This window comes from Vigna umbellata, chromosome 9 (genome assembly GCF_029865625.1).
Source record: "Vigna umbellata cultivar VRB3 chromosome 9, Vumbellata_1.0, whole genome shotgun sequence".
Lineage (NCBI taxonomy): Eukaryota > Viridiplantae > Streptophyta > Magnoliopsida > Fabales > Fabaceae > Vigna > Vigna umbellata.
The window spans coordinates 20,503,915-20,576,003 of record NC_142173.1 but is presented as its reverse complement, the minus strand read 5'-3'; the positions used below and the strand labels follow the sequence as shown (position 1 = coordinate 20,576,003).

At 38.7% G+C, this 72,089-nt stretch overlaps 2 protein-coding genes and 1 pseudogene across 2 annotated transcripts; all 3 read left to right on the top strand.

Annotated features, from left to right (window-relative positions):
• The first annotated feature begins 5,455 nt into the window (after positions 1 to 5,455).
• On the top strand, positions 5,456 to 6,866 carry LOC148192881 (uncharacterized). The gene is made up of 2 exons (XM_088098453.1): positions 5,456 to 6,189; positions 6,259 to 6,866. Exons 1-2 carry the CDS (start codon positions 5,550 to 5,552, stop codon positions 6,864 to 6,866), a joined length of 1,248 nt encoding a protein of 415 aa, XP_087954579.1. The 5' UTR covers positions 5,456 to 5,549.
• Positions 6,867 to 45,026: 38,160 nt separating this feature from the next.
• On the top strand, positions 45,027 to 51,538 carry LOC148192880 (uncharacterized). The gene is made up of 3 exons (XM_088099298.1): positions 45,027 to 45,054; positions 46,811 to 48,339; positions 51,290 to 51,538. The coding sequence occupies exons 1-3, from the start codon at positions 45,027 to 45,029 to the stop codon at positions 51,536 to 51,538; spliced, it is 1,806 nt and encodes a 601-aa protein (XP_087955424.1).
• A 13,222-nt stretch (positions 51,539 to 64,760) lies between these two features.
• LOC148192879 (transcription factor bHLH91-like) lies at positions 64,761 to 66,694 on the top strand (annotated as a pseudogene).
• The last annotated feature ends 5,395 nt before the right edge of the window (positions 66,695 to 72,089 follow it).

The window sequence follows — 72,089 nt, the reverse complement described above, 5'->3', positions numbered from 1 at the left end:
AAAGAAGAGAAAAAGAGAAAATTTAGGGAGAGAAAAAGGAAGAAAAAGAAGATGAGAGGAAAGAAGAAGAAATCACATGAAAAATCACATCCTCATCTAAAGAAGAATCATAGGAAGGAAAAGAAATTTAAGTGCTTTATGGAAATCTTCAAGAAATTGGAGATTAAAGTTCCTATGATTGAGACATGCAACAGGTTCCTGGTTTGATCAAATTTCTGAAGAAGTTCAGTAGAAAGAAGAAAAAGAAGAAGGAACTTGAGCTTTACTGGGTCAAGCTAATGACGTTAAAAGAGCGCTTGCTGGGAGGCAACCCAGTGATTTAAAACTTTTGATTTGGTTTTGTAATTTTAATTTGTGAACATTATTTGTAATTATTTTGTTGGATTAGCATCTACTGAAGGATGCTAGGTGGTTAAGTATCTACTGAAGGATACTAAGTTTGTAACACCTACTGATGGGTGTTGGTGAGAAGATTTTGCACCTACTGATGGGTGCTGGTAAGTTTGAAACACCTACTGATGGGTGTTGGTGGATTTTGGGTCAGGCTCGTGACGTTAAACAAGCGCTACCTGGGAGGCAACCCAGTTGATTGATTGTTTTCTGTTTGTTTATTTTAGTTAGATTTGCATAAGCATTTTTAACATTGAATTGCAGGGAACCTATGAGGGGTATGCTAGGAAGGCACGTAGGTCAAGAAAAGAAGGAGAAGGGCACATCACGAAAGTGCCGCTGAGCGGCATTACCGCTGAGCGGTACTATCGCAGATGGGCTTAAGTTCCCCTTAGCGGAACCCGAGCCCATTGGGGTATTTTTAAACCCTAAGCTGCGCGTTTTTACATCTTTCAAGTCTTCTCTGCATAAACACTTCCACACCTCTTCTCTAGGTTTCCACATCTTTTACTCTTCCCTCTTTAGAAAATTTCTCTTCCACTCACTTTTACACTAGTGTGCTATCAAAGTTTGGGGTTGGAAGAGAGCATTCTAGTTTGGAAGCATTCTCATATCATCTAGCATCTCCACCCAAGTAAGTAAAATGCATTTTGTTCATTCTAGGGTTCTTGAATTGAATGTGATTGTCAAAGCATGAATATTTAGGGGTTTTGTTTCTATGCATGATTTGATGATATATTTGATGTTTGAACCGATTAAACTGCTTGATTATGAACTGGAAAACTGAAAATTGCATTTGGGTGGAGTTAGGACAGTTTAAAAAGAGATTTGCAAAAATCTGCAGATCACCGCTGAGCGGCATTTACCGCTGAGCGGCACTCTGCCAGATTTGTTTTTTCTGGTTTGTTGCGTGTTTGAATGTGGCACTGGTGGCGCTGAGGGGAAATTCTGGCCCTCAGCGGTGGTTTAGCTTCAAAGGAGTTTGTTTGTGTTTACTAATGATTAACATCATGTTCTGTGGTTTTGGATTTATGTTTGAATGCAGGAATGGCATCCTCTTCAGGAAAGAGATTGAAAACCATGGCAACCAAGAGGAAGGAAAAGGAACCAGAGCAGCCCCATAATGGCAGGTTCCTCTCTAGGAAACATGAGAAGCACTTTAGGGTGGTTCAGGACAGGAGACTTCTAATGGAGAGAAAGGTTGGAATGATACCTAACTTTGCTCCTCAATTTGGAGAGCAAGTGTTAGGGAATGATTGGGGAAAGCTAGCCACCTATCCAGCACCTGCCAACATAGCTGTGGTCAAGGAATTCTACACCAATGCAAAGAAGATTGGTGATCATCCAGCTGAGAATTATTTGGGCTATGTTAGAGGCCATGCTATCAGGTATGATCCTGACTCCATCAATAACTTCCTGGATACTGTGTGGGCTGGTGAGCAATGCCAGTTTGCTCTTAGCATGGAGGAAGGTGCTGACTTTGAGGATGTTGAGAGAGTATTGTGCATACCTGGAGGACACTTTCAAAGGAATAGATCTGGAGCAGTGGTTAACATTAGGAGGACAGACTTGACTCCTCTTGCAAAGTATTGGATGGCATTTTCTCATGCCAACATTCAGCCATGCTCACATGTGTCAGATATCACTCTCAGCAGGGCACTATTCATCTATTGTGCTATCAGAAACTTGAATGTTAATATTGGGCAGGTGATAGCTGATGAGATTAGTGTGTGTGCTAACACCTCAAACAACAAAGCACCACTGGGACATCCTTCTTTGATCACTCACCTTTGCAAGCTAGCTGGGGTGGATACTTCTGTTCCACCATTTGAGAGGCCAAGAAAAGCTATAGATGAGGCCTATTACAGACAGTACTGTGGAGGTGAGGAGGCAGCCCAGCCAGTTCCACCACGCCAGGCTCGTAGAGAGAGAAGGCCAGCACAGGGCAGGACTTCTACTAATACTCATGAGGCAGAACCATTCCAGATGAGGGACATGTATATGTCTCTTATAGGTGCTCAGTTGCAGTCCATCCACAGAGGGCAGGTGGCCACGGCTGAGATGATAGTGGGGATGTATGATACCCCTCCAGCACACAGGTGGACTATGGATGAATTCCATAATGTGGTAGCTTGGCCAGAAGAACCAGTATATGGAGGAGCTGGAGCAGCTGAAGCTTCAGCCAGAGATATGGAGGAAGATGAAGCAGAGGAGGAGGATGCATTTGATGAAGATGATGATGAAGAGGAAGAGGAAGATACAGAGAGCTCGGACTGATGAGGAGCTGAGATAGCATTTACTGATGAATGCTATCATATGATTATGCTTTTATGGTTTAAGTTTTCTGAACTTATTTGTTTTTGTTTTTAGATTAGGGTTTGATGTACTCTATTGAACACCTGGTTTGTTATGATGGTTTGCTATTAACTGTGATTGTGTGATAAGTAATGCTTGATGATGCTTATTGATTGATTGATGTTGAGATGATGTGCACATTAAAATGCTTATACAGGTGATTCACAAGCTTTGTGAACAAATGCAGGGTATCATGATTGTGATTGTGAAATTAAGCAGGATGTGTATGTCAAATGTGAATGAGCTTATATGTGAGGTTTTGAGCTCCAGAGTTGTTATTGTTGAATGCTATTACTTTGAAAGCATGAATGACTTTGCCCAGGTTTTCTATGATTGAATCAATTGCTTGTTTTGCATCATATGATCAAAGGCCGTGTTATTGAAACCCTTTTTATTGGCCAAATTCATAAAGTTGGCCTTCTAAAAGAGAACACGTTGTGTTCTATCCTTTGAACCCTTAGCCTTAAATATACACTGAACACCCTTGATTGAAAATCTTTACCTTGAGTTAAGTAGAAGATCTTGTGTGGTATTGTTAAATGTTCAAGTTTGGGGTTATTGGGGAAACATGAAAAAGGAAAAAGCATTGAGCTAAGAGCTAAAAAGTAAGAATATGCAAAGAAAAGAAAAGAAAAAGAAGCAAAGCTCAATGCAAATGCAAAAGCAAAGGCAAAAGAAAGTTGGGAATGAATAAGAAGATTGTGTTGTTATTCTCTTAACTCAAGGATTTTGTGATCCAGAAAAACCAATTTTCTTGTTAGCCCAGCCACATTATAAGCCATTGAAAAGTCCTTGTGATGATGCATGCTTGTGAATGTATTTGATTGTGGTTAAATGAAAGGCAAAGTTGATTCATGTGACATTGTGATAGTGGAGTGAATGAGTGAAACACTTTACCTCTTATACACTTGTGTGTTGAGTGAAACACTTTACCTAGTGAGGAAAGATTCCATAAGCACATGAACATCCATGCTTAATTGATTGATCATTCATGAAAAATAGCATTTGTTGGAATTTAAATGACTTTGTGAACACTAAAGCATGTGCACATCTTGAATTAACTCTTGGTCATAAGTTTGAGTGAAGTTATTACTTATCTTGAAAAGAGGATTTTGAATGAGTGAACCATCATATGAATTGGTTGGAGATGGAGTTACATTTTGTTTGCTTGAGGACAAGCAAAGTTCTAAGTTTGGGGTTGTGATAACAGTTGAAAAACTGTTATTTTCATGCTTAAAAGTGATACTAAAAGCAACCTTTAGACTTAGAAACTAGCTTGAAATCATGCATTTTGTTTATATTTTCAGAAATAAGAGAGCTGGACAGGTTTATGCTTGATTTGAGTGTTTTTGTGCAGGTTTTGAGGTGAATTTGGTGAAAGAAGTGAAGAATGAGAGAGAGGACATTAGAAAAGATAAGAAAGAGTGCAAAAAGAGAAGTCGAAGGCACCGCTCAGCGGCAAACTACCGCTGAGCGGCACTCAAGAGGTGGCGTTGGAACCGCTGAGGGGCAAATGGCCGCTGAGGGGAAGAAAGAAGACGCGTAACCACCGCTGAGCGGTAAATGGCGCTGAGCGGCACTTTTTGGGCTTGGACTTTTATAATCTTTTGTAACTCTAGATTAGTATTTAAGGGCTTGCACGTCCTTTAGTTAGGATCTTTGGCAGAAACGAGGCAAACACTCTCTCTTTCACCCCTTTGAAGGAGGATCTTGGATGCTCAGGCTACCTCTTCACCTTTATTGGGTTTATTCTTTCATACTTTCATTGCTATTCATCTAGGTTCACCATGAATATGGTGAACTAAACCTTGTATGTTTGTTGGGGAATCAATGTAATCTCTTGAAGCTCTCATATATGGATTTGTTGAATACATCTTTGAATTAAGACATATGCTTTCTTTTCATCATTAGTTAGGGTTTTTCCTCTTTGCTCTATGCTTGCATTGTTTAACTCATTCTAATGCATGATTATTGGTTTTGTTGATACGGACACGTACGGGGAAATCTAGATCCGGGGAATTTCTCCCAATATTTTACTGACAATATTATATTGGTTGCCTTAAGCTCCTGCGGTAATGAACTAATCATTAGGAATGCTAGGAATTGTATGAACTATTTGATTAGGGAGAAGCCATCTAGAATGGTACATTAGTGAGTGGCATTAACAATGATGATTTGAATGTTGAATTCCTAAAATATATGAGAGTGGATGAGATGAAATTGACCCCCAACAACATATTCATTCATATATTCCATTGAAAGTGTTTATCTTTTATCTTTGCCATTGATCAATTCATGCATACATGTTTATTTTCTGTCTTGCATTTAAAACCCAAATATTTCGTTCATAAGTCTTAGTTAATCAAGAAACCACATAACTAAACTAGGCCGTGAGTCCTTTGGGAAGAACGATACTTGGTCTTACCAAGTTTTATTACTTGAACGATTCGGTCATACTTGCCGATTGTGAAACAAGTTTGTGACATCATATTTTGGTGCTTACAAATTTGTCCATCACACGTTTAGAGGTGATTTAGGCTAAAAGGGATTAAACTCTAAGCCTTTTCACATTAGAGTCCGAATAGTTGTCTTTTAGTGTTTAATTGTTGTGATTGTTTGTGAGTTGTGTCCTTTGATTTTAAAAGTGATTTTAGTTTAAAGGGTAACTAGTAGTAACCTAAGACATTTCTGGCAAGGCAAGACTTGGTACTTAAGCAGTCTTCATGACTCACCTCTCTTACCTGGGACTTGTCTAAGTGTGAATCTTGTATATCTTTTACACTAGAAAACTTTTAGAAACAAAGATGTCTTGTTATCCATATAGGTCTTCTAGGAATTTTAATTTTGATGAGCAACTTAGTTACAAAGGAATCAAAAGAGAACATGATAAAGCTAGAAGGAAGTCTTGTTCATCTTATGAATTTGATAGGATTGAAGATGATTTGTATAAAAAAGCTAGTGAAAATATTCCATTCTTTGGTGATGATATTGGTGCATTAACATACCTAGCTTGGGAAAAGGAAATTAATGACATGCATTCATTCATGGTGAGAAAAAGTAAATATGAATCCTTCTATTCTAGAGATGATGAATCTTATATTCTTAATCTTTACACTTCTAGTTTTAAAAAGCATGCAAGAGAGTGGTGGGATGATAGGCAATATCATGTTAAGATAGGTAGAAAATATCCCATTCATGATTGGAATGAATTGAAAGCTTGTATGAGAAGAAAGTTTGTGCCTCGAGAAATTGAAAGGAACTTAGAACTTATGAGAGAGCTTATTAGAAAAGGTGAGTCATTCATTCAAAATTTAAGTGGGTTCTCCCGTAGGGAAAGTGAGTTTCTAGAAAAACTTAGGAGGCTATGGGAAGAGACAAGCAAACATAGAATTGAGAGATTAAAAAGAGAAAAACAAAAGCAAGAAGTAAGAGAAAAAAGAGAGATAGAGAAAAGAGAAATAGAGAGAAGAGAAAAAGAGAGAAAGAGAAGAGAAGAAGAGAAAAGAAGAGAACAAGAGAGAAGAGAAGAGGAAGAAAACGAGAGAAGAAAAGAGGAAGAAAGAGAGAAAAGAGATGAGGAAGAAAGGGAAGAAGAGAAAAGAAGAGAGAAAGAGAGAAAAGAAACACTTAGAGAAAAAAAGGAAGAAGTTGAAAGGATAGAAATGGAAGAAAAGAAACCAAAGCAACTAAGGGCAACATCTCCTCCTACATTAGAAGTTAAACTCTTAAGGGGAGGTTTTCTATTCTCTCACTTTTCTCCATTTATATTTGAATTTTCCAAAGTTCACTTTTCTTTCAAAGAATTGGCCACTCCATCTTTAAAAATGTTATCACTTTCAACACATGCAAATTTCCAACTTGGGTTATGGTTATCTTTATGGTTACCAATAACTCAAGATACAAATAAAATTTCAAATGAAGAAAGGTTTCTTTGTTATATTAAAATTAAAAATTTCAAAATTTGGAAACCTTCTTCTACACATATTCTTTTATATATCTTATTGGGTCAAAGAAAACTAATTAGAGATATGTTTGATGCTTATTGCAGATGGATATTTGACCCAGGAGGAACCCTTATGACGCTAACAAAAATAAGTCTTCAAAAGCACCATCAGATTTGAGGACAAATCCTTTCCAAGGGGGAGGGGATGATACGCGGGGACCAAGGCTAATTAGTTTAGTATAGTATTTCTTTTACTTTTATTAAAAACATGTGTTAGGCATGTGCTAGATAGGAGGGACTTTTAGTCCTATATATAGACATGCCACCACCTATTGTAAGGTACTTTTGAGCATAATGAATTGTTATTCTGTTGAGAACACTCCAGATCAATTCTACCTTGAAAGTCAAAGCTAGAGAATCCCAAAGGATCTCCTCTAGCCACCTTCCATTCACACCATCCATTCTCTCATTTTCCATTATCAGATTCTCTCTCCTCCGTAGCATCCATCTCACGCCACTCTCATCAATTGAAAGCTTCCTCGGGGCTTGCATCATATCTAATGCCACGCGTGCCTTATTCCCTCACGAGATTTCATCAGCGAAGCCTCCGAATCCTTTTCCTCATGAGATTCGTCACCTCCGAATCTCAAACTTCTCACGTCTGATAGATCCCTCCGAACCACATCTTCATCTCTGCTTCACGACCATTCTCCACCGATTAGATCCTTTCTCATCGCCTAAAACACTTCTCCATCGCTCAAACCGCTTCCGCATCAAACCTTAGGTTTTCAACCGAACAAACCTCGAATCTCTGGTTTGTTCCTCGCTGTTCATCTTCGAATCCAAATGCTAGGGTTCTTGACTACGTCTGTTTCTTCCGCTGCTTCCCGGTCTTCATCTCGAGCAAATCCCGGTTTCTCGTCGTTTCCGGATTCAGCTCAAGCCGTCGCCTATCATTTTCTCTCTTCTGTAAGAACTCAGATCATTCACTGAAAACAGATATGAAAGTGTAAAATCATTATTCTTCTTACATAATGCTTGGTCAACATATTTAAAAATGTTAAAATAGAATGACTTAATTTTCAACACCAAGAGGGGGGTGAATTAGTGAAATACAAAACCAATGTTTTCTTTAAATCTTTTTCGCAAAGTAGATGACTTTAAAAACTTTCTTGAAACACAAAGAAAAAGATTTTTAAGTGCAGCGAAAATAAAGTTGATTAAACGCAGTACAAAGTCAATTAAGTAAAAGTGTAGGGATAGAAAAATCAAACTCTGCTTTTTATACTAGTTCGGCCAAGCCTACATCCAATGTCCTTCCTCACTAGGAAGCAAATGCATTATAGTGATCAAGGTTTTTACAACAAGGCTTTTATAGAGACCTCCACGTCAAAAATATAAAACACATCTCTAACCTTGTAATCAAAAACCAGAAGCTCTAAGGTCATATAATCATAATCATGAAAGTAATGAACATGTAACACATAAACACATGTGTTATTAATTATGTGTTGTCATCATAAAAAACCAGAAGTCTGAGATTGTAGGTTCAACTAAACCAGTGCTCCCCCTATCAACAATCTCAACAAAAAATATAGTCGTTGTGACAGTTATATCAAGCATTAAGAATTATTCAAAACATAACAAACTTAGTCGAATGCAACATGCATGTAATCAACTTTATAACAGAGTAAAACAATTTTGAAAACTTTTCTCTTTGAAAAACTCTCACAACACACTTGAAAAAGTTTGTGCAAAGACACGAGTTTTAATCGACTCACCCCATAATGAAATCAACTTAAAACTATTGTTTTGCCACACAATTTAAGTTCAACAAAAGTGCTTGTGGTTTTTCTTTTCCAAAAACATGTGTCATGCATTCATGTATAAAATCACATATAGTGAAATGCAATGAACAACACAAACAACACAATCATGTTCTCAAAAACGCATATAACATGTAAGCATAGAACATGTAACACCAAATACATGTGTGTTATTAATTATGTGTTGTCATCATCAAAAACTCAGATATCACTTAGATTGTGGGTTCAACTAAATCAGTGCTCCCCCTATCAACAATCTCAACAATAACAAACTTAATTGAATACATAGAGCATATAATCGATTAAGCTTCAACACTGGGATCATCTTGATCAAGGACAAGAGCATGAAAGTCGACATCAGTAAAGGTAATAGGTGGCCAAGATTGAGGTTTTCTCTCCACCATGTGAATTGTTTTCATATTCCTTAGGTGCTTTTTGCGGACCGAGGATGATGCCCATCCTCCAACAAAACCTCCAGAAATTGTATCGATACACCCACGGATCGAGCGGTCATGTTCATGACTGCAACTAGGACTATGACTACAGTAGTGCCTCCGACTTCGATAGTGCCCGACTTCGGTCGTCTCTATGATATGACCGTTCGGGACTTCTACGTAGAGATTTTCCTCTATGGGGACTTCTTATTTGGGCCCCTTCTTCCTTTACGTACTTATGGAGATGGCCCGCTCGAATGAGCGTTTCTATTTCATCTTTCAGTAGCATACATTCTTCCATAGTATGGCCGCGGTTTTGATGGAAATGACAACTTTTTCTCTTGTCTGCATTCTGGGGAGTTGCCTTCCTTTGGAGTGTGAGAAGTTCAGCATTAAGAGCCTCCTCGAGAACCTTAGCCCTTGGTGCACTGAGGGTTGTATAGTGATTGAACTTGGGTATCCGGGGGAGATCCCTCAAATGTTGACCTTACGATCGCTTCCCTTCTTTCTTGTTCCCCCTGCAGAAGCTTCTTGATGTTGTTTCCTCCTTGAGTTTCTCATGTCTTCAATACGAATGAACTTTGCATCCTTTCTTGAAGTTCCTCCATAGTTTTTGGTGGTCGCGCATATAATTTTTCAGCAAAATATCCTGGTCTCAAGCACGAAGGGAAATTGCTAATGATAAACGTGTGATTAACATCTTTAATCCGTTGTGCGGTTTCATTATACCTTTTCATAAAGGCCTTCAAAGTTTCATCTTTCTCTTGTTTGGTGTTCACCAATTCCGCCGGTGTCATCTTCTGTCTCCGATTGGAGGCGTATTGCCTTCTAAAGAGGGTTTCCATGGTAGCGAAACAATCTACTGTGTTTGAGGGAAGAGTATCGTACCATTCCAACGCCTCCTCCTTGAGTGATAATGAGAAGGCTCTGCATATGATCGAGTCGTTATTTGTGTAGAATGCCATATCGTTAAAAAACGTCCTGAGGTGATCATCTAGATCAGTTGATCCATCGTACTTATCTAATGCAGAAGGGTTTTCTTCTGGCATTGGAGTTTGCATGATGGTCGCCGTAAAAGGGAGTAAACTGGTAGGTCAAACTGTTTGCAGGGGCGTTGGTTCCCTTCTTCCTCGGGCGTTCGGGTTGGTGTGATTATGGCTTGCTTCATTGTCATTTTCTCAGTTTGAGGCCGACCGCTCGGGAGAGACTCATTTCGCCCTTAACTCCACAATCTCTTCTGTGTGCTTTCACTACATCTCTTGTTGTGCTTGTGCCTACGCCTGTATGGTCTCCGTCTGTGCCTGCATCTATGCTTGCATATCTTTAATCAGTTCTCTAGTGCTCTGCTCCTCCTCTTGGTTTCTTGTGGTCACCATTGAGTTTCTTCTGCTTGCTCTCGGCCCCACGGTGGACGCCAAAATGTTTCGGTAGATATTTGTGTAGGACTAAGAGACTAACATTTCTGACGTGACTTTCCTGCTTTCCAATGCTTGAGTCGTAGGACGCCAAATGTTTCGGTAGATATTTGTGTAGGACGCCAAAATGTTGGGTTATCTTTCTGAATTCATTGTTGGAGAACATTTAACTACAAACAAATGGAATTTTTTTATTAAAGATTACCGTAAGTTAATAAATATTTTTATACAATGATTTCATTAGTTGCAAACAAATTCTAATTAAGTTTTTCTTATTTTGTAATGAATTATTCCAACTATTTTAGATATATATTTGGACATCAAAGTTATCAACTTTGCGACAAAATTTGGTTGGTAAATATTCCTGATAAATCATTGTGTAAGCGTGTTTTTCCTTATGTTATATGACATTTTAACCATTATGAGTCAAGAATTTAATAGTATACAACTTAGATTAGTACATGGATAATGATTAACTTTAGTACCTTTAATAAATAAAAGTTATAAAAGAATTTACTTTTATTGTACCTTTTAGGTTAAAAATTACTTTCAATATATACGTTCTTTGGGTGCAATCTTAACTTCAATTTAATTGGACCCATCAAACTTAAAAAAAGTAAGGAACGAACGGTTGTCCAGCAGTAAGAGGTCGACGAGCGTTCGTTCTCTGGTGGACGAGCGTTCGTTCTCTGGTGGACGAGCGTTCGTTCGCTGGTGGACGAGCGTTCGTTCGTCATCTCAGCATCCACTCATGAATTTTTTTAACGCCGTCCAGCCAACTTAACGGAAAGGACTCAATTGATATGAATTTTCAAAATTAAGGACCATTTTGATACACTTTAAAAAACGAGGACCCAATTGAGACATTCATACATAAATAGGGATGTACTAAAGGATTAAACCTTTTTTTATCTATTAAATAAAGATAATGAGTTTGTGATTTTTTTTATATGGTGTTTAGTTTTATTATTTTTACTTGAAACTTAAACTTATAAATGGATTATTTTTTATGTCTTTTTTATTATATTCTCAAAAGTACACTGATAAACACTAATTTTAATATTTTAAAATATATTAAAAGAAATTACCACATAAACAACAATGTATTTATAAGTTTAGGCCAAAAAAACACAAAAAAGAAAAAGAAAAATAAATCTAACATAAAATATGCTACTTATGAAAATAGTACATACATTGGATTGCATGTGAATGATGGGAAACAAACAAGAAAAAAAATAAATAATTGAAGTCAAATGAACCTATAAAGTTGTTCCACTTGGTAGGGTTGAAAGAGCAAAATCAAACTTTAAAATTGGGTGTGGGATCCACCTCTCTATGTCACTTATGAAAAAGAATTAGCACCATTTAGGGTTCTTTCAAAACAAACTTCCTCGGTCATATTTGTTTTAAGGGTCAGAATATAAGTGAGTATATCACTATCAAATAAATAAGACATTTCAAAAAAATATATGAAAAAAAGAGCATAACTTTGTTTTTTGGTTTCAATTTGTTTTTGTTGAATTGGTCGAGGGTCGGTTGTCCTTCCTTGCTTTGCTCTCTTTCGATCGTTCAATCCTCTTCGAGAATGCAGTCCACTCCGATGGGTTGTTGACTTGCATAAAACACTCTAACGCTCAAGTCAAATATCTTTTTCAAAGAGGTCTTTATTTTATTAGGATAGATCAAGGTTAGAAAAGGATGTCTTTACTTGGACATCAATTGTATATTTATAGGACTTGTGGCAGCCAAGCCCCTTGATTAACCATTAATGCAATATATTTTTAGGCAATCAAACCCAATAATCAATTACTAATACCGTATATTTGTAAAGCGTAAGGTAATCTGACCATTAATACCTGCTAATATACCTGTTAACTGCCCATAAATGATCATTACCTCGGATTGGTATATTTCATATAGTACATAAGTCCCCCAAGCCCAAGCAAGCTTTGTTTTGAAAGAGGTGCGCAGGGATTATTATGAGCTTAAGAGAGGTCGCTCACGTTGTGTTAGGGAGTCTATTTTCGATGCGCTAGTCTTCATTCCTTTTTGTACCAAGCAACGGACTCTAGGAGTTCTCTATGGAACTGTTCCATAGACTGAGCAAAAAATGCTAGGAGTTATTTTTGGAACTTTTTCCTAGGTTGAGTAGTAAACACTAGGAGTTCTATTTGGAACTTTTTCCTGTGCAAGAAATTTTCACTCCAAAAAATATGCGTTAAACAAAATAAAGTAAACACTTCAATATTTTATAATCTATTTTTATAATGAAAAAGCATTGGAACATGAGACAGCTGAACGTAGGTGGTCCGAGCGGAAAGGGACTGAATCTGTTAAGTAGTTAACGCTAGGAGTTCTTTTTGGAACTTTTTCTCTAGGCCGAGCGACGAGTGATAGGAGTTCTTTTAAGAACTTTTTCCTATGTTGATCAGGGGCTCTAGAAGTTGTCTTTGGAACTTTTTCTCTAGGCCGAGCGACGAGCGATAGGAGTTCTTTGTATAACTTTTTCCTACGTTGATCAACGAGCGGTAGGGATTCTTTTTAGAGCTTAAGGGCTCCAGAACCTTTTCCTACGTTGAAAAATGAGCAATAGGGATTCTTTTTAGAGCTTAAGAGCTCCATAACCTTTTCCTACGTTGAACGACAAGCGATAGGGATTCTTTTTAGAGCTTAAGAGCTCTAGAACCTTTTCCTACATTGAACGACGAGCGGTCGAGATTCTTTTTAGAGCTTAAGAGCTTTAGAACCTTTTCCTACGTTGAACGACAGGCGGTAGGGATTCTTTTTAGAGCTTAAGAGCTTAAGAACCTTTTCCTACGTTGAACGACAAGCGGTAGGGATTCTTTTTAGAGCTTAAGAGCTTCAAAACCTTTTCCCACGTTGAACGACAAGCGATAGGGATTCTTTTTAGAGCTTAAGAGCTCCAGAACCTTTTCCTACATTGAACGACAAGCGGTAGAGATTCTTTTTAAAGCTTAAGAGCTCCACAATTGCTTTTCACACCTCGCTCAAACTTTTAAATAACTATTTTATCCTCCGAAAAAATGACTCTCGAATTTCGTACGAAGTTTTCTGGAACAAGTTTTCCATTGTTTTTGGAATAGCATTTCCGAAACAATTTCTAGAATATTGGATGTCAGAGGAAAGTATTGTTGTTTAGGATCACCCAAGAACTTCTAAGCATAGAGATGTGAAATACTGGATGTATCTTTGTAAAATCCAACAACTACAATTTATAAACAACATTCCAATCTTCTTAATTATCTCAGATGGCCCAAAATACCGAAGGCTCAATTTTTGTTCTTTCTTAAAACAATGAAATGTTGTCTATATGACTATAATTTCACCAATGCTAGGTCCCCTACCTCTAACTGTACATCCCTCCTCTTTTTATCCACTTGCAATTTCATGTAGTTCTATGAATGATGTAGTTTTTTTAAAGTTTTGCTAACATCGCATCACGAGCTTTTAGACAGTCTTGGAGATCTGTTGGATCATGCTCACTATGTTCATATCTGATGATAGAAGGTGGTGATTTTCCATACACGGCCGGATAAGGAGACATGCCAATGTTGTGATGGAATGAAGAGTTATACCCATACTGATAAGCCCATAACAACATATTCATCCAATCTTTAGTATGATCAAAGACAAAACACCTTAAGTACATTTCTAAGGTCTTGTTTAAATTCTCAGTTTGACCATCTGTATGGAGATCATGGTGCCTTGAGATTTAAACAATTATTTCCACAAATTGCTGATAAACACCTTATCCTGATCCGATCACTAGTGCAGAAAAGGCATTTAACGTCTGTTATTTTGGCCTTTTAACGTCAGCTTCAAAACTGACGTCTTTGTGGATGACGTTAATCAAACGTCGGACTCAAACAGGTCTGACGTCTTTATAGACATCGGTTACTGCATGACCTCGACGTCTAAAGGGCTCCATAAACGTTGGACATTGCATTAACCGACGTCTACCGCAGCTTGTGTCTTTGGGTACCGTAGTAGCACCTTCTTCCTTTGCTAGTTTCGTCATAGAAAAGGTTGCGCTGATGAGTCAATATTTTGTTCACTTCACTTAGTTTATTGTGCTAGAATTAATCGGAGAATTGTGCTTAATTGTTCAGTATTTTCCCAGTTTTACTAATTGTGCTTAATTTGACCAAAAATTCTAATTTTAATTAATTTGAATTATTTGAGCAAATTATTTGCATTATTAATTACAGGGAAAATGTTGGAAATACAATTTGGAACATTTGGAGGTCAAAATAAATGCCACATAAATTATACTTTAAACTAAGAAGAGAAAGGAGGTGTGGATTTATTTTTTTTGGGGGTGCACTCGGTAATGGATCTTGAAGCACGGCCTGCACAGTCCAGCAGAAGCTGTTGCACGCGGACTTAAATGAAAGTGGTGTGTGCTGGATGAATGAGGGGTGCACGTGAAGCAGCTCATTCGCTCTTCAAACCCAGCGTCCAACAAGGCACGGAGGGCTTCACGCGGACAGCTACTGGCACAGGGGGCCCGTGGAGAAGCACGGTGCGTCCAGCAAACTTGAGGTGTGACAAGCAGAAATCAACACGTGGTCTTGAGAGTTGGGCTTGGGGTGTGTGCTCTAGCTGCCACGGAAGAGAGAAAAGGCTGGCACGTTTTGTCTTGCATCCAGGAGGCACTCAAGACCTTGGACCAGAAAAGAAGAGAATGGAGGTGCAGCAAGTCCAGTAGAGGGCAGCGTCTAGAGCGTAGAGAAGCCCAGCAGCAACACGTGGTGATCCAGAGCACAACACACACACTCCACGCCCACGGTCCAGGGCAGCATTCACCTTGATATATTTGGAGGTGTCCAGCCGCTAAGGGGGGGGCTGGACGTGGGAGGAGCCAGCCGCCACTTGCCACTATCTCTCGGTCTCAGTCTTTGGTTTTTAGGCCTTTGTTTTTGAACTTTTCTTTGGCTGGAAACGCTGTTTTGAATGAATGAGAAGAGAGTTTTAATGCTTCATTCTTTTGGCTGATTTTCTCATTGCCATTTTCATTTTAGTTTTGTGCACCTTTTGATTGAGCTTGGGTTCAGCTGCTGTTGCCACATCTACACTCATTTTCGTTTTTTTTTACTTTGTACGCTGTGATGCTGGACTGAGAAGCACGGTGGTTTAGTTTATTTTTCTTTGCTTTGCTGGAGAGGCGATGATTCAATATTAGAAAAGGTGTGACGTCCTAGCTTGATTTTAGGTGATGACACATTTCAGAATAGGCAACCATTTGGCTGGAGTATGTGCACGTGATTTCATTGGGAAAAAGGATTGCATTTTCTTTATTTGAAGGCTACGGTCAAGCTGCTACAGGAGAGTGGATTTTTATCATTATTTTGTTGCTTTTACAATTGAAGTTTGTGCGATTTTCAATGAAGAAAAGGGGATACAGTATTTTCTTTCTTTTAATTTAGAAGCTGGGTGATTTATTTGCTGCAAGGTGCTTGATGTATTGTTTGAAATCTCGTTTTTTTTTTTTATTATGGTTTATGCATTTAATTAGTTTATGTATTTAATTAGTTTATGATCTAGTGCTCCCTAGGGTAACATAGAGCGTTCGATTTCATAGGCTAGCTCTTTCATGTGTTTTTAGTCACTAGTTTGTTTGGTTTTATTTCATTTCCAATTTTAATTTAGTCATTTGCATTCACAAAAATTTTCAAACCCCCCCACTTCGTGTTTGACCTGATTCTCGAACCACATATTGGTCCTTGAGAGACGACCTAGGAGTCACTACCTAGTCTATAATGCATTCTTTTATGCACAACTTTTGTGGGAGGTGCGACCCTCCTATCAAAATGGCGCCGTTGCCGGGAACCAATGGTTCGGTCTTAGGTCTTTCTGTTGTGTTAGTATGTGTTGTGTTTTGTCTTGTGTTGTGATGTGACGTGACGTGATGTTCTGTTGTGTATGTGTGTGTTGCATGTATAAATGTGTTGTGTTTTATTTGTTTCGTGATTTTTAGTATTATTCTTTTTCCATGTCTACCTATTTTGATTTCGTGAATACTGCTTGTTTTGCTAGTGCCTCTGATTATGATTCTCCTTCTGCATGTTACTCTGATTGTAATTCATATTCTGCTGATTTCTATGTTGAGAACAATATGACTCATCCTCTAATTTATGAGAGTGCTCTTTGTGAGCCGGTTTCACTTAAGGAGGATGATCTTCATTGCGATCTCACCCCTGGACTGATACATTTGCTGCCTAAGTTTCATGGTTTTGCAGGAGAATGCCCACACAGACATTTGGAGGAGCTCCACATCATGTGCTCTTCAATGAAGCCTCCAGATGTCCCTCTTGATTACATTTTCTTGAGCGCATTTCCGCATTCATTACAAGGAGCAGCTAAGGATTGGAAAGACTCTCTTCCTCTGAGATCCGTTACCGATTGGGGATATCTTGAGCACCAGTTTCTGAGCAAATTTTCCCCTGTGCAATATGCTTACAGCAACGGTCTTGGATGGAATGACCCTACATTGGGATGGTATGATGCTCCACAGCATCAATATCAAGAACCACCATTCCAGAGTACTTTTATGCCTCCACCAGTCCAGCAATACCAAAGTCAGCAATATGATGCTCCTGCCCAAATAACTCCTCAGCCTTCTACTTCTGAGCCTACATTGCAGGAGTTGTTGGAGCAGATGACCATGCAGAACCTTCAGTTTCGGCAAGAGAACATGCAGTTCCAGCAAGAAATAGGAGCTGCCATTCAGAGTATGACTGATCAGATAGGGCAGATGGCCACTCAACTCACTGAGGAACAGTCTCAAGATTCAGAGTTACCATTTCAGACTGTTCAGATTCCAGATGATGATGATAGTGGCATCAACATAGAAGATGGGGAGAAGAGTCATGAACTTACTATGGTGCCATCTACTTTCCCATCATCCTATGTCCCTACTCTTGCACCTGAGGAGAGTGATGAGTATTTTGAGGAGCAGGCAGGTATAAGCAGCAATTTTGAGCCAGGTAGACCATTTTCATCCTCCACCACTATTCCAATCTTTAGGGAAGTGGAGGTAAACATACCTCAAATTGATTATTCTGTTGATGATTGTGCGATGCATGATTATGATGTTGATAGGTGTGTTGATGATTATATTGTTGATGAGTCTGTTCTTAATTGTCCTTCTCTGCATGATGAGAACCACTTTTTGCTATCACATCCAAATGTTTATTCTCCATGCACTGAACATGAATCTGAGTCTGTTGTTGATATTGCTTTTGAATTTGAAATTGATTCATGTTCTGAGAGTATATCTGTTGTTCAGCCTGTTACACTGGGATTGGGTGTTATACCCCTGCATATCATTTCTTTGGAAACACATCGCACTAACCATGTTGCAGGAGGTACACATGAATTTGATAGACAAACACCCACAGTGGAAAATAAAGGTGCTAACACTGACAAAAGCTTCAAGATCAATAGGCACCAGCTGAACCTGCTCATCAACAATCTTTGCTTCTTAAATCCAGCTGTGGATGATATCTCCCTGCTAGATCAAATCTGGAGGATGAAGCAGTTCGTCCTCAAAACCTTCTTGCTGGATACTGTGGTGGAAGACATCTCCCTGAAAGTCCAAAATTGGCAACTGCCACCATGATCAGGGGAGTTTTCTTTTTCTCTTCTCCCCCTTTCCCTACTTTTATTGCACTTGTCCATGATCTGTTGACTGTTCTGATTGTTTGATCTGCTGATTGTGACACATTGAGGACACTGTGTAGTTTAAGTGTGGTCTATTGGGGGAGATTCTGATTTTTCTTTGATAGTTTTTGTTTTCCGTGTTAAATTTTTTCTTTTCTAGGTAGTTTTTGTTTTGTTTTGTGTACAGTTTTACATGTTTCTCTTGATTTCTGGACTTTGTTTGGGTTGTAAATATGTCTTCCACTTCATTGATACTCTGATTGGTTGAAATCTTTGCTTTTCTTTGCTTGGAAGATGATTATGATTTTTGAGAGTTGAATTGATTGTGGCAGAATTACCCTGTGTGAGATTTGAGCCACTTTATGTTCTTTCTTGTGTGTGATATGTCTCTTGATTGCTTGCGCATATGCCTTGGCTTGACTCTTGCTGATAATTCTTGATTGATATGCATGTTTGGAAGTGATAAAGGCATTTTTGTTCTTGAGCCTCTCTAGCCAAATAAGCTTACCTTGTTCTAATCCTTTGATAACCCATTTTGAGCCTATACATTCCACATTTCTTTGTTTTGAAGCTCATACACTAGCCCTAAGTGAAAAACCATGATTACCTTAACCTTAGGGAATTTTGGAGCTTTGGAAGTGTTTTGGGAACAAGTGTGGTCTCCTGGGGGTTTCTGATGAATTGGCTGGTTGGTTCCTCTTCTTGTTTTGTGTTTGTAAATATGTTGTGTATCTTGTCTCTTATAGTTGTGTCCTAAACAGAGAGAAAAGAAAAGAGACAGGATGAGAAAAAAATATAGAGAAAAATAAAAAAAAAAAGAAAAAAAAGAAAAAAAATAGACAGGATGAAAAAAAAAATTTGTGAATAATGGAGTCAAGAAGAGGATTGAATTAGAGGTTTGGGTGTGATTTGATTGTGTTTACACTTGTTCCCTATTGCTCCTCTATTTCTTTTGGTTTATAGCTTCTCATCCATATTATATCCTCCCTTGTCCTTGGCCCCATTACAACCATGAAAAGACCTTTTGATTTGAACATGCATATGTTTTGAGTGTTGATATTAGAGGCTTGCCAAGTCTGTTGTTGCTTGCTTTCTTGAGTGCATTGAGTTGAAATCCTTTACCTTAGACACTTGAGAGAAACACTGATATTGCATCTGTGAGGTTCTGTTGCTTTTGATTCACCTCTTGAGCTGATTGATCATTTTGCCATGTCTTGAATTGCTTGGATGATGTCATGAGTATCTGCTTTCTCTGATTCGTTCTGTGTTGGAATTGTCTACTTCTTTTCTCTGTCCAGATTTCTTGAGGACTGTGTAAATTCTGTTTGTTTCCTTGCGAGTCTTTGTTTTCTGTGTGCTAAGTTTGTGTCATACCCTGGATGTCCTTTGAACTATTCCCTGATATGCGTCTTGATTTTGCCCAGGAGTGCAAAAGACTAAGTGTGGTCTATTTTGATGAGTCAATATTTTGTTCACTTCACTTAGTTTATTGTGCTAGAATTAATCGGAGAATTGTGCTTAATTGTTCAGTATTTTCCCATTTTTACTAATTGTGCTTAATTTGACCAAAAATTCTAATTTTAATTAATTTGAATTATTTGAGCAAATTATTTGCATTATTAATTACAGGGAAAATGTATGAAATACAATTTGGAACATTTGGAGGTCAAAATAAATGCCACATAAATTATACTTTAAACTAAGAAGAGAAAGGAGGTGTGGATTTATTTTTTTTGGGGGTGCACTCGGTAATGGATCTTGAAGCACGGCCTGCACAGTCCAGTAGAAGCTGTTGCACGCGGACTTAAATGAAAGTGGTGTGTGCTGGATGAATGAGGGGTGCACGTGAAGCAGCTCATTCGCTCTTCAAACCCAGCGTCCAGCAAGGCACGGAGGGCTTCACGCGGACAGCTACTGGCACAGGGGGCCCGTGGAGAAGCACGGTGCGTCCAGCAAACTTGAGGTGTGACAAGCAGAAATCAACACGTGGTCTTGAGAGTTGGGCTTGGGGTGTGTGCTCTAGCTGCCACGGAAGAGAGAAAAGGCTGGCACGTTTTGTCTTGCATCCAGGAGGCACTCACGACCTTGGACCAGAAAAGAAGAGAATGGAGGTGCAGCAAGTCCAGTAGAGGGCGGCGTCTAGAGCGTAGAGAAGCCCAGCAGCAACACGTGGTGATCCAGAGCACAACACACACACTCCACGCCCACGGTCCAGGGCAGCATTCACCTTGATATATTTGGAGGTGTCCAGCCGCTAAGGGGGGGCTGGACATGGGAGGAGCCAGCCGCCACTTGCCACTATCTCTCGGTCTCAGTCTTTGGTTTTTAGGCCTTTGTTTTTGAACTTTTCTTTGGCTGGAAACGCTGTTTTGAATGAATGAGAAGAGAGTTTTAATGCTTCATTCTTTTGGCTGATTTTCTCATTGCCATTTTCATTTTAGTTTTGTGCACCTTTTGATTGAGCTTGGGTTCAGCTGCTGTTGCCACATCTACACTCATTTTCGTTTTTTTTTTACTTTGTACGCTGTGATGCTGGACTGAGAAGCACGGTGGTTTAGTTTATTTTTCTTTGCTTTGCTGGAGAGGCGATGATTCAATATTAGAAAAGGTGTGACGTCCTAGCTTGATTTTAGGTGATGACACATTTCAGAATAGGCAACCATTTGGCTGGAGTATGTGCACGTGATTTCATTGGGAAAAAGGATTGCATTTTCTTTATTTGAAGGCTACGGTCAAGCTGCTACAGGAGAGTGGATTTTTATCATTATTTTGTTGCTTTTACAATTGAAGTTTGTGCGATTTTCAATGAAGAAAAGGGGATACAGTATTTTCTTTCTTTTAATTTAGAAGCTGGGTGATTTATTTGCTGCAAGGTGCTTGATGTATTGTTTGAAGTCTCGTTTTTTTTTATTATGGTTTATGCATTTAATTAGTTTATGTATTTAATTAGTTTATGATCTAGTGCTCCCTAGGGTAACATAGAGCGTTCGATTTCATAGGCTAGCTCTTTCATGTGTTTTTAGTCACTAGTTTGTTTGGTTTTATTTCATTTCCAATTTTAATTTAGTCATTTGCATTCACAAAAATTTTCAAACCCCCCCACTTCGTGTTTGACCTGATTCTCGAACCACATATTGGTCCTTGAGAGACGACCTAGGAGTCACTGCCTAGTCTATAATGCATTCTTTTATGCACAACTTTTGTGGGAGGTGCGACCCTCCTATGCGCCTTTTGGATCTCTTATGGCATTTCAACCGAAAACCGAATCTGGGTCCTTGCCTAGTTCCATTAAAACCGCCAATGAAAACGAACGGTGACAATAGAACTAGGTAAGGACCGAAGTTCAGTTTTGGGTTGAAACGCTATAAGACATCCAAAAGACGCAAACTTTTCTTACAAGGAAACTAGAAAAGGGAGAATGCGGTACAACGCTGCCCAAAGACACGAGAAAAACTGCACCAAAACATAACAAAAACTCATTTTAATCGGTTCAAATGAAAGATAATCAACAAAAGACTAATATAATCAGAATAAAAGTACGTTTGAACGGTTCAAAAGAGGCAAAAATGCACTTGGAAAAGCAATGCCGCAGAGAGAAAGTGCGAGAAGGAAGACGATGAAGTGCTCGTAACAGCGGGTTTGATGTATTATTTAACAGCAAACTAGACGTCGGTTCCCCAGGTGATCCGACGTTTGTACGGTAGAAAAAAATAATTTTTCATCTACCTGTCAGACATATACACGTTCGTTAGGAGGGGCACCGACGTCTATAATCGAATATAGACGTCAGGGTGACAGGATCAGACGTCTCTAAGGCGGAAAGAAATGACTTTTCACCTACCTATCAAGCATTAAGACGTCTATATGCCCACTTATTTACGAAAATGCCACCAGTCAATAATTTACGTTGGTTATTTTGTGGTTCAACGTCTACGGGGTGACGTTAAAGCCCAATTTTGCACTAGTGGATACAATGGACTTTGGAAACCCATACAGTACGAGCATGTTTAGCAATGCAAAATTTACACATCAGTTTAATTTCAAAGCATAAGTTGAAACAATATAAGGATGCACAGATATTGATTGATCATAGACCACGAATCAATGATCTAAGAGTCCATGTCACACGCATTAAGTGAAAAACAAATGAAAGCTTTACTTGTCTTGGATTTCTCATTAGGTGAATGACCAACCTGAGAACTTACATTCACTTGCACTGATGAATACTGATGAGTTTTTCACATTGTTCAGTTCTAAGATCTGACACCACAGATCTTGATGAGTTTGTAATTGTTTTGCCAATCATTTCATATAACAGTAGAAAAAGTTTTGTTAATTGTAAGAACCGGATAAAATAAAAATATTTTTTTATTTTATATATAATTTTAATAATCAATATTTAATTATGGTATGATATTGGATGGTAAAAGTATTTAAGAGTTGTATAAATATTTTAATTTTTAAAATCTGTTTAGGTAAGGTTTAAGTATAATTAATTGTGTTATTAATCTAACGATTTAAGGTTGTCCTAGTGGTTAAACCAGGTTTGAGCTTGTTGTGCGTGTCTTGGAACCTGAGTTGGAATCCTTTTTTCAGATAATATAAAGGCTTTTGGGCATTTGTTTTGTATTGGTTGAAGGAGTGGGGTCCGCAATTAATGAAGGTGAAAGAGAGGAGTGTGTTTTGTCAGTGCACGTGGAAAGAGAGTTTTTGGAAACAATTAGTATGACAAAAAAGATGAGTTTGCTTCCTTTGGGTGGGTCCCATAGAGTATTTTCCACCAATGGGGTTTATGATGAATAATTTTATGAAAAGAAAGGGTAGATTTTTGTTGGTAGGAGAAAGGTACCATTTTATAGATTCTTTTCTGCATGCAACATGTCCTCAATGTGAAAAATCAAAATCTCTCCCATTAAACCACACTTAAACTACACAGTGTTCTCAATGTGTCATAAGCATAAGATTGGAAATCAGAACAATCAACAGATCATGGACAAGTGCAATAAAAGTGGGGAGAGGAAGGAGAAAAGAAGAAAACTCCCTGATTCATGGTGGCAGATTCCACACTTGATTAAGCAGAGAAGTCTCTTTCACAACTGCATCTACCAATGAAGGATTGTTGATTAGCGGGTTCAGTCGGTGCCCTTTGTCCTTGAAGTTTTTGTCTAGGAATGGGCCTTTGATTTCAATTTTTGGTGCTTTCTAGAAAGATTTATGCGTACCTCTTGCAATAAGGATAGTGCATTCCAAGTCCACAAAACTTAAATACGGAGGTGTAACACCCAAGCCCAATGCATCAAGCTGAACATCAAGTATACTCTCAGGACATGAATGAGGTTTAGATGTAGAGTCAATATCAACAACAGTCTCATATTCATGTTTAGTGCATGGAAAAGAAGCATTGACATGTGACGGAAAAAAGTGGGTGTTATCATGTAAAGAGTGAGAAGTATAAACATGCTCATCAACAGTATAATCAAGTATTTCAGCACGAAAAACAGACTGGTCCTCAGATGGAATTTTCATGTTATTAAGGATATTAAAATGAACAACAATGTCGCCAAACTCCATAGACAAGGTACCAGCATAGACATCAATTTTAGTTCGTGCAGTTTTCAAAAATGGTTTGCCTAAGATGATTGGGGCAGACCCACGGGAAAATCCTTCCTCCATTTCAAGAATGTAGAAGGCAACAGGAAAAATGAGTTCCCCAACCCTAACTAAAACATCCTCTATGTAAACAGTGGGGTGGGCAACACTCTTATTGGCTAATTGTATGACTACACCCGTAGGTAGCAAAGTTCCAAGAGAAAGAGATTTAAAAATTGACAGAGGCATGACATTTATGGAAGCACCCAAATCAAGCATGGCATTCTCAAATTTATGATTTCCAATAATGCAAGGAATAAGGTCAGATACATTGAAAGTGGGATGAACTCCATATTCTGGAGGAAGATCAAGTTGATACGCATTATTATTGATCCTCCTAAGAACTTTAAATGGACCATCTCCTCGGGGATTGAGTTTGTATTTCTTAGATTTGGAAATCTTTCTTTTCTAAGATGACGCCAAACTAATTCTCCTTCATTAAAGATTATCTCTTTCCTTCCCTGGTTATGAATCTTGGCATATTTCTCATTTTGGTGTTGTATTTGTGATGAGTCAATATTTTCTTGACTTCACTTAGCTTATTGTACCGGATTTAATCAGGGAACATTTGGAGGGGCATTCATTTCATGACCAACATGTAACGCCCCGACAACTTACAGGGAATATTGACTACCCCCACACATCACCACGAGGCTTTCATATGTGCTTTGTCCTCACTCGCACACTTTTCGAGAAAACTTCCCAAAAGGTCACCCATCCCTAAATTACTCTAGGCTAAGCACGCTTAACTATGGAGTTTTTATGAGTTAGACTACCGAAAAGAAAATGCATTTTGGTGATATGAATAGCCAAATCAATCCCTTTAAGCTATCCTTCAACTGTATAGTCCCATACCTATACAGTCTCTAGATCCCTCTCATTCCAGTGTATGTTCGATTCATCCATGTGCCCCTTCCACTAGAAGCCTGCCAGGAGCCACTCCTTGTTTGTGCCCCTTGCACTTCGTGTCTCTTGCACCGGCGATCACTCCCCGCCCTCGTCAGTGCCCGGGTGTCACATGAAATGTAAGACACATATAAATAAATTGATTTCTCACTTTAAGTATTTTAGTTGGTGGTATTATATAATGAATTGTGATGTGAGACCATGTTAAGGAATAGTTAAGGAAGGAAAGAAAATCAAATTAATATTGGTTTTATATTAATTTTCGAAAAAGGTTGAAAAGGTATTTAAATATATTGTTTGTGCTATTATATTAGTGGATGGAGTCTGGTCTAGTGGTTGTTGTGTGCATGCATGGGAGGGGTGTGCGTTTGGTCTTAAGTTCAAACCCTCCCAAGATCGAAAAGGCTCCTAGGTATTTTTTAATTTTTTAATTTCCACCTTGGCATGTGGGTCCCACTATGAGGTAAGAAAGATAGAATTAATGTGTTTGGTCGTGGAGTGTTAAGATGAGCATGGAAGTGGCTTCCAAAGCCTTGTTTTGCTTTGCTTTTCACGCATTAAATGATGAAAGAGAAGGGGTGAATGTTATATTATTTTATTGGTATTGAGGAAAGCATTCATGTTAATTAGTGAGGGCTGCAACATGTGCCTTTCATTAATTGATTTTTTTTAAAATTTTTTTTATGCTTTTACATTGCATGGTAGGAGAGAGGAAAAGTCAAAACATTTGAGGCTTTGGGTTGCTTGTAAAGAATAAAAACGAGAATGTTCCAAGGGGAAACTTTTATTCTCATTTAATCTCTCTTTCACGTGAAAATGTTGCATGGGTGCCTAGTCATCTCTTTTTCCACTTTGCTTGGGTGGGCACATTTTTTCTAGACTTAGGAAGCTTGTAAGTGACCTTGGAGTTCCTTGGAGAGGGTAATTATTGCATTGAAAATTGTAAGCCACATAAATAGATATTATAGAGGCACTTAAGCACACTTTAAAACTATCATTTAGTCACATTAAAGTGAAGTTTTACTGGGATAACGAAGAGTTAGGAATGAGAATCTGAAGTTAGTAGTGTAAGGTGTCCTTGAGAGTAACCTTGAGTGGTTAGTGAAAGGTTGGTGAGGCTAGAGTTAGTTTCTACTTAGGTGTGTAAGTTTAAGTTAGTAGGGTTGAAAAAACAAACACTTGGAGAGTGGAAAAGAGAGAGAACCGTGTGTTGGAGAGGCATTTTTGGAGAGCAACCAAGTTGGTGAGAGAAAGGAAGAACCCCCCTAGCCTTGAAGTTTTTGGACGTCACTTGTAGGAGACCAAGAGGAGTGGAAGCTTGTTGTCTAGTGAGGAAAGAAACCTAAGAGCCTTTGGAAGCTAGCTTGGAATTGAGGTAAGGGGTTTAACTTGGGATATACCATAGTGTATGATGGGTAGAAGGTAACATTATAATGTTGTTGCATGCTTTCTTTCTTGTGTGTTGGAATTAAATTTAACATGTTGATGAATGTACTTTTCTTTTTGGTTTAAGTTTCATGTGTTGTTACATGGAGAATGGGTATTCACATGTTCATTTTCGTTTTTCTACTATATGGGGTAATTAATGGATTATACATGTTTATATTTTATGAAAAAGTGGTGTTGTTGTAATGGGTATACATGTTGGATGTTTTGGGGTGTTGTTTGTGTATGAAAAAGTGTCATGGGTACACTTTAAAATCATGTATGTTTTGTATATCTTGGTTCTTATTACCTTGCAAGAATTATATATTGTTGGGAGCACTTATCTACACTCTTCAACCAAGAGTGTGGGTAGGAGGGTATTGAGAATTCTCTTCCATTGTTGGAAGAGAAAAGAATGAGTTATGAGAATGAAAAGATTGAAAGTGATATTTTGGTGGAGTTGGGTACATGGGATTGATGAAAATAGTGAAGATGAATGGAATTGGTGTCATGGGTGGAAGAAGAGCATGAAAGAAGAAGCTTAAAAGTGGGGGATGGAGATGGGCATGGCTTGGTTGATGTAAAAGTGGCAAAGAAAAAGAAAGGTGTTGGAAGAGGACCAAAAACCGTGAAGGAAGAAGCTTGGGATGGTCTTTGAAAGCAAAGAAGAAGAAAAAAAAATGAAAGAATGGTGGGAAGATGGTTGACGTGAAATGAAGGGGATGAAGTTTGGTGTTGAAAAGTCACATAGAGATAAAACAAATTAGAAGTGTGTTACTGGTAGGGTGCATCAATTAAAAAAAAAAGTGGAAGTGTGAGGAGAGGTGGTTACGTAAATGGTGTTGGTGCATGGAATGAAGTGTGTAGCTTTTAGCATTAGAAAAGAGAGTGAAAGTGGTAGATATTGGGAGTGGGGCCACGATAATTGTGGGGAAAGGTGGGTGAAGTAGAGTTTTATGTAAATGCATGGAAAATAAAAGAGAAAGAGGGAAGGAAGAAGGTTTGGTTACGTAAAAAGTGGCTAAAGGAGAGAGAGAGTTTTGATGAGAAAAGAATATTTTAAGTGGGGTTCACTTGGTGAGAGAAAATATAATTTAATAGCCTTGGGACCCACTTGAAAAGTTGGATGTAGAAGGGAGTGTGTTTAGAGTAAAAAGGGGTGTATTGAAATTAGGTGTTTTCTTTGGTGTTGGGAATTTAGTAAAAGTGGGGTGCACTAGAAATGTTGTTATAGTTTATGGAAGTGTGAAATTAGTAATTTCACGGGGGTGCGATAGTAGGATAAATAATTAAATTAAGTTATTTAATTATTTGTTAGTCAATGAATTTGGTAGACTTTATATATGATGATGATGGTTGTGATGGTGAAGTTGTGAGAGCAAACGTTCTGTCATTTCCTTAGAATTTTTGTCGAACCGATGGTGTTCGTATTGCGATACGATAGTGTGTCGAGTTCTCTACAGAGACTGAGATTCGAGTGTTACCCTATCCTCGTGCGCGAGGACTAGAGAGGGTTGGATGTCTCGCCTAATGACTTCGGCTCGTGTGAGTATAGTGCTCGGTGGGTGCGTCCAACCGAAGATTTTACTCGTAATTCCTTGAGGAGTCGGGGAGATAGGTCTGAAGTTGCGATGGAAGACGGCTCGAATCACCCTGTTTTGCGAAACAGGTTTCGTACGACAAAATTCAAGGAAACAACAAAAGCTTGTGAGAATGATCTGAGTCATTGTTTCGAATACCGCGATGTATTGTAATGTTATGACTATGTTAGTCTGGGTGGTGATGATCTGAGTTATGAGTTGAATATTGTGTTGTATTGTAAGGTTGTGACTAGGATCATCTATGTTATGATGTTTTGATATTGAAATTATATGCTATGTTAGGTTCTTAGTTACTCACTCATCCTTTCCTTTTGTGGTTGTGGTTCCACCTACGATGATCGTACTTGTACATGAGTAGATGGCGTTGCAGATGAGGCAGAGATAGAGTAGCACGACGAGAGTTATGGGAATAACTATGGGGAATTTATCATGTTTTAAAGTAATTCTATGTTTTTGAATAATGAATTTGATAATTGTAAAGTTTGAACCTTATGTTGTAAGACGCTTATACTTTTGAGATTTTTTTTCCGCGATGTTATTTAAAAAAAAAAAAAACTGGCGTAAAATTTTTGATTTTGTTATTTTCTAGTGGCACTCCGTAAGGGGTGTTACAGTGTGCACGCTGGAAGGAAAGCAATGGGGGGTGCACATGGAGAGGAGAACATTCGGCTTGGGCTGGAAAAAAGCACCACGTACACTGATGGGTGTGCTTTAGGAAGCACATGGGTGATTGATTGATTGGAGAAGATGCACACAACAGCTGCCACGGCCCAAAGCAGAAGCAGTAGCACAAGGTGGGCTGATTCACGTTCAACAAGCCTTCACGTCTAGCAAGTGTCACGGCCTGCACGTCCACTTAGAGGCTCATTTTCCTTTTTGGTTTGGAGGACGTTGTGCATCAGAGGCCACGGAGAAGACCTATATCACTTTTTTTCATTGGAAGGAAGGGTGACTTTTACTTTGGTGCAGTCCAGCCGCTACCTTCATTTTGAGTTTTCTTTGAGCATTTTTTTAAATTTGTAGAAATGGGTAGCATGCTGTTACGGGATTTTGGATGAAATTTTAGAAGCACTTTTACTTGTTCCATAGGCTAGACGCACACAACTATTTACTTCTTGGAGATTCACGTTTTCTTTCAATTGGAAAAAAGGCACCTCTATCACGTCCTGGAAGCACAGAGATTCACGTTTTCTTTCTTTAAGATCCACAAGCAATGCATTTTCTTGATTTTAGATAAAGCACGATGATTGATTATTGAGGGCAGTGGTGTCAGGTTCTGGAAAGGGACCACACTGTGCTTTTATTTTTTTAAGATAAAGCAATTCATTCCGATGGAGCTTGATAACAGTTGAAAAACTGTTATTTTCATGCTTAAAAATTGACACTAAAAGCAACCTTTACACTTAGAAACTAGCTTGAAATCATGCTTTTCTGCATATTTTCATAAATAAGAGAGCCGGACAGGTTTATGCTTGATTTCAGTGTTTTTGTGCAGGTTTTAAGGTGAATTTAGTGAAAGAAGTGAAGAAGGAGAGAGATGAAATCAGAAAAGACATCAAAAAGTGCAAAAGGAGAAGCCGAAGTCACCGCTCAGCGGCAGTTTACCGCTGAGCGGCACTCAGGAGCTTACGGGAGATCCGCTGAGGGGAAAAATGGCCGCTGAGGGGAGAAAACAAGTCACGCATTTACCGCTGAGCGGTATTTTACCGCTGAGCGGCACTTTAATGGGCTTGGACCTAATTTTTTGTAATTTACGAATGGTATTTAAGCTTTAGGGTTTCCTAGGGTTAGGTATCTTTGGCAGAGACGAAGCAAACACTCTCTTTTTCACCCCTTGGGGGTAGATTGGGAGATGGTGACAGCTCTCCTCTTCTCTTTCTCGGGTTTTTTCTATCTCTTTCATTCTTTCATTGTTATTCATCTAGGTTCACCATGAATATGGTGAACTAAACTCTGTATGTTTGTTGGGGAATCAATGTTATCTTTTGAAGCTCTCATATATGAAATTTGTTTTTACATCTTTTATTTAAGATCTATGCTTTCTTTCATAATTAGTTAGGGTTTTTCCTCTTTGCGTAATGCTTGCATTGTTTAACTCATTCGATGCATGATTATTGGTTTTGTCGATACGGGCGCGTACGGGGAAGTCTAGATCCGGGGAATTTCTCCCAATATTATATTGGTTGTCGTTAAGTTCCTGTACTTATGAACTGATCATTAGGAATGCTAGGAATTGTATGCACTCGTGATTAGGGAGAAGCCTTCTTGAAAGGTACTTTAGAGAGTGGCATTAACAATGATGATTTGAATGTTGAATTCCTAAAATATATGAGAGTGGATAAGATGAAATTGACCCCCAACAACATATTCATACATATATTTCATTGAAAGTGTTTATCTTTTGCTTTTTGCCATTGATCAAAACTTCATGCATACATATTTAATTTTCGTCTTTTGCATATAAAAATCTAAATATTTCGTCTTTAAGTCTTAGCTAATCAATAAACCACACAACTAAACTAGGCCGTGAGTCCTTTGGGAAGAACGATACTTGGTCTTACCAATTTTATTACTTGAACGATTCGGTCATACTTGTCGATTGAAAAACAAGTTTGTGACATCATATTTTGGTGTTCATAAATTTGTCCATTAAGTTTTTGGCGCCGTTGCCGGGGATTCGTGGTTTAACTGGTTAATTTGTGTGATTATTGATTATCTTTGACTTATTTTTTTTTATTTTATTTTTAATTTAAATTTCGAATTTTTTTTATTTTATTTTATTTTTCTGTTTATATTTTTTCAGTTTGTATTTTATTTGATTTTATTTTATTTTTCTGTTTTCTGTTTTTCTGTTTTCTGTTTTTATTTTCTGAATCTTATATCTTCTCTTATATCTTTTTGTGCTAACCAAATCTTTTCTAGGGTTTTGTGTTCTTGTGTATGCAGGAGGCAATTCGAACTAGGAGCAAGAAAACAACAGAACCTCTGCCTGAAGGATTAGAAGACAATAGACGGAGGAGAAGAATCAGAACATCTAGAGAACTTTTTCCTCCTCCGGAAACTCTGTTGCAACCATCACCACAAGGTTCTGACAATAGCACAGAAAATATGGAGAACAATAATATCAGAAGAACTCTTGCTGATTACACCAATATAGCTGGACCTCAGCACTTTAACAGCATAGCTAGACCTAGAGTCAATGCAGTCAATATGGAGGTCAAACCAGCACTGATCCAACTGGTGAAAAGCAATCAATTTAATGGGTTATCTCATGAAAGCCCATATGAGCACCTTACTACATTCAATGAAATTTGCAACACAGTCAAAATTAATGGGGTGCCAGATGAAGTGATCAAACTTAGTTTGTTTCCTTTCTCATTGGGAGGCAATGCTAAGCTTTGGTTGAATTCTTTCCCAGAAGGAAGTTTCACAGAGTGGGAAGCAGTGGTAACAAAGTTTTTGAACAAGTACTTTCCACAATCAAAGGTGACAAAAGGCAAGCAAGAGATATCTTCATTTAAGCAGGGCATGGAAGAATCATTGGGGCATGCATGGGATAGATACAAAAGTCTGTTAAGAAAAACACCCACGCATGGCTTTGAAGAACAGGAAGTAGTCTTAACTTTCCTTGGAGGGCTTGGTTCACAAACCAAGATGATGCTGGACGCCTCAGCAGGAGGCAATATTAAATGGAAAACTCCAGAGGAAGCCACAGAAATTATAGAAAACATGGCTACTAGTGATAATGAGCTGCACAGTGAGAGAGGAGCTCCTATGCAACAAAAAGGGGTTCTTCAATTACAAACGCATGATGCCTTGCTAGCTCAAAATAAAATTCTAACTCAACAGCTGGAGACTCTGACTAAAACTCTTGCACAATTACCTAAAGAGTTGAAAACTGCTGCACAGGTACAAACCCAGTTGTGCGAATTATGTGGAGGTGATCATATCAATGGTCAATGTGCTTTTCCAGTGGAAGCCGTGGAGGATGTTAATTTCATGGCTAATCAATTTCCATACCGTCAAGGGAATTACAATCAAGGGTGGAAACCACATCCAAGCATTGGTCAAGGACAAACTGGGCAAGCTAATCAATATAATAAGCAGCAGCAGCAACCAACCTTTTGGCAACAGTTATCTATGTTTAATGAAAGATCAACAAGGTTGGAAGAAACTCTTCAGCAATTCATACAGAAAACTGAATCTTCTCAAAAGAGCACTGAAGCTGCTATAAAGAATTTGGAGATTCAAATGGGTCAGATTACCAAGCAATTGGAAGAAAGGCCAAATAGAAATTTTGGGGCTAATACTGAGGTTAACCCTAGAGAAGAGTGCAAAGTGGTAAAGAGTGTGAATGAAGAGATAATTGAGTTAGAAGAAGGAGAAACAGAAGAAAGAAGAGAAATAGAGAGCAAAAATACTTTTCCTTTTCCAATAAATCAAGAGAAACAAATGGACTTCACAGAATTATTCAGAATGGTGGATAATGAAGCACCTTGGGAACAGATTCTACAGAAAATTGCAGTTTACACAAAATCTGATGAAGAAATCTCTACAAAGAAGAGACGTAGAGATGATGAGGCAAAAGAGTGTATAACTGTTAAGAAAGAGTCATTCCCTCCTAAAGCATCAGATCCAGGCAGTTTTTCTATCCCTTGTACTATAGGGAAGAAAAAGGTAAAGAAAGCTCTCCTTGATTTAGGTTCATGTGTTAACTTGATACCTTATTCTTTACTGGAGCAAATCGGCAATGTTAAAGTGAAACCTGCAAAGGTTAAAATAGTAATGGCTGATGGATCTTCAAAGGAGCCATGTGGGATTGTAGAGGACATTATAGTGTGTGTTGGCAAACTTCAATTCTTGGCAGACTTTGTGGTGATGAAGATGGAGACCGAGAAGATACCTATCATACTTGGAAGACCGTTTATGAAAACGGCCAGGGCTATCATAGATGTAAATGAAGGTATAGTGGTGCTCCAGGACAGAGAGGAGAGAGTGGTGGTAGATGTCTTCAAAGATGAGACGCAAGCAAAGGAGGAAGAAGCTAGTTATAAAGCTGCATTTCGAGATGCACCCATGACTAGCCGTAAAGATGAAAATCTTGAGGTTTCAGGTAACCATTGTTTGTTGTTTCAGGTACCCAAGGAAGAAGAGATTGGAAGAGGAGAAGAAATTCCTAGTGATTGGAAGAAAAGAAGACTCCAACTTGGCACACCTGTAAGAATCAAGAACAAGTTGTGGGTTGTGAAGGGCTTTAAAGAGAAGGAGATGATAGAGATAGAGTCTCCATATTCTAGAAGGACCAAAACAGTTCAAAGGAAACAGCTGAGGAGTTGGTGGAATGACAACATCAACTATAAAGAAGATGGAACTTGAACTTTATTGGGTCAAGCTAATGACGTTAAAAGAGCGCTTGCTGGGAGGCAACCCAGTGAATTTAAAAATTTTGATTTGGTTTTGTAATTTTTAATTTGTGAACATTATTTTTGTAATGATTTTGTTGAAAATAGCATCTACTGAAGGATGTTAGGTGGTTAAGTATCTACTGAAGGATACTATGGCTGTAACACCTACTGATGGGTGTTGGTAAGAAAGTTTTGCACCTACTGAAGGGTATTGTGGATTTTGGGTCAGGCTCGTGACGTTAAACAAGCGCTACCTGGGAGGCAACCCAGTTGATTGAATATTTTTGTTGGTTTGTTTTAGTTAGGGTTGCATAAGCATTTTAAACATTAAATTGCAGGGAACCAGTGAGGGGCACATATGGGAGGCACGTAGGTTAAGAAAAGAAGGAGAAGAACACATCACGAAAGTGCCGCTGAGCGGTACTTTACCGCTGAACGGTATTCTCGCAGAATGGGTTTTATTTCCCCTTAGAGGGACCCGAGCCCATTAGGGTATTTTTAAACCCTAAGCTGCGTATTCTTTCACACTTTCATATTTTTCTCTGCACAAACACTCCCACATACCTTCTCCAAGGTTTTCCACATCTTTTCACTCTTCCACTCAATTTTTCACTAGTGTGCCATCAAAGTTTGGGGTTGGAAGAGAGCATTCTAGCTTGGAAGCATTCTCATTGCATCTAGTATCTCCACCCAAGTAAGTAAAATGCATTTTGTTCATTCTAGGGTTCTTGAATTTGAATGTGATTGTCAAAGCATGAATATTTAGGGGTTTTGATTTCTATGCATGATTTGATGATATATTTGATGTTTGAACCGATTAAACTGCATGATTATGAACTGGAAAACTGAAAATTGCATTTGGGTGGAGTTAGGAAAGCTTTAAAATAGGTTTTTCAAAAACTGCATAATCAGAGGCACTAGCAAAACAAGCAGTATTCACGAAATCAAAATAGGTAGACATGGAAAAAGAAGAATACTAAAAATCACGAAACAAATAAAACACAACACATTTATACATGCAACACGCACACACAAAACAGAACATCACATCACATCACAATACAAGACAAAACACAACACACACAAACACAACAAAAACCTAAGACCGAACCGTTGGTCCCCGGCAACGGCGCCATTTTGATGAGAGGGTCGCACCTCTCACAAAAGTTGTGCATAAAAGAATGCAGTATAGTACTAGGAAGTGACTCCTAGGTCGTCTCTCAAGGACCAATTTTGGTTCAGTCTCAGATCAAACACGTAGTGGGGGGGTTTTGTGATTGCAATTTGACTAAAAAAATGAAACCGAAAATTAAAAACAACCGAACATAAAATCATTAAAGTAAGTGAAAATATTAAATTCAACTGTCCTAAAGTGTGTAAACTAATTAAAGCATAAATCAAGTTTGGAAGAAAATGTATTTAACATTATGGAATTCAACGTAGCAGAAGTATAATTCAGCGAATGCGGTTAACCTGTTAAAATGCAACTATTGAACTAAAGAAATGAATTGCTTATTGAATACATAACAACGCATATCATTCACGGACATACCACTTAAAAGTAAATGCATGAACAATAAAGTTAAGACTGAAATGGGCCAACTGCTCCAAATGAAATCATCAATCACCGTGTGCTTCTAAAAAAAGAAAATGAAATGTGCTTCTGGAATAAACTTCAATCAAAAGAAACGGGTGCCTATTCTAAAGAGAATGACAAATTCTTCTCGGTTACTCCAAATGAATCAGCGGATGCGTTCCATTTTAGTCCGCGTGCACCACTTCTCCCAGCTGGAATTGACGCTACTCTTCAGCAAATAAATGCACAACTCCAGAGTGTTGTTTCCAGGACGTTCTACACAATGCACCATGCTTCCCTAAAGAAAGAAAATCTACATCCTTTGCTACTGAAAATCAACCTAGAGTCCCTGCCTCAGCCGTAGCCTCCATAGCAGAGAAGATATGTTTCTACATGGTTGCGGCTGGAGCATTCCAGAAAAAATTAAAAATCCAGGACCCTACCCGTGCAGCTCCTCCTTTCTGGATAAAAATTCCTCTCTTTTCTAGGTTGCGGCTCTCCTCTCCGTAACCCTTCCATTCTCCAAAGCTGGACTTGTTTTTCTCTGTGTGCACCTTCCATTCTCTCCACGCACCCCTCTATTTTTTTTCTGGACCGTGTACTTGCTTCTGAACTGTGTATTTTCTGCGTGCACCGCTGCTCTCCTTGCTGGACCATGAACGTGGCAGCTGCTTCCAGATGCCACTGGACCTACCGTGTGCACCTCCAAAAGTGCTTACAGCTGCCACTGCACCGTGATGTTTGTTGATGAAAGCTGGACTGCTGGATGCCACCTCCTGGACGCTCCTTCACGTTGCTGTGCACACCCCTGTTGGACCATGCCTTAATCTCCAAGCTGCTGGATGTGTGCAGCCAAGTGTGGGCCGGGTGTGCTGAACGCTAGCTGGGCCGTGGCGTGGACGTGTGCTGCTGTGTGCTGGACACACCCCCAATTAAATGGAATCCGTAAGCTGCTGTGTGGCGTGTGCAGTAATTGCCTTTTGCACATGGGCTGCACCTCATCAAATTATCTCCGTGAATATGTGCTTGACAAAATGAATTGTCATGGGCCCATGTGGTTTCTTTCTTTTCACTAAATGAAGCCCCTTTCATTCACGTGCTGGATGCTCCAAAAGTGCTGCTGGAATAAACGTGTGCTTCCAAAAAGAAAAGTGGATCAGCGTCTTCACTTCTTCCAGCCGTCACACCCCTTTAAGCTTCTCCAAATTAAATCAGCTACACTTTTTCCTAAGCCAAAAGAATGAATTTCCTCTCCTGCCTGCTACCTCCTTCCCGTGAGCTTTACTAAGCCAATGTAAAATAATGTGAGTGGTGGCCCCCTCATTCCTTCCAGCTTCACGGACTCACACATTTAATTTTCCAAAGAAAAATTCTCCAATGTGGCAACTTGCACTTTTTCCTCTTAAAGCACAATTATGAGATGTGGAGGCCGTGAGTGCCTCCCAAGCTGTTGGATTCCTTGTTTAAGAGTGTTGGGAGGTTTTAGCACTGTCCAATGATCAATTCCAGCCACCACAATTACTAAACAGCAAGCAAACAATGCAACAGATTAGAAATCACTCAAACAGTAATTACTGGACTGACATATGAGAGTAAAATAAATACTGGGAACAGCACAGAACGAATTTGAACAAAGTAAAAACTATACGTTAAAATAGACATCCAGACGAAACTATGAAAAAAAATTGCATGGAAAACGGATAAGAATTGAACTCAAACGAAGACACACAAGTTGACACAACATTCACGCGGCAGCCAGCGAAAATAAAAATGGCTAAGATGCATTGGCTCAATTTCCATTTCTCATTTAGCTTTCTAATGTCCCAAAAAGTTATCCAAAATTTTCCCATAATTAATAATGCAAAATAATAAGCTCAGATAATTCAAATTAGTTAAAATAAGAATTTCCGATCAAATTAAGCACAATTAGGAAAAACAGGAAAATACCGGACGTTTAAGCATAATTCCCCGACTAATTCTAGCACATTAAACTAAGTGAAGTGAGGAAAATATTGGTTCATCACCGTGCTCGTAGAGAGAGAGGGCCAGCATAGAGCCAGACATCTGCTGATACACATGAAGCAGAACCATTCCAGATGAGGGACATGTATATGTCTCTTATAGGTGCTCAGTTGCAGTCCATTCACAGAGGGCAGGTGGCTACGGCTGAGATGATTGTGGGGATGTATGATACACCTCCAGCCCACAGGTGGACTATGGATGAATTCCATAATGTGGTAGCTTGGCCAGAGGAACCAATGCATGGAGGAGGAGCTGGAGCAGCTGAAGCTTCAGCTAGAGAGATGGAAGAAGATGAAGCTGATGATGATGATGCATTTGAAGATGAAGAAGATGAGGAGGAAGAGGAAGATACAGAGGACAACTCAGACTGATGAGGAACTGAGATAGCATTTACTGATAAATGCTATCATATGATTATGCTTTTGTGGTTTAAGTTTTCTGAACTTATTTGTTTTTGTTTTTAGATTAGGGTTTGATGTACTCTATTGAACACCTGGTTTGTTATGATGGTTTGCTATTAACTGTGATTGTGTGATAAGTAATGCTGAATGATGCTTATGATTGATTGATGTTGAGATGATGTGCACATTAAAATGCTTATACAGGTGATTCACAAGCTTTGTGAACAAATGCAGGATATCATGATTGTGATTGTGAAATTAAGCAGGATGTGTATGTCAAATGTGAATGAGCTTATATGTGAGATTTTGAGTTCCAGAGTTGTCATTGTTGAATGCTATTACTTTGAAAGCATGAATGATTTTGCCCAGGTTTTCTATGATTGAATCAATTGCTTGTTTTGCATCATATGATCAAGGCCGTTTGTTGGAAACCTTTTTATTGGCCAAATTCGTAAAAATTAGCCCACTAAAAGAGAACACTTTGTGTTCTATCCTTTGAACCTTTAGCCTTGAACATACACTGAAACCCTTGATTGAAAATCTTTACCTTGAGTTAAGTAGAAGATCTTGTGTGGTATTGTGAAATGTTCAAGTTTGGGGTTGTTGGGAAAACATGAAAAAGGAAAAGCATTGAGCTAAGAGCCAAAAAGGAAGTATAGGCAAAGAAAAAGAAAAGAAAAGAAAAAGAAGTAAAGCTCAATGCAAATGCAAAGGCAAGTTGGGATGAATAAGATGATTGTGTTGTTATGATTCTCTTAACTCAAGGATTTTGTGATTCAGAAAAACCTATTTTCTTGTTAGCCCAGCCACATTATAAGCCATTGAAAAGTCCTTGTGATGATGCATGCTTGTGAATGTTTTTGATTGTGGTAAAATGGAAGGCAAAGTTGATTCATGTGACATTGTGATAGTAGAGTGAATGAGTGATTACCTCTTATACACTTGTGTGTTGAGTGAAACACTTTACTTAGTGAGGAAATATTCCATTAGCACATGAACATCCATACTTAATTGATTGGTCATTCATGAAAAAGAGCATTTGTTGGGTATTAACTGACTTTGTGAAACACTAAAGCATGTGCACATCTTGATTGAACTCTTGGTCATAAGTTTGATTGAAGTTTTTACTTATCTAAAAAGAGGATTTTGAATGAGTGAACCATCATATGAATTGGTTGAAGATTGAGTTACATCTTGTTTGCTTGAGGACAAGCAAAGTTCTAAGTTTGGGGTTGTGATAACAGTTGAAAAACTGTTATTTTCATGCTTAAAAATTGACACTAAAAGCAACCTTTACACTTAGAAACTAGCTTGAAATCATGCTTTTTTGCATATTTTCATAAATAAGAGAGCCGGACAGGTTTATGCTTGATTTTAGTGTTTTTGTGCAGGTTTTAAGGTGAATTTAGTGAAAGAAGTGAAGAAGGAGAGAGATGAAATCAGAAAAGACATCAAAAAGTGCAAAAGGAGAAGCCGAAGTCACCGCTCGGCGGCAGTTTACCGCTGAGCGGCACTCAGGAGCTTACGGGAGATCCGCTGAGGGGCAAAATGGCCGCTGAGGGGAGAAAACAAGTCACGCATTTACCGCTCAGCGGCACTTTAATGGGCTTGGACCTAATTTTTTGTAATTTACGAATGGTATTTAAGCTTTAGGGTTTCCTAGGGTTAGGTATCTTTGGCAGAGATGAAGCAAACACTCTCTTTTTCACCCCTTGGGGGTAGATTGGGAGATGGTGACAGCTCTCCTCTTCTCTTTCTCGGGTTTTTTCTATCTCTTTCATTTTTTCATTGTTATTCATCTAGGTTCACCATGAATATGGTGAACTAAACTCTGTATGTTTGTTGGGGAATCAATGTAATCTTTTGAAGCTCTCATATATGGAATTTGTTTTTACATCTTTTATTTAAGATCTATGCTTTCTTTCATCATTAGTTAGGGTTTTTTCCTCTTTGCGTAATGCTTGCATTGTTTAACTCATTCGATGCATGATTATTGGTTTTGTCGATACGGGCGCGTACGGGGAAGTCTAGATCCGGGGAATTTCTCCCAATATTATATTGGTTGTCGTTAAGCTCCTGTACTTATGAACTGATCATTAGGAATGCTAGAAATTGTATGAACTCGTGATTAGGGAGAAGCCTTCTTGAAAGGTACTTTAGAGAGTGGCATTAACAATGATGATTTGAATGTTGAATTCCTAAAATATATGAGAGTGGATAAGATGAAATTGACCCCCAACAACATATTCATACATATATTTCATTGAAAGTGTTTATCTTTTGCTTTTTGCCATTGATCAAAACTTCATGCATACATATTTAATTTTCGTCTTTTGCATATAAAAATTTAAATATTTCGTCTTTAAGTCTTAGCTAATCAATAAACCACACAACTAAACTAGGCCGTGAGTCCTTTGGGAAGAACGATACTTGGTCTTACCAAGTTTATTACTTGAACGATTCGGTCATACTTGCCGATTGAAAAACAAGTTTGTGACATCATATTTTGGTGTTCATAAATTTGTCCATCAGAGCTCTCGGGTTTTTTTTTTCTTTTAAAGTTGGAAGCAATAGCACGTTGGTGGAGGATGTGTCATTGCTTAGCTGGGAGAAGCATATTTCATTTTTTAGAAGCATATGGTGCATTCATCTCTTAGAAGAAGAACTCGGTGATTTAATTGGAAATATTCAACTTTGGTTTGCAAGAGGAAGCTGTGATGCTGGCTGGAAGAATGTGCACACGCTGGATGTCTTTGGGAGAGGTGTTGCACAGTACTGTTTTGACATTTACTTGAATGCTTTCAATTCTGTTATGTTTAATTTCATGTTTTAGTTTAGTTCAATTGCATTCACAAACTCTTCACCAAACCCCCCACTACGTGTTTGACCTAAGTCTCGAACCACATTTGGTCCTTGAGAGACAACCTAGGAGTAACTTCCTAGCACTATACTGCATTTTTAGTGCACATCAATTTGGTTTCTAACTCTTTGATGTAAGTCCTTTATAAATTTAGATTTAGATACTCCTTTCTGATGAACAAAGTCAAATGACTTAGGAAGAGGTATTAAATCTGTAGGTCAAAGGGTTGAATCCATATACAACCTCAAAAGGGGAAATTTTAATAGATCCATGAACTACTCTGTTATAGGCAAACTCTACATGAGGAAGATATTCGTCCCAAGATTTATTGTTTCCTTTTAGAATGACTCTCAATAAAGTTGATAGAGATCTATTGACTACTTCAGTTTGTCCATTTGTTTGTGGATGACAAGTTGTAGAAAAAGAAAGCTTAGTCCCTAATCTAGACCATAAGGTCTTCTAAAAGTGACTAAGGAATTTTGTATCTCTATCAGAAATGATAACACAGGGTAATCCATGAAGTTTTACCACATCTCTAAAGAAGAGCTTAGCAATGTTGCTTGCATCATCTACTTTGTGACAGGGTATGAAATGAGCCATTTTACTAAAACGATATACTACCACAAAGATAGAATCAAAACCCTTTGAAGTTTTTGGGAGTCCTAAGACAAAATCCATACTGATTTCTTCCCAAGGAGTTGAAGCAACATGCAAAGGGTTATAGAGTCCATGAGGCATTGCTTTAGATTTTGATTCTAAACAAGTAATGCATTTGAAACAATGCCTTTGGACGTCTTTCCTCATATGAGGCCAGAAGAATTTTTCTTTCAACATGCCAAGAGTCTTTTCTACCCCAAAATGACCCATTAATCACCCTCATGCATTTCTTTGACAAGGAACTTTCTATGTGATCCTTAAGGTATACAGATTTTGCCTTCTTTAAAGATACCCCTCTCTCACATAAAAACCTCCTTAAGCTTTGTGTATGCATTCCTCATAAATTTTGGAAAATTCAAGGTCTTGAGCAAACAACTCAATTATGTTATTAAAGCCAAGAATTTGTGCTCCTATTGTGGCCAAAAGATTGTTTCTTCTGGATAAAGCATCAGTCACAATATTAGACTTGCCTTTCTTGTATTTAATAACATAAGATAATTGTTCAATAAATTCAAACCACTTAGCATGTCGCTTCTGCAACTTGTGTTGGCTCTTCAAGTACTTGAGTGACTCATGATCACTGTGAATGATAAAATCTTTAGAAACAAAATAATGTTTGATGGAAGACCATCTAAGACATACATTGGACCTCTTACTAGAGCCATGGCTAAGAGAGTTCAAGAGGAAGAAGGATCACTTAATATTTTGCTTCTATGGAAGGTGAATGATAACAGTTGAAAAACTGTTATTTTCATGCTTAAAGTTGATACTAAAAGCAACCTTTAGACTTAGAAACTAGCTTGAAATCATGCCTTTTGTTTATATTTTCAGAAATAAGAGAGCTGGACAGGTTTATGCTTGATTTAAGTGTTTTTGTGCAGGTTTTGAGGTGAATTTGGTGAAAGAAGTGAAGAATAAGAGAGAGGACATTAGAAAAGACAAGAAAGAGTGCAAAAAGGAGAAGTCGAAGGCACCGCTCAGCGGCAAACTACCGCTGAGCGGCACTCAAGAGGTGACGTTGGAACCGCTGAGGGGCAAAATGGCCGCTGAGGGGAAGAAAGAAGACGCGCAATCACCGCTGAGCGGTAAATACCGCTGAGCGGCACTTTTTGGGCTTGGACTTTTGTAATCTTTTGTAACTCTAGATTAGTATATAAGGGCTTGCACGTCCTATAGTTAGGCATCTTTGGCAGAAACGAGGCAAACACTCTCTCTTTCACCCCTTTGAAGGAGGATCTTGGATGCTCAGGCTACCTCTTCACCTTTATTGGGTTTATTCTTTCATACTTTCATTGTTATTCATCTAGGTTCACCATGAATATGGTGAACTAAACCTTGTATGTTTGTTGGGGAATCAAAGTAATCTCTTGAAGCTCTCATATATGGATTTGTTGAGTACATCTTTGAATTAAGACATATGCTTTCTTTCATCATTAGTTAGGGTTTTTCCTCTTTGCTCAATGCTTGCATTGTTTAACTCATTCTAATGCATGATTATTGGTTTTGTTGATACGGACACGTACGGGGAAATCTAGATCCGGGGAATTTCTCCCAATATTATACTGACAATATTATATTGGTTGCCTTTAAGCTCCTGCACTCATGAACTAATCATTAGGAATGCTAGGAATTGTATGAACTATTTGATTAGGGAGAAGCCATCTAGAATGGTACATTAGAGAGTGGCATTAACAATGATGATTTGAATGTTGAATTCCTAAAATATATGAGAGTGGATGAGATGAAATTGACCCCCAACAACATATTCATTCATATATTTCCTTGAAAGTGTTTATCTTTTGTCTTTGTCATTGATCAATTCATGCATACATATTTAATTTTCGTCTTTGCATATTAAACTTCAATTATTGTGTTCTTAAGTCTTAGCTAATCAACAAATCACATAACTAAACTAGGCCGTGAGTCCTTTGGGAGAACGATACTTGGTCTTACCAAGTTTATTACTTGAAACGATTCGGTCATACTTGCCGATTGTGAAACAAGTTTGTGACATCATATTTTGGTGACATCATATTTCATATATGTGATTTGTTGATTAGCTAAGACTTAAGAACACAATAATTGAAGTTTAATATGCAAAGACGAAAATTAAATATGTATGCATGAATTGATCAATGACAGTGAATTATCTTAAACCTTCTTCTCTTAATTAAGCATGTTTACTTTGTTTTGTAGGATTAAATAAATTGGAGGGAGCAGCTGCCAACATGGCATTTGGCACGTGAAAGGAAGGCCTGGTTGGAGAAGCTTGCTGCCAAAGTCATATGCACCCAGCCAAAACCCCAAAATAGCCCAACGTTGGATGAGAAGATGCTTCAAACACGTGAGGAGCTGACCTGGAGCAAGGCATGGGATTTGCTGGAAGGATTTGGTGTTGCTGTTAGGCTTCCCATTTGAAATTAGGCCGGAGTTCAATTCAGAAAAGAGACCCATCTTCACTTATAAATAGGATGGTTTCTTCCTTGTATGGTACTTTAGAGCTATGCCCAAATGCTGAGAAATATATTCCAGTCTTGCATTCTGCTCTTGAGTCAAAATTGCTTGCTAATTCTTCATTTTCTCTCAAGCTTCCTTCCATTATATGAAGGCTTTCTGAGCTGAGAGGTTTCACTCATTTTACCTTGCTTCATTCAAACATCTCCATCACCATTTACTCCATCAATTCCGCTGCACACCAACACATCTACCACACCTCTGATCTGGGATCTTCCGGCCACTGGTTTCCTCTGGAATTTGGCTCCATCAAGTGGTATCCAGAGCTTAGGTTCTCCACGCACCAAGGAGCTAAGCATTTCTTCTCATTCTGCAATTTAATTCTGCTGAATTCCATCTCTGTTTCTATTTTCTGTTTCTGTTTCAGTTTTAATTCTGTGTCAGTTTTTGTTCTTTTAATTCTGCTTCTGTAATTTTGTTCCAGCCTTTAATTCTGTGTTCTTATAGTGTTTTATGTCCATTTTTCATTTTAAACGGTGAATCATTTCTTGTTTGAGTTAATTCCAGCTTTGAACTTTAAATTCTGTTTTGTCTAAAGTCTTGTGCAAACTACTGTTGCTGTTTTATAGTTGTCACTGTTTTGAAATTGTTTCTGTTGAGTTCTGTGCTTACCAGTGCTATACAAGCTGTTTGTTACCATCAGAGGCAGTGATGAGTTGATCTAGCCTTGGTAATATAGGCTGAAGCATCCAATAAGCCAAACTGGTTTTAAAATTCTGTTTAAATCTGATGCAGAATTTTGTTTGCTGTTCTAAATCATCAAATCTGTTTTCAGCTGGTTTTGGTTGATTCTAAAGCTTGATACAACATTGTTTAGTGTTGTTGAATGATGCTAAGAGTGTAGCCAACCATAACAAGCAATGAAATGCAATTTGCATAGCTTGGTTGTGCATAGACACTAGTCATTTGCTATTTCAGATTTAAATTTGGTTTATCACCGTGCCAATTTTCATTGCATAGTTTAATCTGAGTTTGGTCATGCTAAGCATCTTTAATTCCAACTTAGATCTGTGTATTCACATTTCCTAGAGTCTTTTCCTTGCTGATTCAAACTTTGATTCCATAAAACTGAATTTGGTTGGTTATTTTGGTGCCATTTACTGCATAAGTGGTACAGCAGTAGGGAATTTCGAAAATCTGTTGTTTCCTTGCTGTTTTATAGCTTGAGCAAGTTTCAATTGATGGTTCAAAGTTGCTAGTACTGTTCATTTGGTCAAAACATGACTTATATGCAAATTTGCATTTGAAACCATCAATTTTTGAGTGAAAATGGAAGTGAAACAATGATTTTGAATTATAGGCAGTTACTGTTACGTACCTGAGTACGTAAACTAGCCAAATACAACCTTGCACACTCTCTCACACGTAATAGAACAATAAACACACGTAATAGAACAATAAACGAATAACAATGGATGAATGAATCTCTTTTATTGATGGTAATATCTGAATAAACAAGGGTAAACAATAATTGGGAGCATAACCTCCTTCAATTACTTTGAGAGCATAACCTCCCTCACAAGACAATAATGTCTGTCACAAAACTCAATAATCACCAGCATACCTTTAACCCTAGACTCTAACTTTATTTATATTAATTATTTCCAGCCCATCTCTTATTAAATATTCCTCTATCTGCATTTAATATAAATATCCTTATATTTAATATAAATATCCCTATATTTAATATAAATATCTCTATATTTAATATAAATATCTCTCCGTATATTATCCTAGCATATATCCTTAATTATAAATATCTTATATTGAATATTTCCCTAAATATATATTTATTTACTCTAATTAACTTATACTATATTTATTTACTCTAATTAACTTATACTAAATATTCTCTCTGCTCATATACTTTCCAACCCTTATTATTACCCCTACCTTAGATCGTAACATTACTCCTCGCTGCAAAACAACCTTGTCCTCAAGGTTGGATTGGGGAGCTTGATCTCATGGCTCCTCATCAATTCAAGTCTGGAGGTTTGGGTGGTGGAAATTCTTCGTCGTCCTCTGCATATATCAGGACTCTCAAACTCCTGTCCGGACAACGGTGCGCAGGACCGAACCGCTCGCCGCATCTAAAGCACCTTCCTTCTTTCCTACGTTTTTCATATTCCTCATAAGGTAGATCCCTCACGTTTCTTTCCTTTCGTCCGGTCCCCACATTCTCCGTGATGTCCGCTCGGCTCTCCACGACAGTTACCGTTCGGCCTTGGTTCGGGCGACTGAGCTCCAGTCGCGTATCTCAAACCACCAAAATTCAGTCTAATTTTTCTGGTGCAGTTCTGTTTTCCAACTGCTGTTTGGTAATTTTGATGCAAAAAAATTCATTACTGGATTGTGAAAAAGCTGGTTCCATGATTAAAAAATGAAATAGATGACTCAAAGAAGTAATATCAAGTGATAAAAAGCTGTTGAACTGTGCAATCCAGATTACAGGCCCTGAAAAATCAAAATTCAAAAATCTGAAAGTCATTGGGGCATTTTATCAAACAGTTTTGAAAATTATCAAACAGTTTGCATTTGGAATCATTTCTGAACTGTGTTTGCGTTTTTTTTTTGCTTTCTTAATCTGTTCTAGCACCTTTGGTAGGTTCCTTTTGTGTACTTGCTGTGTTTCCATACCTAGTTCATTTGTTTACACATTTTTGGCTTCCAAAATTGTCAATTATTGCTGGAAATTGGTGTGGAAAACTGGTGCAGAATGGTAAATCTAGCTTGGTTTGTTTGAGTGGATTTAAGGTACTGTGACAGCTGTTGTGAAGCATCCAGTTGCAGAAACCTTTACTTATAATGGTAGCATACTAGGAAGTGAGGGGAAAGCTGAAATGAAAAGCAATTAGGAGCTCTTGAGTAGATGCAACTCTGCTGTCCAGCAGCTGCAGAATACATTACAGCAGCATAATTTGCCACCAGAATTGGAACAACTTGCATACTGTTTTTGAGATACACTTGGCAGCAGCTGAAGATTGAAGTCCACACTATTTTTACACATTTAATTGAGCTTGTTTGAGTACTCATATCACGGAACCTTGTAGTTTTTTTTATATTTCTGTTGTTGTGCCAAGTGACTTGGGAAAATGCTTTTGAAGCAATTCCAAGCTCACAATTGAACATTGTAATAGTCCAATTTCGTTTTCTTAGTGTGAAAGTGTGTCAAGGGGCTCCAAGTGTCACTTGCACTTTCACTTAGGGCCGTCTAGCATTTACATTCTTGCATCTTTATTGCTTTCCTTAAATGTCTTGAGTAATCCTTTTGTTTTTAGGTCTCCGTGGTATCTAGGATAGCATAGCATATAGTAAACCTTTCTTTGGTTTGTAGGTTCATAACATTTAAAAAGAATTTGAAGAATTTCTACTTAGAAACTAAAGTAAAAGAACATTCTAAGGAAACTCTGGCTAAGGAAGAACTTGGTTTCTAAGCTTGTCCATTTGTGACTCACCTCTTCTTCCTGGGAGCTACATAGAAACATCTTTTACTTCTAGAATCTCTTAGAAATTTTTCACCAAAAACAAAGAAAGTTTGTGAAAATTTTTTCATTCATTACTTGTCAAACATTTTGAAAACCTTTTGAAAATTTTTCTTTGACAAGAATGAGTCAATCAAGTGTGCAAGGAAGTTTGAAACCCAATAGTGAAATGTCTTTAAGGGAAGAATTTGAGCAAAGATTTGAACAAAGGGATAAAGAGATTAGTGAGCTCAAAGATATGATTAGTCAACTTTTGATTAATCAAGATAAAAAGAAAGAGAGGTCTTCCCATAGGAGAAGAGAAGAATCATCATCTTCTCCAAGTGAAATTGAGCAAAATAGTAGTCATCACAATGATGACCACTACCAAATGCCTCCTAGAAGACAACATAGAGTTAGAGAGCATTACCCAAGAGAGCCTAAGGTTGATCTTCCTTCCTTTCATGGAAAAGATGATGTAGAAGAATACCTAGAGTGGGAAATGAAAGTTGAGCAATTGTTTGAGTGCCACCAAATAGATGATGAAAGGAGAGTCACCATGGCTTCTCTAAGCTTCCAAGGTTATGCCTTAATATGGTGGACAGCCTTAGTCAAGGACCATAGGCTAAGACACTTACCTCCCATTAGGTATTGGAATGAAATGAGATCTGCCTTGAGGAGGAGGCATGTACCAGCCTACTATGATAGGGAGATAATGGATAAACTCCATAAACTCCAACAAAGGAACATGAGTGTTGAGGAATATAGACAAAAAATGGAGTTACTCATGTTGAGAGCTGGGATAAGAGAAGAACCTAGGATAACAATTGCTAGGTTTCAAAGTGGACTCAACTATGACATAAGAGATAAGGTTGAACTTATACCCTACAATGATCTCAATGAGTTAGTCCAACTTTGTGTGAGGGTAGAGCAACAACTAAAGAGGAAAAGCTACACCAAGAAAGATTACCCTCATAGTTCTCACCATAAGAAAGAGTATAAGAGGGAGGGTAGTCAAACCAAGCCAAGATATGAAGAAAGAGAGAGAGAGAGAGGAAAAGAAAAAGTCAAAGAACCTTCAAGAGATCATAAGAGTAAGGAGACTAAGTGCTTTAGATGTGGGGAAAAAGGGCACTATGCATCTGAGTGCCGCAATAGAAGGTCAACTTACATCCTTGAGCATGAGAGTGAAAGTGAGGGTTCTTCATATAGTGAGTCTGAAACATCCACTTCTGAAGAAGAAGAAGCTTTACCTTGTGATGGTGACTTACTTATGGTAAGGAGACTCCTGGAAAGTAAACATGTAGAATTAGAACAGTCACAAAGAGAGAACCTATTCCACACAAGATGCAAAGTTTTAGAAAAGACATGTTCAATGATAGTGGATAGTGGCTCTTGTTGCAACTGTTGTAGTTCTAGAATGGTAGAGAAGCTTGGCTTAACCACTACTCCTCATCCTAAACCTTACAAACTTCAATGGATCAAAGAGGATGATGGAATAGTAGTTAAAGAACAAGTAAGTGTACCCATTTCCATTGGCAAATATGAAGATCAAATTGTTTGTGATATAGTACCAATGGAAGCTGGGCACATATTACTTGGAAGACCTTGGCAATATGATAAACAAGCTTTACATGATGGAGTCACCAACAAAATCACCATTCAACACAAGGGAAAGAAAATTATTTTGTGTCCTCTTACACCTTCACAAGTAAGAGAGGACCAAATAATTCTTAAGAAGAAGTTGGATGGAGAAAAGAAAAAAGAAAATAAGAAAGAAAGAAAGAATTTGGTAACCCATGCCTCAGCCCATGAAGTTGTCCAACCTCAAACCTTGAATATTTCCAAAAATCTTTTTCTTGGACAACATCATTTCCTTCTTTATTGCAAAGAGGCATTTGTTTCAATCACTCATGGACTTGGTTCTCTACCGAAGGGGTTGCAAAAACTTTTAAAGGAATTTGATGATATATTTCCCAAAGAGGTACCAAGTGGATTACCACCTTTGAGGGGAATAGAACATCAAATAGATTTGGTACCTGGGGCAAGCCTACCCAATAGGCCAGCCTATAGAACCAACCCTATGGAAACAAAAGAAATAGAGAAACAAGTTAATGACTTGTTGAACAAAGGGTGGATCCAAAAGAGTTTAAGTCCCTGTGCTGTGCCTGTGTTGTTGGTCCCTAAAAAGGATGGGTCTTGGAGAATGTGTACAGATTGTAGGGCCATCAACAACATAACTATCAAGTATAGGCATCCCATTCCTAGGCTAGATGACATGTTGGATGAATTACATGGAGCAAATCTCTTCACCAAAATTGATCTTAAAAGTGGATACCATCAAATAAGAATTCATGAAGGAGATGAATGGAAAACTGCTTTCAAGACCAAGTTTGGTTTATATGAATGGTTAGTCATGCCCTTTGGCTTGACCAATGCTCCAAGTACATTCATGAGATTAATGAATCATGTGCTTAGGGAATGCATAGGCAGATTTGTAGTGGTCTACTTTGATGACATCTTAATCTATAGTCAAAGTCTTCAAGAGCATCTTAGACATATCAAGGAAGTCTTGCTTCTTCTTAGAGAACACCACCTCTTTGCCAACTTTGACAAATGTACTTTTTGTCAAGAAAGTGTGATTTTCCTTGGTTTCAAAGTTGGAAAAGAAGGTGTGCATGTTGATCCAGAGAAGATCAAGGCTATACAAGAATGGCCAACCCCTAAAAATATAGGAGAAGTAAGAAGCTTTCATGGGCTAGCTAGTTTTTATAGGAGATTTGTGAAAGACTTTTCCACCATAGCTGCTCCTTTAAATGAGTTAGTCAAGAAAGATGTTCCTTTTCTTTGGGGTGATAAGCAAGAGTTGTCTTTTGAGACTTTGAAACATAAGTTAACTCATGCACCCATTCTCGTTTTACCTGATTTTTCCAAAGCCTTTGAATTAGAATGTGATGCATCTGGGATAGGTATAGGAGCTGTTTTAATACAAGGAGGACATCCCGTAGCTTACTTTAGTGAAAAACTTAGGGGACCTACCTTGAACTATCCTACCTATGACAAAGAGTTATATGCCCTCATTAGAGCTTTAAAAACTTGGGAACATTACTTGGTTACTAGAGAATTCATCATCCACACTGACCATGAATCTCTCAAGTACATAAAAGGGCAAGCAAAGCTAAACAAAAGACATGCCAAGTGGGTGGAATATCTGGAGCAATTTCCCTATGTCATCAAACACAAAAAGGGGAGTACTAATGTTGTTGCGGATGCTTTATCTAGAAGACATGCATTATTAGTAACCCTAGGATCCCAAATATTAGGATTTGATGACATAAAAGAGTTGTATGAAAATGATGAAACATTTGCATCCACTTATTCATCATGTCTTAAGAAGCCTTTTGATGGATTCTATCTTTCTGAGGGGTATCTTTTTAATAAAGGAAAACTTTGTATACCCCAAGGATCCATTAGAAAACTTCTTATCAAAGAGAGTCATGGAGGAGGACTTATGGGCCATCATGGAGTTGATAAAACTCTAAACATTTTGAAAAGTAAATTTTATTGGCCACACATGAGAATAGATGTTCAAAGGCATTGTTCTAAATGCATAGCTTGTTTACAAGCTAAGTCAAAGATTATGCCTCATGGACTCTATACACCTCTTCCCATAGCTAATACCCCTTGGGAGGACATAAGCATGGACTTTGTCCTAGGATTACCAAGAACTCAAAGGGGTTATGATTCTATCTTTGTGGTAGTAGATCGTTTTAGTAAAATGGCTCATTTTATACCCTACCACAAAGTAGATGATGCTAGCTATATATCTCGACTCTTCTTTAAGGAAATAGTGAGATTGCATGGTTTACCCAAATCTATAGTGTCTGATAGAGATGTGAAGTTCCTAAGCCACTTTTGGAAAACTTTATGGGAAAAGCTTGGGACTAAACTTCTATTTTCTACTACATGTCACCCACAAACTGATGGGCAAACTGAAGTAGTTAATAAATCTCTATCTACATTATTAAGGGTAATATTAAGAGGTAACAATAAATCTTGGGATGAACATCTACCTCATATTGAATTTGCTTATAACAGGGTAGTCCACAAGACTACTAATCTTTCTCCTTTTGAGGTTGTTTATGGTTTTAATCCTATCACACCTCTTGATTTACTACCTCTTCCAAAACCATCTCTTTTTCTTCATAAAGAAGGTGTTTCTAAAGCGGAGTTCATCAAGAAGTTACATGAGAAGGTCAAAAACCAAATTGAAAAACAAACTCAAAAATATACAGAATACAACAACAAAGGGAGAAAGAAAATAGTTTTTGAAAAAGGAGACCTAGTTTGGCTTCATTTGAGAAAGGAAAGATTTCCCTCTCAAATGAAGTCCAAACCTAGTCCAAGAGGAGATGGTCCATTCAAGGTGGTCAAAAGGATAAATGATAATGCATACATCTTAGATCTTCCTGAAAGTTATGGTGTCAGTCATACTTTTAACATCTGTGACTTAAATCCTTTCACAGGAGATGATCAACAGGATGCAACAGATCTGAGGACAGATCCTTCTCAAGAGGGAGGGTCTGATGGAAGACCATCTAAGACATACATTGGACCTCTTACTAGAGCCATGGCTAAGAGAGTTCAAGAGGAAGAAGGATCACTTAATATTTTGCTTCTATGGAAGGTGAATTATCTTAAACCTTCTTCTCTTAATTAAGCATGTTTACTTTGTTTTGTAGGATTAAATAAATTGGAGGGAGCAGCTGCCAACATGGCATTTGGCACGTGAAAGGAAGGCCTGGTTGGAGAAGCTTGCTGCCAAAGTCATATGCACCCAGCCAAAACCCCAAAATAGCCCAATGTTGGATGAGAAGATGCTTCAAACACGTGAGGAGCTGACCTGGAGCAAGCATGGGATTTGCTGGAAGGATTTGGTGTTGCTGTTAGGCTTCCCATTTGAAATTAGGCGGGAGTTCAATTCAAAAAAGAGACCCATCTTCACTTATAAATAGGATGGTTTCTTCCTTGTATGGTACTTTAGAGCTATGCCCAAATGCTGAGAAATATATTCCAGTCTTGCATTCTGCTCTTGAGTCAAAATTGCTTGCTAATTCTTCATTTTCTCTCAAGCTTCCTTCCATTATATGAAGGCTTTCTGAGCTGAGAGGTTTCACTCATTTTACCTTGCTTCATTCAAACATCTCCATCACCATTTACTCCATCAATTCCGCTGCACACCAACACATCTACCACACCTCTGATCTGGGATCTTCAGGCCACTGGTTTCCTCTGGAATTTGGCTCCATCAATGTTCCTGATGACTGATGCATAGTAGCTGATCTACTGATCCGAGAGATCTGATTCAACGGAGATCTACTGAACTTCGAAAATTGCACTTCGAGATTCAACTGAGAGTAATTCTCGGTAGCTCCAGCAGAGATCTGGAAGAGGTGTTAATGGCAACAGAGGAAGTGTACGGTGAGATTAATGTAGATGGATGCTATGCTCAGTGAGTGACTACAACTCAGGCAGCCGTCCATACAAGGAAGGAAGTTGCAGGGAAGGTTTAAGCAAGTAATGACTTTCGGAGGGAGAGTTGGCAGAAGCAAATCTCAGCAGAATTTCATTCATCCAAAAGTGTCTTTTCAAGGGAGCTACCATGAATTTATATCCATGGAGCTGCAGGGAGGATGGAAGGAAGTGACCCATGTGTAAAATGTGGAAGAATTATGAAAAACGTGCTAAAAACGAAAGCAGTATGTGAGCTGGTGGTGTTGAGGAACGGAGGTGCTGCCGTGGTGTGCTTAGCAAAGAGTGGTGGTGCAGCTAGCAACTTTGACCATCAATTTGACAGTTTTACCCCTTCTCTTGGTGTCTTCAAACTCCACTTAAATTGAAGGAAAAGAACGTGCCCTGTTGTGTCCATATCTTCAAACTCTTCTTGAATTCTTCTAGCCATACTTCTAGTAATGGGTCCATGCCCTAAGTCATCATCTCCTTCCCCTTGAAGAGGATTTGTCCTCAAATCTACATCATCATCTGTATCAACTCCTGCAAAAGGACGAAGATCAGTAACATAAAAAGTAGAATGGACGCCATACTCGGATGGAAGGTCTAACTGATAAGCATTATTGTTGACCTTCTTAAGGACTTTAAAAGGACCATCTCCTCGAGGACTTAATTTGGACTTCCTTTGAATAGGAAATCTTTCCTTTCGAAGGTGAAGCCAAACCAAGTTACCTTCATTGAAAATGACTTCCCTTTTACCCTTATTATGATACTTAGCATATTTCTCACTTTGTAGTTGTATTTGATTACTAATCCTCTCATGAAAAGTTTTAATGAAATTGGATTTAGATATTCCCTCTTGACGAACGAACTCATGTGAAGAAGGTAAGGGAATCAAATCCATAGGTGTGAGAGGATTAAAACCGTATACAGCCTCAAAAGGAGATATTTTGGTAGTTCGATGAACTACCCTATTATAAGCAAACTCCACATGTGGAATATACTCATCCCAAGATTTGTGGTTACCCTTGAGGACTAATCTTAATAGAGTGGATAAAGATCTATTTACTACTTCAGTTTGACCATCTGTTTGAGGATGGCAAGTAGTAGAAAAAGACAGCTTAGTCCCTAATCGAGACCATAAGGTTCTCCAAAAGTGACTAAGAAATTTTGAATCTCTAGCAGAAATGATGACCCTAGGTAGTCCATGAAGTCTAACCACATCTCGAAAGAATAACCTAGCCACATTACTTGCATCATCTATCTTGTGGCATGGTATAAAATGAGCCATTTTGCTAAAACGATCCACAACCACAAAAATAGAATCAAATCCCCTTGCTGTTTTGGGTAGTCCTAAGACAAAATCCATGCTAATATCTTCCCAAGGAGTTGAAGCAATGGGTAAGGGAGTGTAAAGACCATGAGGCATTGCTCTAGATTTGGATGTTAAACAAGTAATGCACTTGAAACAATGCCTTTGGACTTCTCTCCTCATGTGGGGCCAAAAGAATTTCTCTTTTAGCATGCTTAAGGTTTTATCAAACCCAAAATGCTCCATCAACCCTCCCTCATGCATTTCTTTGACAAGGAGTTTTCTTTGTGAGCCTTGGGGTATACAAATTTTGCCTTCTTTGAAAAGATACCCATCTCTCACATAGAATCCTCCTTGTGGTTTTTGCAAACATTCCTCATATAAGGTGGCAAAGTCACTATCTTAAGTATACAATTCTTTTATGTTATCAAACCCAAGAATTTGAGCTCCTAAAGTGGCTAGTAAGATATTTCTTCTTGACAAAGCATCTGCCACGATATTAGCCTTTCCTTTCTTGTATTTGATAACATAAGTGAACTGTTCAATGAATTCCAACCACCTAGCATGTCTCTTTTGCAACTTGTGTTGGCTCTTCAGATATTTTAGTGATTCATGATCACTATGAATAGTAAACTCTTTGGAAACAAGATAATGTTCCCAAGTTTGAAGAGCCCTCACAAGAGCATAAAGCTCTTTATCATAGGTGGGGTAATTACAAGAAGCACCATGAAGTTTTTCACTAAAGTAAGCAATTGGGTGTCCTTCTTGTAATAACACAACACCTATTCCGTGTCCAGAAGCATCACATTCTAACTCAAAAGTTTTGGCAAAGTTTGGAAGAGCTAGAATGGGAGCTTGAGTGAGCTTTTCTTTAAGTAGCTCAAAAGCCTTTTGTTGTTTGTCTCCCCAAATGAATGTAACATCCTTTTTCACCAACTCATTGAGAGGTGAAGCTAGACTAGAGAAGTTAGGCACAAATCTTCTGTAAAAGCTGGCCAATCCATGAAAACTCCTAACTTCTCCTACATTCTTTGGAGTTGGCCATTCTTGGATGGCCTTTATTTTCTCAGGATCAACATGGACCCCACTTTTATTGACTACAAAACCGAGAAAGATGACACTATCAACACATAAGGTGCATTTGTCAAGATTTGCAAACAATTTATTGGTTCTAAGAATTATTAGAACAACTCTCAAATGTTTTTCATGATTCTGCAAATCTTGACTATATACCAATATGTCATCAAAATAAACAACTACAAACTTCCCAATGCAATCCCTTAAAACATGATTCATAAGTCTCATGAATGTACTTGGGGCATTTGTAAGACCAAAAGGCATTACTAGCCACTCATATAACCCAAACTTAGTCTTAAAAGCAGTTTTCCACTCATCACCTTCTTTGATTCGAATTTGGTGATATCCGCTCTTAAGATCTATTTTTGAGAAAATTTGAGCCCCATGTAATTCATCCAACATATCATCAAGTCTAGGGATGGGATGTCTATATTTTATTGTGATGTTGTTGATAGCCCTACAATCACAACACATGCGCCACTTCCTATCCTTTTTTGGCACCAACAACACCGGTACATCACAGGGGCTTAGGCTCTTTTGAACCAAACCCTTATCTAGTAATTCTTGGACTTGTGACTCAATCTCTTTGGTTTCTTGGGGATTAGTCCTATAGGCAGGCCTAGTAGGAAGAGTTGCCCCTAGAATAAAGTCAATTTGATGTTCTTTGGGAAATAGATCATCAAATTCCTTCAAGAGTTTTTGTATTGAAAGAGAAAGAGTAGTAGTCTGAGACTCACTAGATGTGCAAGTGAGTGTTCCTTGGCAAAGAAGAAGGTATGAAGGTTGCTCAACTTGAAGTGTGTTGTTTAAAGTCTTTTTATTTAAAAGTACTTCATGTTGAGTGACCTTGTGGGAAGGAACACTGGACTCTATCACCTCTTTTTCTCCACTCTTTTGTTTTGTAATTTTTTTCTTTTTCTGTTTCTTTTCCTGATCCCTAGCGGACTTCATTTGTGCTTGATCTTGTGCCACTTGAGTAGGTGTCAAAGGTTGAAGCACAAATTTCTTGTCTTGTTTGTGCACAGTTATGGTATTGGTAAGACCATGGTGTATAGTGTTATGATCAAATTGCCATGGCCTTCCCAATATCACATGGCAAGCTTCCATAGGAACTACATCACAAACAACTTCATCTTTGAAGTTCCCTATGGATAGAGCCACTTTAACTTGATTCTTGACTGTAATGTCCCCATCTTCATTTAGCCAATGAAGTCTATAAGGTTTGGGATGGGGTATTACAGCAAGATTCAGCTTTTCAACTAGTCTGGTACTACAACAATTGCAGCAAGAACCACTATCAATAATGAGAGAACAATAGTTTTCTTGAATTTTACACCTTGTATGAAAGATGTTCTCTCTTTGTGATAGTTGTTCCAGACTTGGTTGACTGCTAAGCACCCTTCTCACCATGAGAAGTTGACAATCATCCGCAAACACTTCCTCTTCTTTTTCCGTTTCACTCTCACTATCACTGGTGGGGGATTCACTTTCACTGCTATAGATGTCCTTTCCCTTTAAAAGAATGGTTCTTTTAGTAGGACATTGAGCAGCTATATGACCCCTACCTAAACACTTGAAACACTTTATATCACTTGTGCGAGTGTGTGAAGAGGACTCTTTGTTTGGTTTTTCAACTATTTTGGCTAGAGGTTTGAGGGGTTCTTTTGCTTTAGTAAATTTCTGCTCAAAGGGAGACTGAAATCTTTTAGCAGAAATTTTCTGCTGATTTTGTTGTTCTACCTTTATACACATTTGAACAAGTTCATTCAAATCTCTATAAGGTAGAAGTTCAACTTTATCCCTTATTTCCAAATTTAACCCACTCAAAAATCTAGCTAAAGTAGTTTCCTCTGCCTCTGTGATCCCTGCTCTCATTATGTATAGCTCCATTTGTTGTCTATAGCCTTCAACAGACATAGACTTTTGTTGCAACCTTTGGAGCTTATCCATGAGTTCCCTTTTATAGTAAGAGGGCTTTTCTTGAGAGCAGCTGTGAGTTCATTCCAATATTTAATGGGAGGAAGTTGTTGTCTCAGTCTTTCTTTGACTAGAGCAGTCCACCAATACATTGCATACCCTTGAAAACTAAGGGTAGCTAGAGAGACTTTCCTTTCCTCCGACACTTGTTGACAAGCAAATATTTGCTCTACTTTCATTTCCCAGTCAAGGTAAGCCTCAATGTTATCTTTCCCATGAAAATGAGGCAATACCACATTGACTTCCTTAGGAGGAGGAGGAAAATTTTCATACTCACGCCTATGCCTTCTTGATGAAGAAGGGTAGTGATGGACAAATTTATGAACACCAAAATATGATGTCACAAACTTGTTTTTCAATCGGCAAGTATGACCGAATCGTTCAAGTAATAAACTTGGTAAGACCAAGTATCGTTCTTCCCAAAGGACTCACGGCCTAGTTTAGTTATGTGGTTTCTTAATTAGCTAAGACTTACAGATAAAATATTTGGAGTTTAATATGCAAGACAGAAAATAAACATGTATGCATGAAGTTTTGATCAATGGCAAAAAGCAAAAGATAAACACTTTCAATGATATTAATGTATGAATATGTTGTTGGGGGTCAATTTCATCTTATCCACTCTCATATATTTTAGGAATTCAACATTCAAATCATCATTGTTAATGCCACTCTCTAAAGTACCTTTCTAGAAGGCTTCTCCCTAATCACGAGTTCATACAATTCCTAGCATTCCTAATGATCAGTTCATAAGTGCAGGAGCTTAACGACAACCAATATCATATTGGGAGAAATTCCCCGGATTTAGACTTCCCCGTACGTGCCCGTATCGACAAAACCAATAATCATGCATCGAATGAGTTAAACAATGTAAGCATTAAGCAAAGAGGAAAAACCCTAACTAATGATGAAAGAAAGCATAAGTCTTAATTAAAAGATGTAAAAACAGATTCCATATATGAGAGCTTCAAAAGATTACATTGATTCCCCAACAAACATACAAGGTTTAGTTCACCATATTCATGGTGAACCTAGATGAACAATAATGAAAGAATGAAAGAGATAGAAAAACCCGAGAAAGAGAAGAGGAGAGCTGTCACCATCTCCCAATCTACCCCAAGGGGTGGAAGAGAGAGTGTTTGCTTCGTTTCTGCCAAAGATGCCTAACCCTAGGAAACCCTAAAGCTTATATATCATTCGTAAATTACAAAAAGTCAAGTCCAAGCCCATTAAAGTGCCGCTCAGCGGTAAAATACCGCTCAGCGGTGAGTGCGTGACTTGTTTTCTCCCCTCAGCGGCCATTTTGCCCCTCAGCGGACCTTACGTGACTTCCAGAGTGCCGCTCAGCGGTAAATTGCCGCTGAGCGGTGACTTCGGCTTCTCCTTTTTGCACTTTTTGTTGTCTTTTCTTATTTCAACTCTCTCCTTCTTCACTTCTTTCACCAAATTCACCTTAAAACCTGCACAAAAACACTGAAATCAAGCATAAACCTGTCCAGCTCTCTTATTTCCAAAAATATAAAGAAAAGCATGATTTCAAGCTAGTTTCTAAGTGTAAAAGTTGCTTTTAGTGTCAATTTTAATCATAAAAATAACAGTTTTTCAACTGTTATCAGGTAGTAATCTCCTACTCTTAAGTTTTCTTGCTCACTTTGGGATTCTCCACTCATGCTTCTCTCCCTATATTGAACTTGTTCATCTCTTAGCATTTTCAACTCATTAGTAACCATGGCATTGTGCAATTCTCTTTGAATCTTTTCTTGCCCTATTTTCCTTTCAATCTCTTTGAGTTGATTGACAAGAGTTTGAAAACAAAATTGTTCTTTAGGCTCCTCATCAATTCTAGGGGAGTGTCTTCCAGACATTTTATGAACTTAAAAATTTTCTTGAAGTAAAGACTAAGAGAGTTCACTTGAGGACAATATTCCAGGTAAGAGAGGTGGACCTTGTAGGTCACTTAAGTACCAAGTCTTGCCTTGCCAAATATATCCTTAGTTACTTACTAGAAGTCTTTAAATCAAAATCACTTCTAAATTCACTAAATATATAGAGACACAAACAAACACAAAGAAAGAAAACCTTAAACTCTAAAACTGGACTCTAAGACTTCCTAGGCGAAGCTTGCAAAAATAAAAAGAAATGAAAGGTGAGGTCTCCTAGGTGAGGCTTAGAAATTTTGGAATCTAAGACACACTCATCGTCTACCAATTTTAAAGTGATGAGACTTTAAGTCTAGTTTAGCAAATGAGGGAAGAACACTTATGAGCTCTTCCACTTCACTTGCTTGAAATGGCCAACTTACAAATTTGAAAAAAAAAAGTAAACAAAAAATACAAGGGAAACAACAAAATTTGGAGGAACAAGAATGTAGTTTAATGTGGCAGCTTTGGTTGCTCTCAAACAAGTAATGAATCAGACTGGATTCATGCAATTCTCTCAGCTGCAAAGTGACTCTCTCCTAGGCTGTAACCGTGAAGAAAATCTGCTGTGAAATTGTTGCAGCAACACCACTCTACCACTCCGTCAGCTTTACCATGTTGGCTTGTATAACCATTCTCCTTACTTCCTTTGATGCCTCCTTGTATGTATGGAGTCTAAGTTGTAACACACCTACACAGCAGTCCAGTTCAGAACTTACAGTATCTCCTCATACTGCCAGTAATTACCAAAAGATTGACACCAACACAGAACCTTTTATCAAACAGGTTATGTGCAAGAATTCCAAAAATTTTAAAATCAATGAATTAAGCAGGTGGTAATCACGGTGGCACTTCAAATGGATCCTAAGAATAGTTCTAGAATAGATTGGACACACAGCAATGACAATCAGCTAACAATTGGATAAAAAAAAACATTATCCGGCATATGTCACAAACTGTTTGTGAATTTGCCTCAAAGAACAGTCAGCAATTATGCAGAAATGACAAAAAAAAATGTTGTTTCGACAGTTCACACTATTGGATGCATTGGTCCTTTCAGCTTTTTACTTTGCTTTTCTGATATTTTAGATTTTGTTTATCAACTGTATGTTATGAAACCAAGCTTCTACTACATCCAAATGTATTAACTAATCAAACACATTTTCTATGATAATTCCATCAAGTTACTGCACTGCTACTGTTTTAAAACAGACTTTTGACCCAAAATTTGAACTAGTCACATATACTTTTTGCACAGAACAGCTACTGCCAAACTTCAATTCATTCAATCATGTTTAAATGATTAAAACAAACTTGTTGAACCACAATTTGATCCAAAATTCTTTATATATCCAAAATTGAAAGCAGTAGTTCTGATGCAAGCAATTTGAAGTAACTGTGCTAGTTAAATTTTACAACTAACAATGATTCAGCTCAAACAGCACAAAAATACACTTAAGACAGTCAAAGAAATTTGCTCAGGATGGCAGGATGTGATTTAGATGGCTGGACATGATCTAAAACATTCAGCCACTGGACACGCAGAAAGAACTGACTAAGCCAATTGCAGTTCGGTTAACTGCCAGTATTAACACAACATGACTTTGCACAAACATTCCATATTTAAAATCAGATGTCTATGGCTAGTTTCCATGTAAACAAAACAATGCTTATGCAGGAACTATTCTCATAGCAGTTGCAGCCAATGAAACAGTCATTTCAGATTTTCCAAAATAGATGCAGAATTTTCTGTATTGATATACTGGACTCTCCAAACTTTGTTAACAATTCATGCACATGAGCTCATTATCTCAATTGTCATTGCTCATATATTATGCAGAAGAATCATGAATCTTACAAAGTTTCCAATACAGATGCAGATTACATGGTATTTAACCAGAATTTTGACAAAATCGGGATTGCACATAACATATGACATAACATAATGGATGTTCAAATTAAAATGACTCAAACAAAAATTCAACCGATTAAAATGAAAAGACTGAATCAATAAAGCAATAGCACGGTTCAAAGACTCAACAATCCTAAAGATATGAAAAAAATTATCTATGATATACTGAATCATAGATAATTCAAATTAATTAAAATAAGAATTTCTAGTTAAAATAAGCATAATTAGGAAAAATGGAAAAATATTGGACATTTAAGTAGAATTTCGTGATTAATTATAGCACATTAAACTAAGTGAAGTGAACAAAATATCGATTCATCACTTCTAAACGGAAATCATTAACATCTTGTTGAAGCTTTTTGACCATACCTTGTGTGATGGGGCCTTTATGTATCATTGTGCTTGGCTCCCGCGTATCAGGAAGTAGATGAAGTTGACGAAGTGGAGGAAGTGGGGGAGGTGGACAAAGTGGAGGAAGTGGAGGAAGTGGATGAAGTGAAGAAGTACTGGAAGAAGTGAAAGAAGTGGAAGTAGAGGAAGAAGTGGACGCAGTTGACGAAGTGGAGAAAGTGGAGGAAGTGGAGAAAGTTGACGAAGTGGAGGAAGTGAAGGAAGTGGAGGAAGTGGAGGAAGTAGAGGAAGTGAAGGAAGTGAAAGAAGAAGAAGAAGAAGAAGAAGAAGAAGAAGAAGAAGAAGAAGAAGAAGAAGAAATAGAAGAAGTTGAATTTGAAGAAGTGGAAGAAGTGCAAGAAGTGGACGAAGTGGACGAAGTTGACGAAGTGGACAAAGTGGACAAAGTGGAGGAGGTGGACGAAGTTGACAAAGTGGACAAAGCGGACGATATTGACGAAGTTGACGAAGTGGACGAAGTGGAGGAAGTAGACGAAATGGACGAAGTAGACGAAGTGAACGAAGTGGAGGAAGTGGAGGAAGTGGAGGAAATGGAAGAATTGGACGAAGTGGACAAAGTGGAAGAAGAAGTGCAAGAAGTGGAAGAATAAGTGGAAGAAGTTGACAAAGTTGACGAAGTGGATGAAGTTGACGAAGTGGACGAAGTGGAGTAATTGGAGGAAGTGGAGGAAGTGAAGGAAGAAGTGGAAGAAGTGGACGAAGTAGACGAAGTCGATAAAATTGGACGAAGTGGACGAAGTTGACGAGGTGGAGGAAGTGGAGGAAGTGGAGGAAGTGGTCGAAGTAGACGAAGTGGACGAAGTGGACGACTTGGAGGAATTGGAGGAATTGGACGAAGTGGACAAAGTGGAAGAAGAAGTGGAAGAACTGGAAGAAGTGGACGAAGTGGACAAAGTTGACGAAGTTGACGAAGTTGACGAGGCGGAAGAAGTGAACGAATTGTACGAAGTGGACGAAGTGAAAGAAGAAGAAGAAGAAGAAGAAGAAGAAGAAGTTGAAGTTGAAGAAGTAGAAGAAGTGGAAGAAGTGGACGAAGTTGACCAAGTTGACGAAGTTGAAGAACTTGACGAAGTGAACGAAGTGGACGAAGTGGAAGAAGAAGAAGAAGAAGTGGACAAAGTTGACGAAGTGGAGAAAGTGGAGAAACTGAAGGAAATGGAGGAAGTAGAGGAAGTGGACGAAGTGGAGGCAGTGGACGAAGTGGACGAAGTGGAGGAAGTGAAGGAAGTGGAGGAAGTGGACGGAGTGGATGAAGTGGACAAAGAAGTGGAAGAAGAACTGGAAAAAGTGGAAGAATTGGAAGAAGAGGACGAAGTGGACGAAGTTGATGAAGTGGACGAATTAGATGAAGTGGAAGAAGAAGAAGAAGAAGAAGAAGAAGAAGAAGTTGAAGTTTAAGAAGTGCAAGAATTGCAAGAAGTCGACGAAGAGGACGGAGTTGACGAAGTGGAGGAGGTTGACGAAGTTGACGAAATGGACAAAGTGGACGAAGTGGACGATATTGACGAAGTTGACGAAGTGGACGAAGTGGAGGAAGTGGACGAAGAGGAGGAAGTGGAGGAAGTGGACGAATTGCACTAGCTATACATGTTTCAGTTTTTCTTGCTTTCTTCATCTGTTGAAGAACCTTTCTTAGAATCCATTTCAGTGCCTACTTCTATTCTACACCTATATCTATTAGTTTTAAGCTTGTTGGCATGTTAAAATTGACCAATTAAAGTCATATTTTGGTGTTGTCCTTGTACATTTCTGGTCCAGTTTTTGATCTGCTTTGGTGCTAATTTATGTGTCAAATAGTGGTGTTCTAAAGACTTTGAGGTGCAGTCCATTTTTAGAAACATTTGAGTGATTGGAAGTAGGTAGGCTATAAGGGAAAAAATAGTGTTGTGGTTGCTAATGATCAGTGATTGGATTTGGTTAGGTATCAACATTTGAGTGAATTATCAACAAAGGTGGAAGATTTGCACAAACAGATGTGCTTAATCTGATTCAGTTATTGCTGAATCAATTGCTTAAAGTAGATGGTATCATGGTTGAAGGGGATGTGAAATTAAAGAGGAAAATTCAGGTCATGCCAAATACTGAGATGCATTTTACTGAATTTTGTTTATCACTATATCTCAAACTACATTTGTTTAACCACTTGTAGTTCTAATGTTAGTGAAAAATTAATTTTAAAGTTAAAAAGAGTTCAAAACTATGTTGAAACTCTGGATTAGCTAAAGATTAAGAATTCCTTGCTTGCTAGCAATGGACATCATGCACCATTGAGAATTGTGTGTAGTACCATAAATAGTTTAAGGTACTTTTATCCTTCTACATCAAGTAGTAAGATTAACGCTAAATCAATCCTAAGTTCAGTAATGTCATATTTCACTCACAGTCATACAGTAGAATTTGTTCTTACATGGGATTTGGCACACTTTTTTCTAACCATTATGGGATCACTCAAAGTATGACAAAAAGGTAATGAATTTGGAAATGAAACTTTACTTTAGCATGTCAAGAAGAAGATGGAATTTTCTAAGACTAGCTACTAAAACACAACTTACAAAAACATTGATTCAGTTTAGCCATTTACTTGAGATCAGAGAGACCAACCACACAAGCACAGTCCACTACTTTAGCACCAGCAAGTTCTACAATTGAAAGCAAACTTAACCATTTTAGGAACAACAACAAAAATTGGGGGTTAATTCATAAAGCTTTTATATATATATATATATATATATATATATATATATATATATATATATATATTTAAACATGTTTTTTATTTCTAGTAGTTACCTAGGAGTGTGACAAGACAGTTACATGTATGAAACCTTAATTTAAAGTGAACCGTGGTCTACAATCATGAAATATCAAAGCTGAATGCATCTTTACTTACTCACCACAGAAATACATTCACTTAATAAGACATTTATTCTTGCAAAAGAGAATTTAGAACAAAAGAGTACCTTCAATCGTAAAAGGCTGCAAGAGGAAATCACCTACAAGTCTAATTGCTGCTAATACAGTTCCACCTGTGGCCACAAAATCATCAATAATTATGACATGTTTGCTGGACTGAAGAGCACCAACATGCAACTCCAAACAATCATTTCATTTCTAGAACATATTTTTCAGAAATTACTTCCCCTAAACAAAGATTAGGCATGACTTTCCAAACCAAATCAATTGCACTGGAACAAGTACCAGTTTAAATTGACAGACACAGCTGAAAGATTCTAAGAATCTTGTTCATGTGAGTATTACTTTCAACTTACTGGTGAACCTAAGTCTAGTACAACAAGATTCAAGACCAACACATGCAACTACCTATATTCAAATTATGCAGTGATTATTGTTGCAGTGCAACTCACAGTACACAATTAAACTCAAGAGCAATCCCAAATTTCTCCTAGAATTGTGCAACTAAAACACTCTGCCTCATTAAGTTCATCCTAGTGGATCTACGTTCACCATTGTTCTCAATCATGCAAATTAAATGTTAAATGATCCATGTACTGTTGAACATAATCCCATGGTCAAATTATGCAGATTGGCAAAACAGTGTCACATTCTTGCTTTCTTGTAGGTACCTCATGCATAAGGCATTGGCTAGGAAAGGGATTGTTGTTTTTAATATTTCAATATTAATATCATACATTCCATGTAATAATAAATTTGATATTAGAAAAATAAAAAAGCTGAAGCATCTTTGCAATGAGGAGTAGATATGCACGCTGGTGCTGTCTGCATCTGAAACAATAAGGAGGAGATCACTAGCTGGGGTCCACATGACGGGAATCTGCAGAACAAGTAACAGAATGAGACCCATTTTGGTCATTTGGCTCACTCACACCATTCCATGTATGGTATCCGCTTAGTACACTTGAAAAAGCCTTCACAGTCTGGGTAACCTCAAAACCACCAAGAGAATTACACGTCCCCCACACAACCACTCTTTAAGAAAAACTTCTATCACTTTTATGAAATTTTGTCAAACTTTGGAAGATTACAAATCACTAATTTATTGACCCTTTTGTTTTCTATAAGCTGCATTAGTTCCTATGTTATATTAATTATACCTTTTCTTTGTAGAGGCAAAGATCAAAATCACTGGGGGTCCAAACATGTACGAAGAAAGTAGTTGCTTTGATCCGAATGGGATGGTGGCAGAATACTGTTTTTCGCAGATGGTTTCAAAATCGGAGGCAGTTATGTCTGTGACTAGCATGCAGCCCCAAAACACCCTTGGGATGGAAAACTTAGCCTACACATCTGCTTCTGCTGTTGCTATGGAAATCATTGCACACCCTCAACAAAACTCATACAATCAAGTTAATAACTTGAACTCCCAGTTTGTGCAAGTGGTGAACAACCATGGTTCATGTGAGGAGCTTTATTCTTTCCCCACTCACTCCTCCGCACTTGAGAGGGGTCACCATGATCACCAATTTCCTTATTCCACACCAACACCAGATCTCCTCAACCTTCTCCACTTGCCAATGACCTTTGAAAACCAAAGCACCAATATTCCGAAACTCTCTGGCCCTATGGAACAGTACACAGCACAGACGTCTCATCTGTTTCCTATGACCCTTTCTTGCATCTCAACCTGCAAGCACCTCCCCCAGCTCTTGGAAATGATTAAGCCTTTGGAGGAGGGGGTGTCATACAAGGCAGTGGAATTGGCTGCCAAGATTTTCGAAATGGGGTGGTGGAGTTCACTTAAGATGTGGGCAAAAAGAGAGGGGGGAAAAGGACCAACCAGTTTACCAGTACCACTACTGAGAGACAAAGGAGAGTGGATTTGAGTAGTAAATTTGATGCTTTGAAAGAACTCATCCCAAACCCCTCCAAGGTAACATTTTTTAGTAAATTATACTGTTGACATTCTCTCAAAGCCATAGACATTTTTCTTTCCTGCTTTTTCTATTTCACAGTAACTCTTCAATTGTTTAAAATGTCTTTTTTCTAGGAAAGGTTGTTTTAAACGTTAAGAAAATGTAAACTTTGAGAAAAATTTCTTATTTTTAAACCCAGCATTGATTAAAGCTAATGTCTTTGAGTATAAAGAAAGTAGAACTCAGTGATTGATTTTGTTCTGTTTTGTTAATTGAAAAGGATAATTGTGTTTTGGTAATACTAATATATTGTAAAGAACCAATATTAGATTTAGAAAAAGAAGGATCAAAAACAGATGCAAAAACCTTTGGTGGTGAGCTTTAAACCTGAAATCATACCAGTGGGTTGAGGCTTAGAATTATCCATCTTTGCTAAATGGAGGATATCCTGAATATACTATTTTTTAGAGAGAATAAGTCCTCCATCAAGGATGGAGAATATGTCTACCATCAATCGTTGGTTTGATTGATCTACATTTTAATTAACTAAGAGTAAAAAAAAGGTTGTGAGTGAAATGAAGTTTGAATGCACTATATTCAGTGCAACTTACTTATAAGGTTTGATGTATTAGGTATAGTACAAAGATATCAGTGTTCATGTAGGACACGCTAACCTTCTATAGGTCTATACATTAACCTTGACAGGAATATAACACCTTCTATAGGTATAGGACAGAGATATCTTGAGTATTTCGCTACTTATGCTATATGAAATTGGCTTTTTAGGTGTACCAGTAGCTTTTTACTTTGATTCAGTAATTGTTATCAGTTTTCGTAATCTACTAATATTAGCTTGCTTTAGTTTTAAAATGGCTATTTCTAAAAAATGCATTAGCAATCAAAATGCCAACTTTGAACAATTTTTCTATAACAAATCATATTGCACAAACTAATTCAGAGCATACATTGAACAAACTCAGAACAAATGCTTCTTAGCTTTTATAGTTCATCAATCGAAATAACAACTTACCTCGACGGTAGCCCCTTCAATAGCCTCTGAAGCAGTACTGGAAGACCTTGTCACGCAGCGTCACTACCCTGGTTACGCCGCCTCGTCTATGCCGCGTCGTCCAATATCCTCCCTCGATAATGGTAGCCTTCAACTCAGCCACCCACCACCTTCCTCACCTCATGACACTGCAAAACGCTACAAGAAATAAGCTTCCACCATTGACGCGTAATCGAAAACAGTAACAGGAAAACAAAATGAGATGGGAGAATGGGACACTTCACCTATAATGGAGGAGAGGGGAAGAAGCGTATCCCGATTGTGGTTAGGGAAGGAAGCACTTTGCACAAGCCAGCCAGTGAGTTCGTCGAGGGAGTTAGGGTACAGAATCTGAAAATTGGGGAAGAACGAGTTTTCGCGAAACGAGGGGAGGGAAATATGTCACTTTCTAATTCCATATACATCATTCACTTACCGAGGGTCGCTTGCCTTCGGTAATCACTCCTGTCCATTACAGACGGCCATTACCCTTCGATAAAGTCATACTACACAAGCCTTCAGAAAAGCCTTCGGTAAATTACATTTACCGAAGGCCAAAAGGCCTTCGGTAATACTCCGCCGGAAATAAATGTTTTTCCTGTAGTGGAAGTGGACGAAGTGGAAGAAGTAGAGGTAGTGGAAGAAGTGGTGGAAGTAGACGAAGTGGAAAAAGTGGAAGAAGTGGAAGAAATGGACGAAATGGACGAATTTGATGTAGTGGACGAAGTGGACGAAGGGGACGAAGTTGACGAAAGTGACGAAGTGGACGAAGTGGAAGAAGTTGACAAACTTGACGAGGTGGACGAAGTGGACGAAGTGCACGAAGTGGACAAAGTTGACGAAATTGATGAAGTGGACAAAGTTGACAAAGAGGACGAGGTGGACAAATTAGACATAGTTGACGAAATTGACGAAGTGGAGGAAGTGGAGAAAATGGAGGAAGTGGAGGAAGTGGAGGAAGTGGAGGAAGTGGAAGGAGTGGAGGGAGTCGAGGAAGTGGACGTAGTTGACGAAGCTCACGAAGTGGACGAGTTGCACGAATTGGACGAATTGGACTAATTCGACGATGTGGAAGAAGAAGAAGAAGAAGAAGAAATTGCAGTAGAAGGAGTGGACGAAGTGGACATAGTAGACGAAGTTGAGAAAGTTGACGAAGTTGAATAAGTGGACGCAGCGGACGAAGTGGACGAATTGGACGAACATGAAGAAGAAGAAGAGGAAGTTCAAGTAGAAGAAGTGGAGGAATTGGACGAAGCGAACGAAGTGGATGAAGTTTACGAAATTGATGAAGTGGATGAAGTGGACGAGGTGGACGAGGTGGACAAAGTAGACGAAGTTGATGAAGTGGAGGAAGTGGAGGAAATGGAGGAAGTGGAGGAAGTGGAGGAATTGGTTGAAGTTGACGAAGTGGACGAATTGGAGGAATTGGAGGAATTGGACGAAGTAGACGAAGTGGACAAAGTGGAATAAGTGCACAAAGTTGACGAAGTGGACGAAGTTGATAAAGTGGACGAAGTGGAGGAACTGGAAGAAGAAGTGGAAGAGGTGGAAGAAGTGGACGAAGTTGATGAAGTTGACGAAGTGGATGAGGTGGACGAATTGGATGAAGTGGAATAAGTGCACCAAGTTGACGAAGTGGACGAAGTGGACGAAGTGGACGAAGTGGACGAAGTGGACGAAGTGGAAGAAGTTGACGAAGTGGATGAAGTAGAGGTAGTGGTAGAAGTGGTGGAAGTAGAGGAAGTGGAAGAAGTGGAAGAAGTGGAAGAAATGGACGAAATGGACGAAGTGGACGTAGTGGACGAAGGGGATGAAGTTGACGAAAGTGACGAAGTGGGCGAAGTGGAAGAAGTTGAAGAAGTTGACGAAGTGGACGAAGTGGACGAAGTGGACGAAGTGGACGAAGTGGACGAAGTGGATGAAGTAGAGGCAGTGGAGGAAGTGGTGGAAGTGGAGGAAGTGGAAGAAGTGGAAGAAGTGGAAGAACTGGAAGAAGTGGAAGAAATGGACGAAGTGGACGAAGTGGAGGAGGTGGAGGAGGTGGACAAAGTAGACGAAATTGACGAAGTGGACGAAGTGGAGGAAGATGACGAAGTGGACGAATTGGATGAAGTCGACGAAATGGAGGAACTAAAAGAAAAAGCAGAAGAAGTTGAAGTAGAAGAAGTGGACGAAGCGGACGTCGTGGATGAAGTGGACGAAGAACTGTAGGAAGCGGACAAAGTTGACGAAATTGATGAAGTGGACAAAGTGGACAAAGTAGACGAGGTGGACGAGGTGGACAAATTAGACGAAGTTGACGAAATTGACGAAGTGGACGAAGTGGAGGAAGTGGAGAAAATGGAGGAAGTGGAGGGAATGGAGGGAGTCGAGGAAGTGGACGAAGTTGACGAAGCTGACGAAGTGGACGAGTTGCACGAATTGGACGAATTGGACTAATTGGACGACGTGGACGACGTGGAAGAAGAAGAAGAAGAAGTTGCAGTTGAAGGAGTGAACGAAGTGGACATAGTTGACGAAGTTGACGAAGTGGACGCAGCGCACGAAGTGGACGAAGTGGACGAATTGGACGAATTGGACGAATTGGACGAAATGGAAGAAGAAGAAGAGGAAGTTGAAGTAGAAGAAGTGGAGGAAGTGGACGAAGCGAACGAAGTGGACAAAATTGACGAAATTGATGAAGTGGAAGAAGTGGACGAAGTGGACGAGGTGGACGAGGTGGACGAGGTTGGCGAGGTGGACGAGGTGGACAAAGTAGACGAAGTTGTCGAAGTGGATGAAGTGAAGGAAGTGGAAGAAATGGAGGAAGTGGAGGAAGTTGAGGAAGTGGAGGAAGTGGAAGGAGTGGAGGGAGTGGAGGAAGTGGTCGAAGTTGACGAAGTTGACGAAGTGGACGAATTGGAGGAATTGGAGGAATTGGACGAAGTGGACGAAGTTGACGAAGTTGACGAAGTTGACGAAGTTGACGAAGTTGACGAAGTTGACGAAGTTGACAAAGTTGACGAAGTTGACGAAGTGGACGAAGTTGACGAAGTGGATGAGATTGACGAGATTGAGGAAGTGGACGAAGTGGACGAAGTAGAGGAAGTGGAGGAAGTGGAGGAAGTGGAGGGAGTGGAGGGAGTGGACGAACTGGACGAAGTTGACGAAGTGGACGAATTAGAGGAATTACACGAATTGGACGAAGTGGAAGAAGAACACGAAGAAGAAGAAGAAGAAGTTGAAGTAGAAGAAGTGGACGAAGTTGACGAAGTTGACGAAATTCATGAATTGTACAAAGTGGAGGAAGTGGACGAGGTGGACAAAGTAGACGAAGTTGACGAAATTGACGAAGTGGACGAAGTTGACGAAGTAGAGGAAGTGGACGAAGAGGAAGAAGTTGGCAAAGTAGACGAATTAGACGAATTGGACAAATTTGATGAAGTCGACGAAGTGGACGAATTGGAAGAAAAAGACGAAGAAGAAGAAGAAGTTGAAGTAGAAGAAGTGGACGAAGTGGACAAAGTGGACGAGGTGGACAAAGTAGACGAGGTTGACGAAATTGACGAAGTGGACGAAGTGGAGGAAGTGGAGAAAATGGAGGAAGTGGAGGGAGTGGAGGGAGTGGACGAAGTTGACGAAGCTGATGAAGTGGACGAGTTGCACGAATTGGACGAATTGGACGAAATGGACGAAGTGGAAGAAGAAGAAGAAGAAGAAGAAGAAGAAGAAGTTGTAGTAGAAGGAGTGAACGAAGTGGACATAGTTGAGGAAGTTGAATAAGTGGACGCAGCGGCCGAAGTGGATGAATTCCACGAATTGGACGAATTGGAAGAAGAAGAAGAGGAAGTTGAAGTAGAAGAAGTGAACGAAGCGAACGAAGCGGACGAAGTTGACGAAATTGATGAAGTGGACGAAGTGGACGATGTGGACAAAGTAGATGAAGTTGAGGAAATTGACGTAGTGGACGAAGTGGAGGAAGTGGAGGAAATGGAAGAAGTGGAGGAAGTGGAGGAAGCTGAGGGAGTAGAGGGAGTGGAGGAAGTGATCGAAGTTGACGAAGTTTACGAAGTGGACGAATTGGAGGAATTGGACGAATTGGACGAAGTGGACAAAGTTGACGAAGTTGATAAAGTGGACGAAGTTGACGAAGTTGACGAAGTGGACGAAGTGGACAAAGGGGACGAAGCGGACAAAGTGGATAAAGTGGACGAGATTGACGAAGTTGATGAAGTGGACGAAGTGGACGAAGTTGACGAAGTGGACAAATTGGACGAATTGCACGAATTGGACGAAGTGGACGAAGTAGAAGAAGAAGAAGAAGAAGAAGAAGAAGAAGAAGAAGAAGTTGAAGTGGACAAAGTGGAGGAGGTGGACGAAGTGGACAAAGTGCACGAAGTGGACAAAGTGGACGAAGTGGACGAAGTGCAGGAAGTGGAGGAATTGGAGGAAGTGGAGGAAGTGACGGAAGTTGAGGAAGTGGAGAAAGTGGACGAATTGGACGAAGTGGACGAATTGGACGAAGTTGACGACGTTGACAAAGTGGACGAAGTGGACGAAGTGGAGGAAGTGGACAAAGTGAGGGAAGTGAGCGAAGAGAACGAAGTAGAGGAATTGTAGGAAGTGCATGAAGTAGGGGAAGTGAAGGAAGTGGAGGAAGTGGACGAATTGGACGAAGGTGACGAAGTGGAAGAAGAAGTGGAAGAAGAGGAAGAAGTGGAAGAAGTGGAAGAAGTGGACGAATTGGACGAAGTGGATGAAGTGGAATAAAACGATGAAGTGGACGAAGTGGATGTAGTGGAAGAAGACGACAACGACAAAGAATAAGAAGAAGAAGAAGTTGAAGTTGAAGAAGTGGAAGAAGTGGACGAAGTGGATGAGGTGGACGAGATGGACGAGGTGGACGAGGTGGACGAGGTGGAAAGGTGGACGAGGTGGACAATGAGGACGAAGAGCACGAAGTGGCTGAAGTTGACGAAGTGGACGAAGTTGAAGAAGTGAACGAAGTAGAGGAATTTAGAAGAAGTGGGGGAAGTGGGGGAAGTGGAGGAAGTGGAGGGAGTGGAGGAAGTGGACGAAGTGGAAGAAGAAGTGGAAGAAGTGGACAAAGTGGACAAAGAAGACGAACTTGACCAAGTGGTAGAAGTTAACGAATTGCTTGAAGTAGACGAAGTGGAAGAAGTGGAAGAAGTGGACGAAGTTGACGAAGTTGAAGAAGTTGACGAAGTGGACGCAGTGGACGAAGTGGAAGAAGATGAAGAAGAAGAAATGGACGAAGTGCACGAAGTTGACGAAGTGGACGAAGTCAAGGAATTGGACAAAGTGGAGGAAGTGGTGAAAGTGGACGAAGTGGACGAAGTTGACGAAGTGGACGAAGTGGACGAAGTTGACGAAGTGGACAAATTGGACGAATTGCACGAATTGGACGAAGTGGACGAAGTGGAAGAAGAAGAAGAAGAAGAAGAAGAAGAAGAAGTTGAAGTAGAAGAAGTAGACCAAGTGGACGAAGTTGACGAAATTGATGAAGTGGACAAAGTGCACGAAGTGGACGAGGTGGACGAGGTGGACAAAGTGGACGAAGTTGACGA

Excerpts from the sequence above, each read along its gene's own strand:
- LOC148192880 (XM_088099298.1), top strand. The coding sequence starts at position 45,027 with ATGGCTCCTCATCAATTCAAGTCTGGAG. Across the intron at positions 45,055-46,810 it reads TCATCAATTCAAGTCTGGAG|ATAAAAAGAAAGAGAGGTCT; the intron begins GTTTGGGTGGTG and ends TGATTAATCAAG. Across the intron at positions 48,340-51,289 it reads CCCATGCCTCAGCCCATGAA|CTGCCAACATGGCATTTGGC; the intron begins GTTGTCCAACCT and ends TGGAGGGAGCAG.
- LOC148192881 (XM_088098453.1), top strand. The coding sequence starts at position 5,550 with ATGTCTTGTTATCCATATAGGTCTTCTAGGAATTTTAATTTTGATGAG. Across the intron at positions 6,190-6,258 it reads AGTAAGAGAAAAAAGAGAGA|AAGAGAGAAGAGAAGAGGAA; the intron begins TAGAGAAAAGAG and ends AAAGAAGAGAAC.